The sequence below is a fragment of the Ranitomeya variabilis genome, chromosome 2 (assembly GCF_051348905.1).
Source record: "Ranitomeya variabilis isolate aRanVar5 chromosome 2, aRanVar5.hap1, whole genome shotgun sequence".
NCBI lineage: Eukaryota > Metazoa > Chordata > Amphibia > Anura > Dendrobatidae > Ranitomeya > Ranitomeya variabilis.
This window is the reverse complement of record NC_135233.1, coordinates 1007339313-1007411401: the sequence shown is the minus strand read 5'-3', so window position 1 is coordinate 1007411401 and position 72089 is coordinate 1007339313. Positions and strand designations below refer to the sequence as shown.

At 42.3% G+C, this 72089-nt stretch overlaps 1 protein-coding gene across 1 annotated transcript; it reads left to right on the top strand.

The window, feature by feature from the left end:
• The first annotated feature begins 40397 nt into the window (after window positions 1-40397).
• On the top strand, window positions 40398-52221 carry AMOTL2 (angiomotin like 2). Its single transcript, XM_077291277.1, has 10 exons — window positions 40398-40632; window positions 42062-42856; window positions 43901-44054; window positions 44913-45057; window positions 45458-45550; window positions 47368-47663; window positions 47756-48051; window positions 48147-48331; window positions 48459-48602; window positions 50970-52221. Exons 2-10 carry the CDS (start codon window positions 42168-42170, stop codon window positions 51026-51028), a joined length of 2061 nt encoding a protein of 686 aa, XP_077147392.1. The 5' UTR covers window positions 40398-40632; window positions 42062-42167; the 3' UTR covers window positions 51029-52221.
• The last annotated feature ends 19868 nt before the right edge of the window (window positions 52222-72089 follow it).

Genomic DNA, 72089 nt, shown 5'->3' with positions numbered 1-72089 from the left:
TGCTCCCACTGATCCCTTGTCGGTCGGACTGAAGAATGGTTGCATGAGTACGGTGGGTCAGGCTCTTGTAGTTCCCCCACTCTTCGCTCCATCTGGGTCAGTTCCTCTTGCACGTTAACAAGGGACCGCTGCAAGTCTTGCACTACCTGGACTACACCTCTTGATGGTTTGGGTCCCCTCTGGAATTGGCGCCCTGGACATGCATCACCCCAGACGCATAGCTTTCTTCTTTAACCCTCCGTCAGGGGCAACTGATCTGACAGGCGCAGCTCACTTAGTTTCATTTCTCTATTTTCAGTGGTTTGTCTGGGAAACACCATCCTCCCAGTACCTTCCTAACTTTAATGGCTGTGTGAAACCTGAGAAGCCTCTTGTGCTGCAGAGCTGCAGGAGAGCAGATATCAGTGTTTTGGCTTCTCAGGCTCATTGCCCCTGAACGCGTCACACATTTGACGATTAGAATTTGCTGTTTTTATTCATCCCAATTGTTTTTTTAGCTTGTTTTATGAATAGCTAGTGCTAAATTTGTGGATTTGTCATAAAAGGTTTTGTTAGAAATAAGATTGTGCTTCTCAGGCACATTGCACCCTAACACATATTCTCTCTCTTGCTTCAGCTTTTCTTCTGAAATGGCGAGGAGAATAATTGACTTGTCCAATGCCCTTCATGTTGAGCAAGTGCAAAATATACTGATTGATGATGAGACAGACCCCTTACAGCTAGAAGATTTAGGGGAAGAAAGTGACATTGCTTCAGAAGATGATGTGGAAGAATGTCCAGATGTGTCTGATACAGGTCAAGATGGAGAGAGTGAGGAGGATGCTCAAGACATAGAAACATATTACTTTTCTGGTTATTAAACATTTTTTTTTACACCTGATTATATGTATTCTAATTTATTACATTCCTATTAAGGTAACAGATCACTTTTAGAGCATTGAAATTTTAAAAAAAGGAAAATATAGCCAATTTTCTAGCCTGTGCCGGACAGGCACAATGCCCCTAAACTCGTTATGAAACATATTGCCCCTGAGGGAGGGTTAATTCGGGCCCCTGCTTCCGCCAGAACTTGATGAAACATAAGGGCCGGATCTGCCCGGACCCGTTCTGACAGTGCTCGCCTCAAGGATGTGCTGTGCAGTCCCAGAATGAATTGCTCCTGGAGTATCCGGTCTTTAGAGCCCATGCCGCCAAATCCATCTGCCTCCTTTCTCTGCACCTCTGCTAACACTTCTTGCAGTGCTGTTGCATACTGAGAAATTTCTTCTTCTTCCCGCTGCAGCCTAGAGAAAAATTTGGCACGAAGGTGTCCCGCGCTAGCAGTCTCGCCGTAGATCTCTTCCAGGAACTTCACTAGCTCCTTCAGGGTACTGCGGGTGAGTTCTGGTTGTAGGCAGACGTTTCTGCGGGCTTCCCCCTCTAGGGCAGTTAAAGCGATGTCCGCTTCAAGGTCTGGGCTGATGTTATAAATCTTCAGGGTGCTTTGCAGCCGGGACACCCAGTCTGACAGTGGCATATTATTGCCGTCAAACTTTGGTAGCACATTAAATATGGTGCCCATAGCGAGTGTCCTTGCAGGGGTTCCACCAATGCCCACAGCATCCCCATTAATGTTAGCATTCCCGCCATTGCTGTCTCCTGCGTCCATCTTGGTGACAGTACCATGCTCGCAGCGCCACTTGAAGCGATGGCCGGGGGACCACCACGGTGCAGGAAGACTACTGTACACAAGATGAGGTGCAAACAACAAAGGGTAGATTTATTGGGAGGCAAGGAATGAAGTGGGTGAGGAAGATGCAAACAGGGGTATGCAATGGCAAGAGACACTTTACAAGAGTTATAAACTTTATCTTGTCCGTAAAATAGCACGGTGCTCCAACTATTACAGACTCAAAATATGTCTCACAAGCAAATTTAAACATTAAACAAATATCGATGCTACTCTACATATAACCTCCCTGGCCTTTACTAAGCAGGCCACACGGCTGCCGTGTACTGACTACTGAAGCCTACACTAGGCCCTAACAGGTGCGCCAAACAGGAACAAACTCACGGTGATGTTGGGGAATCAGATCCAGTCCCAGGGGGGCCCCCAGCAGTCTAATACGGTGGTGCGCACGGCTTTCTGTCAGCTCTGTGAAACGTGGTCTTCTCCTTGCTTCTTGATCCTAGGGATGCTCCTGGAAACTGTAAGTCCCTTTCTCAGTATCTTCGTGGCTTCACAAACTAGCACAGAACAGCCACCTTTGCTGTACCCGGAAAAGTCTTGCAAATTTCACAAGTACACTCCGTCCCAGGTTGCGGGACCTTTCTTGTAGCAAACAGCACAAAGTTCTCTCTGTAGCAGCTTCAACTCACACACACAGTTCAGGCTCAACTCCTCCCCTTATTCTAGGGCAGTTCATCTTCACAGACTATAGCAGGGGGAAGCAGAACATTCCATCACACCAGACAAGGGGGTGCTGTCTCTTAAAGTGGCAGCATGTTACTGTCCATAACAGCACCCCCCTCTTACAATTGCATCTCCTCACCCGACACACTGTCTTGCTCTTCTGGGCCCCACTTCCTCCTGCTCCACCCGTTTCTTCCGATCAGGCTGGAAGGGCAGCAGCATCTTCTTCACTTGCACCCATTTAGGGCAGGCATTCTTCACAGAGAGATGTGGCCTTCATCATTTTGGCGCCAAATTTCCTCTTTGATGCCCACAAAAGGCAGCACCATCCTCGTCTTTTGTGCCAACTCCACCATCTTCTCGGCGGCAGTCGGTGCCATCTTTAAATCTTCAACAGCCGCCATCTTTGACTCTTTGATGGCAGTCACCACTTCACAAATCTCAGGAATCCTCTTTCTCAGTCTTGCAGTTGCAGGGCTATTGGGGTCAATCCTGCTGACTACGCCAAATGTAACAAGGTGGCAAGGGGTGGTTGTCATGGGCGAGTCTATTAAGCAACAGCAGTGGACACCCTAGCACCTTGCACATGGAGATGGGTACTCACTGTGTCTGCTGGAATTCTGGTCCCAGGAAGCACCATGGAGTCACAGTTCTTTCCCAACAGTACAACTTTAATAACGGTGAAAAGAGAGAAGATAACAGTTCCTGAGCTGTCCCTATCCAGATACTCTGCTTCAGAAGCTCCCGTCTGGTTCCAGGGAGCAAACTGTCCTGGGGCATTTGCATAGTCTTAATGTCCATTTCAGTAGTCCTTTTGGCAGCACTTTCTCCCCTCCAGGGGAATGTTATGCTCACATAGCTGGAGCACGTCCTGCCATTGGCGAACCTGCCCGGGCTCTGCTGCAGAAGGAGGAAATTGCTGCTTCTTCCAGGCTGCTAACCCAGCCCATTTTTGTTAGCCCTTACTGTCCCTGAACTACTCATGTTCAATACAGTGCCTTATAATACAAAGACATGAAATCAGGTGAACATCACACAGTACATGAACAGCAATAAAACAGTAGTTCATAACAGTAATACATTGATACATAGCCAGACTGTCAGTGCACCGCATAGGGGACACGTGCCCAACATAAAGGAGAGAGGGAGCAACTGAGGGTCTCCGTCTCCTCCTTACACTGAATCAACATGAGAAAATAATCACAGATCTGCACTGCCCCATAATATAACATTGGGTTGAGTGCTATTCTATAAAACATGGGCTAGCACTCGGCCGTGATATACATCAGTGTGAGCGAGCCCTGACACTGATCCAGTTTTTTGGTTACTGGACTGTTCCAAACTAATGATTACTGGACAAATGAAGTTAGCTACAAGATGGGCCAATAGTCAGGAACGAGTGTTAGCATTCAGCTACAATCCCACATCAGGCAAGAATGGGACAATATTCCTCTCTCAAAACTCCAGTAATTGGTCTCCTCACTTCCCAGACATTTACAGACTGCTGTAAAAAGTGGGGATGCTACACAATGTAGACATGATCCTGTCCCAACTTTTTGAGATTTGTTTGTGCCACCAATTTTTAACTCCTTAGTGGCAGAGCCAATTTGGTACTGACCAAGCCAATTTTTACAATTCTGACCACTGTAACTTTATGAGGTTATAGCTCTGGAATGCTTCAAGGTATCCCACTGATTCCGAGAATGTTTTTTCATTACATATTGTTCTTTATGTTAGTGGTAAAATTTCTTTGATATAACTTGCATTTATTTATGAAAAAAATGGAAATTTGGCAAAAATTTTGAAAATGTTTCAATTTAAAAACTTTAATTTTTGTACCCTTACATCAGAGAGTGGTGCCACACAAAATAGTTAATAAATAACATTTGCCATATATCTACTTTACATCAGCACAATTTTGGAAACATAATTTTTTTTTTGTTAGGATGTTATAAGGGTTAAAAGGTGACCAGCGATTTCTCATTTTTCCAACTTACAAAACCATTTTTTTAAGAGACCACCTCACATTTGAAGTGAGTTTAGAAAATCAATATATCAGAAAAACCCAGCAGTGATACAATTCTAAAAACTGCACCCCTCAACGTGTGCAAAACCACATTCCACAAGTTTATTAACCCTTCAGGTGCTTCACGAGAACTAAAGCAATGTGGAAGGAAAAAATTAACATTTTACTTTTTTCACAAAAAATTTAATTTGGAACAATTTTTTTTTTATTTTCACAAGGATATCAGGAGAAAATGGACCACAAAATTTGTTGTGCAATTTCTCCTGAGTACGCCGATACCACATATGTGGGGAAAACCCACTGTTTGGGTGCATGGCAGGGCTCAGAAGGGAGGGAGCACCATTTGACCTTTTTGAACGCAAAACTGGCTGGAATCAATGGTGGTGGCACCATGTTGCATTTGGAGACACCCTGATGTACCTAAACATTGGAACCCCCACAATTTTAACTCCAACCCTAACCCAAGCACACCTCTAACCCTAATCCCAACCCTAACCACAAACTTAACCCTAATACATCCCTAACCCTAATCTCAACCCTAACCGTAATCCCAACCATAACCACAACCCTAACCCTAGCCCAACCCCAACTTTAGCCCAACCCTAACGCTAGCTCCAACCCTAATCCTAACCCCAACCCTAACCCTAGCCCAACCCTAACCCCAAGTTTAGCCCAACCTTAACCATAACTTTAGCCCAACCTTAATTTTAGCCCAACTCTAACCCTAACTTTAGCCCAACTCACTTTAGCCCATCTCACTTTAGCCCAACTCTAACTCTAATGGAAAATGGAAATAAATACATTTGTTTTATTTTATTATTTTTACCTTACTAAGGGGATGATAAAGGGGGGTTTATTTACTATTTTTTTATTTTAATCACTGTGATCACATCAGAGGAGAGAGAAATTAAATGGAAAATCAGACTTTTTTTGCGGTCGCCGTTATACCGTTGAAAAAATTAACTCATTTAACCCCTTAATGACCGCCGATACGCCTTTTAATGGCAGCAATTAAGGGTACTGATTGCTCAGCACCTCTTTTTAATGGCGCTGAGAAATAAGTTTATAGCGCCCCCCAGAGTCAGAATTTCTCTTGGGTATCAGCTACCAGGGGTAGCAGCTACCACTCACTATGGGCACTCCATCCATATCAGCCCCTCTTTCCTCTCCTCTGTACAGGTCTTATGTCCTTTTCACAACTAAAGCTGCACAGACTCATTCACTCCCACCATACAACACAAGAGGATCTCTCACAAATCATTTAACCATCTGCTCACTCTCTCTTTTCTCCTTCTCTTAGACGCAGGAGATAGCTCTCTTTATCCAGGCCCTTCTTGTAATAGTAAGTTTAACTCCTCCCCTGCTACACTAAGAAATCCAATGGATCTCATTAATGTTCCTTGCATGCCTTCTGTCTCTTTTAACGGCACCCTCTGGAACTCACGGTCAGCCTGTAACAAACTCTCCGACATCCATGACTGTTTCCTTCCAAATTCCCTTAGCCTTCTGGCTCTTATTGAAACCTGGATCCAGCAGTCAGATACCACCCTCATTGCTGCTCTCTCGTATGGTGGCCTACATTGTTCACATACCGCCAGACCTGAGAACAGACCAGGTGGAGGTGTTGGTCTGCTCGTTGAAACAAAATGTACTTTTCAGTTTATCCACCCAGTATCCTAACTTATCTTCCCTTCTTTTGAGGTCCACATTGTTACCTTCTCCCTGCGAGTAGCGGTTGTGTATTGCCCTCCTGGCCCTTCTCGTCAGTTCCTGGATCATTTTGCCACCTAGCTGCCACATTTTCTATCCTGTGACATCCCCACTCTCATCATAGGAGACTTCAGCATCCCCATTGGTGATCTCTTCTCCCCTTCTCCAATTCGCCTTTTATTTCCAACCTCTTCCTTTACTAACTTTTCTAAGCATGAAGATGGGTATACTGTGGACCTGATCTTCTCCTGACTCTGCTCGGTGGATTTTACTAACTCCCCTCTCCCGCTCTCTAACCACAACCTTTTTTTAATTCTCTATCAAGAACTGTTACACCGCTTAGGACACCTCCATTTATAGAAATATATACAGTTGTGCTGAAAAGTTTACATACCCTGTCAGTTTTTTTGTTTTCCTGGCCTTTTTTAGAGAATATGAATGAAAACACCAAAACTTTTTCTCCACTCATGGTTAGTGGTTGGTTGAAGCCATTTATTGTCAAACTACTGTGTTTTCTCTTTTTAAATAATAATGACATCCCAAAACATCCAAATGACCCTGATCAAAAATTCACATACCCTGGTGATTTTGGCCTGATAACATGCTCAGAAGTTGACACAAATGGGTTTGAATGGCTACTAAAGGTAACATCCTCACCTGTGACCTGTTGGCTTGTAATCAGTGTGTGTGCATAAAAGCTGAGTGAGTTTCTGGGATCCAGACAGACTCTTGCATCTTTCATCCAGACACTAACTTTTCTAGATTGTGAGTCATGGGGAAAGCAAAAGATTCAGTGTACACTCACTGACTGGTGACTGGTTCATGCTGTATTATGTGAGTACCCTATTTATTTTATTGATGGCTGGACCGTACACAACAAACTTTTTTTTACCATTTACCTTTCGTGTCTTCCCTATTTCCTCATAGATTGTAAGCTCGTGAGCAGGACTCTCACTCCACTTGGTACCTGTGTTATGTGTTATTCTATATTGTACAAGTCCCCTCCAAAATATAAAGTGCTCAGAATATGTTGGCGCTACAGAAAAAAAATATTATTATTTATCTTTTTCAATGACTTGTTATAGTGTAGTATGCGGAGTGAGACAGGACATGGACTGCCATGTCTGGGAATGGTAAGTGGAAGTGGAGCTAAATGTGTATCTGAGGCCTTTTTTGTTCTATTTCACAAGACAGGGTGGTGGGTTATTAGGAAATGACTGCATTCCTGACATTAACATACAGATAGCAGCACAATGAGGTGTGTGAAATGTGGCAGGGCTGGGGGGGCTGGAGCATGAGAAACAAAGTGCATCCTGTCTGCCGTCTCAATAGTAATCCTAGGTGGAGATCTCGACCTTATTTTATTACAAAGAATACAGATTCGTCTGAAAGAGAAACCTGAGAACTTCAGGTGAAGTTTTTGTCTCATTGCTAAAGGTACCTTCACACGAAACGACATTATAACGATATCGCTAGCAATCCGTGACGTTGCAGCGTCCTCGCTAGCGATATCGTTTCGTTTGACACGCAGCAGCGATCAGGATCCTGCTGTGATGTCGCTGGTCGCTGAATAAAGTCCAGAACTTTATTTGGTCGTCCGATCGCTGTGTATCGTTGTGTTTGAAAGCAAAAGCAACGATACCAGCGATATTTTACACTGGTAACCAGGGTAAACATCGGGTTACTAAGCGCAGGGCCGCGCTTAGTTACCCGATGTTTACCCTGGTTACTAGCGTAAAATGTAAAAAAAACAAACAGCACATACTCACATTGCGTCCCCTGCAGTCTGCTTCCTCCTCTGACTCAGCGCCGCAAAGTGAAAGTGAAAGCAGCACAGCGGTGACGTCACCGCTCTGCTCTCACTGTACGGCGCTCAGTCAGTCAGGAAGTGGACGCAGGGGGACGTGAATGTAAGTATGTGCTGTTTGTTTTTTTTAGATTTTACGCTGGTAACCAGGGTAAACATCGGGTTACTAAGCGCGGCCCTGCGCTTAGTTACCCGATGTTTACCCTGGTTACCAGGGGACCTCGGCATAGTTGATCGCTGGAGAGCGGTCTGTGTGACAGCTCTCCAGCGACCAAACAGCGACGCTGCAGCGATCGACATCGTTGTCGCTATCGCTGCAGCGTCGCTTCGTGTGAAGGTACCTTAAGTTTTAAGCCGTAATTAAACTATTTGCTGCAATTATGTATTCAGGAAGTTTGGGTGAAGACCGAAGGAAGCTTGGAATCAGTCAAGAATTACCAGCGGTGCCGCAGGGATTCAATAGTTATCACTTGTAATAAAGTTACAGCTAGCTATCCGTATAAGTCACCAAGCCCCCAATTTTAGGCAGGATAGACTGGTGTCTCCTTCCTTTGGCTGATGTTGAACTACTTAAGAAATTTGGAAGAAACTTCTGTTACTCGTAGATATTTTTTGGATAATATTCATATAATATTTGCTTCATTATATTGATCTTTTCATTCCAACAGTTGACATACACTTACAATTATGTTGATGGTCCAGTTTAAGACCCCCCAAAGACATTAGACTACCGTCAACCAAACCTGCCGATATTGTCGGGCTCGTTTGACAGTCTATGTATGGGAGCCCTAGACAGATGACGTTGAGGGAGTAACCCCTTCAAGGGAATCTGTAACCAAGTTTTTGCTATCTAATCTGAGATCAGCATAATAGAGGGTCAGAGACCCTGATTCCAGCGATGTGTCACTTTCTGTAGTTTTTATAAAATCATTATTTTGTCAACTGGAGATTATCAGTAGAGGACTAAGCAGTAAACTGCTGCCATGTAGTCCAACCCCGCCCCCACCACTGATTGGCAGCTTTCTACTTGCACAGTATTTACAGAAATCTGCCGATCAGTGGTGTGGGCGGGGTTATACAGAGCTCAGCATCCAGTGACCTGCTAGATCTGCAACAGATAAAATAATGTTTAATCAGAACCGCAACAAGCCGTAAAATATGTCATACATTGCTGGAATCAGGGTCTCTGCTCCTCCTTCATGCTGTTTTCTGATCGGGTATCAAAAACTTCATGATATAAACTCTTGATAGACGCAGTCAACTTTTGTTTTCACTTTTTCATCTCTTTTAGTCAAATAGACATTTTTTTATCTTTGCAATTGCTTAGACATATGAGGGCTTGTCTTTTGCGGGACGAGTATATATATGTCAATCACACTATTCATTTTACCACATATTGTAATGTAAAATGGTTAAAAAAAATCCAAGTTTTGTAAAAAAAAAAAAAAAAAAAAAGTTCCATAGTTAGTCCCCTTAGGGAACTTGAACCTGCGATAGTTTGATCGCTTGTACTATATAAAGATATACCACAGCATTGCGGTTTATAGTAAAAAGGACAGTCTCTTATTTTAACTAGCCACAATCTATACATCAGGCACAGCTATCATAGAAATCACATCATGGGGGGTCCGATGGGGGTCCGAACTAACGACCAAACACTGCTGATATGTCTGGAGGCTGATCCACACTAAAGGCCCATCAGGGAAACGTCAAACCTCAGGCAAAAGATTTAATTTTGCCGCTTTCTGATGCATCGGTGGTTTGGGGACTTCCACGGTTACATGCTCCATTTACTGATTGGTCATCCAACCAAATCGCTCAGTGGAGACCATTTTGTTTTCAAAATGAAATTGCTTCCAAGCTCTAACTCAACCACCTCGTATTCTGTCTCCACTTTCTCCAACTTACCTGCTCCATACCTGGATTTTGCAGACATCTTTTCCAAGCTTAAGGCCAAAACTCTAGCTCCACATCGGCCATTTATCTGCGCCATACCTCTTGTTCCAGGAACTAAACCACCCAGAACGTGAGCCTATCTTCTATCACTGAGACGAAGCATTACATTAATGGGAGTTTAGAAAGGGCGGTCACAACAGAAATTGATTTAATTTAGCTTTCTCCTTTTGTTCGTTCACTTTGCATTTTGTCAATTGATTAAATGCAAACTAATAACGCTTTTATTTGGAAAATCATTCTCACTTTGCAGCATTTTTACACTTTACTGTATATATTGTGAATAGAAATATACATATATAATTGATTTCCTCATCTGTGCTTTTTCCTACGAGGAGACGTGAGGAGGGGGGACGTGTGGAGAAGAGAAGGAGCAGATGGCAGATTCAGGTGGTGAGGAATTAATGACAAAACATCTGAGCAGACAGGCCCTCTCCTCACACTGATTAAATAAGGGGGATTTCTGCTCGGAGAGCCAGCTGGCAGGCAGAACGAACACCCTCCAGCTAAAAACACACATTAATATGGACACATTAGGCAAATATTCTTAGCGGCCAAGTCTCCAGGGTCAAGATATGTTTTGGGGCTTCCATTAAATTGTTATGGCTTGCACACAGTTAACCCAATGCTGCCCGTTCAGGTTCTTTTTTCTTCATTTTCGCTATTCTTTGTCCTTTTACTATAAATGCAAGGAGTGGAAAACCACCTTACTCCTTCTATTTTAATGCCTTTTTTTTGCCTTGTATGCAACACATTTTTTGGGCATTTGGAATTATGAGGCCTTAGGCTCACATTTCAGAATACTTCCATAATACATCATCTTTTTGACTCTATACAATATTGGTGAATCACAACCAGACAATATAGGTTCACAGCAGGGTTTGGGTGCAGAGACCACCCTCATATATCCAATATATTGTGTAGCCCTGATAGTAACGCATGCTCAAGGAGACATCTGCCAAGCATACCCGTATACAATACAGTATCCTTCGGTTGGTTCATTTTTTCCTGCTAATATTGAAGAACTAAGCATTATTTATTAATTGTACGTGATTGGTAAATGTCCCCATACATATTAGACTAATAGCAGCAGACTTGACTGACAGTCTAATGGGTATTGGGCCTCTTCAGAGACAAGTAGATCAATGTATAAGAATTGGATGTGTGGTTCATAACTCTTTATTTCTACAGCTATAGCACATCCCCCGATAAATAATGTCTGGTGAGAGAAGGATCCGCCATGTCTGATTTCTGACTGCTGATTCTTTTGCTCTTGGTGAGATAAGCCACCGCCAGAGGAGCCTGGCAGCGGCTCTCTCATAGAGGACACAGGAGCGAGCGCTCCTGTGTATGGCAGTCGGGAGAGATAGCTTAGCCTAACCATCGCTCAGCTGACAGCTATTTAATGTACACCGATAGCCCGCTTGTTCTCTATTTTCCTATTTGTATGTTATAAAAGGGTACAATATAAAATCATGCAATTAATGACTTGTAGAGAGAGTTTTTAACCCAAATCTGCTGGTTTTACATGATTACGGAGAAAAAGACCTTGGTGGTGATGTGGTGTGAAAAGATTATGGGATGCCAAGAATATCTGTTGGGTTGAACTGATAAAAGCTTTTTGTATTTAGGCCCTTCAGAACCTTGCGTTAAAAAGTTAAAGTGTCAGATGCAGCTAAACACTAGCAAGTGGGTTCATTTGGTTACTCGTAACGGCTGATAATGAGTCGCTGTAGACATGCATCCGACACCGTGATGGACTTGAGGCCTGCCGATTCTTTCTTACCAACAGTAACTGGGATGGCCCTATGTGTGACCTTATATTACTTCAATACATTTTGACTCATAACTTTTTTTGCTTTCCGAGATGTTTTTTTATTTGCAGCAGTGTGGCACTGCAATGGGGACGGCCTGTGCACCCTCTTTTGCTAACCTCTTCCTGGGATTCTGGGAGAGGGGCATTTTTGGGGAAGAGGGTGCCCAGGCCGCAGACCATGTGCAGTGCTGGTTACGGTATATAGACGACCTCTTTATCATCTGGCAGGGTAGCGAACAACAACTACAGTGTTTTATGGATGGTCTAAATTTCAACACATTCAACGTCAGATTGACATATAAATACAGCAGGACCGAGGTGGAATTTCTGCACATCAAAATAATAGTTGATAGACACTTCCAATTACAGACGGATGTTTACCGAAAGCCCACTTCGGTCAACTCGCTGTTGCATGCAGGCTCTAGTCATCCGAGTGCTACTATTAGGGCCATCCCAGTGGGTCAATTTTTGAGGATGAGATGCATTTGCTCATCAGAAGAGGGATTCGAATATCAGGCAGAAGATTTGAAGGAGAGGTTTCAGATGCGTGGGTACAGCAATAAATGTATTAGGCGGGGCTACATGTGGGCAAAAAGGAGTAGTCGTGCTGTGCTCTTACATTCCCAGACAAGGACTAAAAAAGAACAGGACCAAATTAGATTTATATCAACATTTAATGGACAGTGGGTACAAATGAAAGAATGTCTCCAATGCCATTGGAACGTCCTGCAGACTGACCCTGTTTTATCAGGTTTTTTTTCTAAATAGCCTCTGATGACGGCAAGAAGCCAAAATTTGGCTGATATCCTTGTTCACAGCCACTATGTTCAGTAACTGAAAACTTTTTCAATTCCCGCGGCCCACCACAGGGATGTTTTCCCTGTGGGAAATGCATGGCCTGCATGAATATTCTGCGAACTACTACCTTCACCTCTGCCAATGGTACTAGGGACTTCCTCATTAAGCAACATATTACATGTGCTACTGCACAGGTGATATACTATGCTGCATGTGGCTGTTCAAAAATATATGTTGGCTTAACATCACGCCAACTTGGGATACGTACGCGAGAGAATGTACGGGATATCCTAGCAGCAGCCACAGCTATGGATCTGACTATGTTAAAAACAATACCGAGGCACTATAAAGTATTTCACCAAAGCAATCCCAAATCATTTATGGTTAGAGGCATACAGCATGTTCAGTGTGGGATCCGAGGTAGTGATATCAAGTGCCTGTTAGCTCAAAATGAGTGCAGATGGATTAGTATTTTGGGGACTATGTCTCCTAATGGACTTAATGAATCACAAGGGTTTGCTTCATAATTATAAGATAATTTATACCATATCCTTTTCCTCTTCTTGTCCTTGCTGATTTCCTGCCATTTGATGATTTTATGGCTTTTATCATTTTGTATTTTTATCTTTGTGTATTTACTGATTGTGTTCCTTTCTGTTTCTTCAGTGACTAATTCTATGAATTTTTGCCTATTACATCTATACGTTTTCAAGTTGTATCCTCGATATGGATGAAGAAGAACAAACCCCCCCCCCCCCCTTTTTTTCCATGGACATCTTATTCAAGCTTTTTTCCAACATGAAGAATAGATACCGTATGTTATGGATTCTTTTTGGACTGAACGAGTGGACTAAATAATATAATACTGTAGTATTAATGGACTTTGCCTCTTTCGCTCATGTTTTTATATTGTTTTTTTCCTGTAATGATGTTAATTGGATCCATAAATAAAGGCGTTCAATTGATATTTAATGTTCTCCACATTTGGAAGCATGTCATTTAGAGAAATGCATGCCCAGTTTATATGACAGCTATTTTGCACTAGAAACATACCTTCATGTTTTGAAACTATGTCTTGACTCTATGTGCATGTGTGGGGTTCTCTCTTGTCTGCTCTCCGGGGCACGCCGACATTGTCTTTCATGTGCCTGGTTGCGTGGTGATGGCTAGACGCCGGCCGTCCCACGTGATCTGCCCTCGTGGTGTCGTTGGGTGGCTCGGTGGACGCGCGCCTGCGCAGTAGGTTCATCCTGATTGGTCTCTCCTAATCAGATGATCGGAGAGACCGGATACAAATAGAGGGACATCTGACTTCTTAAGCCACGCCCTCTGAGGAAGGAAAAACTTACCGAAACGTACGTCGGGGAGTGAGTCCCGGGACACGCGCCTTGCACAATGATGGGTAATTATATTTAATCATCTTTGTTATTTACTGTTCCTACTGCGGCATTTAAGATGGGTGGTATTTTGGAGTCATTTTCTTGGGGCCATGTTATTGTGACATGTGTCAGTGATCATTAGCATCTATTTAGGTATTTATTTATTTATAATTCTAACGGATCCTTAATATCCCCTGACTCAACCAGCCAACTGCCTGATAATGACACTTTGTCTGTAGCAGCAAGTTTACCTATTACTTACCCTCTGTGCTTTGGAATTGTGGCCTTCACTCACTATTTTTTGGATTTTTTGTCACTAATCCAGAGTCTATATTTCCTTACATCTCTTGCTCTGAATGTTGCTTTTTAGACTTTTTAGATTTAATGTGTGATTAATTGGTTGAAATAAAGTTCTTACATTTTTGATAACTAGCATTGACTCAGTTTTCTCTTATTATTATGCAATATAATTTTGAGTCGCTTTTTTTTACAATGTGCAATTAGCATATAGATTCTAATAAGTGCATCCTATTATATATCGTTAAGAATGATTTGGAGAATATATATACTACTAGATGGTGGCCCGATTCTAACGCATCGGGTATTCTAGAATATGTATGTATGTATATAGCAGCCACGTAGTATATAGCACAGGCCACGTAGTATATAGGAGCCATGTAGTATATAGCAGACAAGTACTACGTGGCCTGTGCTATATACTATGTGGCTGCTATATACATACATATTGTAGAATACCCGATGCGTTAATACAGGCCACGCAGTATATAACAGTGGCCACACAGTATATAACACAGCCCAAACAGTATATAACACAGCTCACATACTATATAACAGCCCACGCAGTATATAGCAGCCACGCAGTATATAACACAGGCGACACAGTATATAACACAGGGCACGTAGTATATAGCACAGCCCACGCAGTATATAGCACAGCCCACGCAGCATATAGCACAGCCCACGCAGTATATAACACTGCCCATGTAGTATATAGCAGCCACGTGGTACATAACACAGCCCACGTAGTATATAGCAGTGTGGGCACCATATCCCTGTTAAAAAAAATAATTAAAATAAAAAATAGTTCTATACTCACTCGCCGGGATCCAGCGAAGCTCTGGCGATGCGCGCGCGGCTGCCGCCATCTTCCGTACCCAGGATGCATTGCGAAATTACCCAGATGACTTAGCGGTCTCGCGAGACCGCTAAGTCTTCTGGGTAATTTCGCAATGCATCTCTGGGAACAGAAGATGGCGGCAGGCGCGAGTGCATCGTCGGACGACGGAAGGTGAGAATAGCAGGTTTTTTGTTTTTTTTATTATTTTTAACATTACATCTTTTTACTATTGTTGCTGCATAGGCAGCATCAATAGTAAAAAGTTGGGGACACACAGGGTTAATAGCAGCAGTAACGGAGTGTGTTACCCGCGGCATAACGCGACATTAACCCTGTGTGAGTGGTGACTTGAGGGGAGTATGGAGCGGGCGCCAAGCACTGAGTGCAGGGGAGTAGGGAGGGACTAATCGGACTGTGCCCGTCGCTGATTGGTCGCGGCAGCCATGACAGGCAGCTGGCGAGACCAATCAGCGACACGGGATTTCCGTTACGGAAGTTGCAGACAGAAAGACGGAAGTACCCCTTAGACAATTATATATATAGATTTATTTGGTAAAGTATGGTTGGAGGAGTTTAGGTCGACTGTAACACTATTCTACAGCCAAAGTGGTTCAGAGACAAAAACAATTGAATTTAAATAATTTTGTGGTGCTGAAAAAGAATATGATGCTTAAATTTATTAATTGGCTCTAATTGTCAAGATCCAGAGGAGGATGTAATTAATGTGTCAGGTCGGTGCCTTTATACTGAATAAAATGACACCTTGGTTGATGAAATCCGTCTTGTGGTTGTTTCTTAATCTTTATTTTCATTTTTGTGTTAATGATTTGCCCGTGCCCTCTAGGCAGGGTTCATGTATGTGTGGTGCTCTAATTAGATATTCATAATGCAGACTGCTGACTGGTCACTGCTCCCTCACTGACCCGCCCCCTAGTTTGCATAATGAATATCATCACATACTGAATAAAAAAAAAACGCTTCTGCAGGCAGGTGCCGGCCGTGGCCCCTGTGCTGTGGCATAATCACATGGTTACTGTGCACCTAATCCTTTTTGCAGATTTACTTGAGCGAGGAAAAAAAAAGTCATTTTGAAAATGGCGCCCGGGGCGCCTGCTCAGTAGCAGCTATCGATTTGTATAGAGATCCGATAGCTACTGTTGCACAGGTGCAGGCGGCGCCATCTTGCTGGAGAAGAAAAAAAAGTTCTTCAAAATGACGCCACCCGCGCCTGCGCAGTAGCAGCTTTCAGTGATCACCAACAGCTGCTGTAGTACATGCGCGGGCAGCGCCATCTTGGAGGAGGACATTTTGTTTCTTCTCCAGGAAGATGGCGCCGCCAGCGCCTGCTCAACAGCAGCTATTGGATCTCTATACAAACTGATAGCTGCTACTGTGTAGCTACCCCGGGCGCCATTTTCAAACTGCCTTTTTTCTTTTATTCCTCGCTCAAGTAATTCTGCAAAAGAGATAAAGTGCAGAGTAACCATGCGATTATGCTGCAGCGCAGGGGCCACGACCGGAGCCTGCCTGCAGAAGCATTTTTTTTTTTTTGTTCAGCGTGTGATAGTATTCATTATGCAAACTAAGGGGCGGGTCACTGAGGGAGCAGTGACTGTCAGCAGTCTGCATTATGAATATCTATTCAGAGAACCACATACACCAACCCCGCCTTAGGACATGAGGATATCATTAACACAAAACTGAAAATAAAGATTAAGAAACAAACACAAGACGGATTTCATCAACCGAGGTATCATTTTATTCAGTATAACGGCGCCGACCTGACACTGTGTGTAGGTTACTGTGTAAAATCCTGCTGACAGGTTCCCTTTAACTAATTACAACCTCCTCTGGATCTTGACAATTAGAGCCAATTTATAAATTTAAGCATCAAATTCATTTACCCTTTAAGGCACCTTTGGTGTAGGCTTAAAGAAAAATTGCATCTTTATTATTTCATCATCATTATTGCATTGTTAGTAGCTCGTCTATTACATCATCCATTTAGTCTATTCAGCCTTTAGTATCCTATCATCCTAGGGTGACCAGACCAATCAAAAAATGCCAGCTCAGCTCTGGAGATGTAATCCTGATGAAACTGAATAATCTTGAAAACTGAACTGAACGATCTTGTTAGAGATTTGGATCTGCCCAACAGTAAGGCTGAGCTCTTAGGGTACCGTCACACATTGAAATTTCCATCGCTACGACGTTACGATTCGTGACGTTCTAGCGATATCGTTACGATATCGCTGTGTCTGACACGCTACTGCGATCAGACACCCTGCTGAGAATCGTACGTCGTAGCAGATCGTTTGGAACTTTCTTTCGTCGCTTGATCACCCGCTGACATCGCTGGATCGTTGTGTGTGACACCGATCCAGCGATGTCTTCGCTTGTAACCAGGGTAAACATCGGGTAACTAAGCGCAGGGCCGCGCTTAGTAACCCGATGTTTACCCTGGTTACAAGCGTAAACGTAAAAAAACAAACCGTACATACTCACCCGTCGGTGTCCTTCAGGTCCCTTGCCGTCTGCTTCCTGCTCTGAGTGCCGGCCGGAAAGTGAGAGCAGAGCGCAGCGGTGCTGCGATCTGCTCTCACTGTGCGGCTGCACTCAGAGCAGGAAGCAGACGGCAAGGGACCTGAAGGACACCGACGGGTGAGTATGTACTGTTTGTTTTTTTACGTTTACGCTGGTAACCAGGGTAAACATCGGGTTACTAAGCGCGGCCCTGCGCTTAGTTACCCGATGTGTACCCTGGTTACCCGGGGACTTCGGCATCGCTCCAGCGCCGTGATTGCAACGTGTGACCGCAGTCTACGACGCTGGAGCGATGATTATACGACGCTGCGACGTCACGAATCGTGCCGTCGCAGCGATGAAAATTTCAATGTGTGACGGTACCCTTAGATTTCATGCTACAGTAGTTGAATCTACTGGCAAGCCGTGTTCAGATTTCTTTGTTCCACAACTGTGATAAAGATATTGTCCAATGCTTCTTCATGAATGGCGATCTTGTGGCAGCAACAACATCAACAGTTTAATGAAAGCTCTGAAGATAAGTCATAATCCAGAGGACTGTAGGCTTTTCTTGATTCCACCAAAACAAGTTTAAAAGCAGTCTTATTGCATAATTGCACAGCTGACATGTGTCAGGAAAGATGTGGGCTCAGCGCCGGAGTCCACATCAAAGGGAGGGATTCCAATGTGGGCGTACTAATACGCCCAATGTCAGAAAGGGGTTAAAGATGGTTGCCCTCTTACTTGGTCTTCAGGGTGGATACACAAAGTAGTGCTACTTTCTGTGTGAGTGGGATAGTCATGCAAGAGAATATCAATAGAATAAGAGACTGGCCTCTGTGACATTTACTTTAGCCAGGGAGTAACAATGTCCTGCATCTAGCACTTGATGACCCACATAAGATTTTGTTACCATCATTGCATATCAAGTTTGGCCTAATGAAGAACTTTGTAAAGCGATGAATAAAAATGCAAAAATCATTCAAGTATCTCATTCGCACATTTCCAAGGTTGAGTGATGCAAAGATAAAGAAAGGAGTCTTGGAGTATTAGACTTCAGATTCGTAAGCTTCTTTAAAATGAGGAGTTTCTCCATTTGTTGCAAGGCAAGGAAAAGCTGCATGGGTAGCATTCACATTAGTGGTAAATAACTTTTTGGGAAACTCAAGAGCAGATAAGTATGAAGAACTGGTGGAAAATCTCCTCAAAACATATAAAGATTGTTATACCGGCCTTTCCTGTCGCTGCGGCCGCTTCTCCTGTCAGCTTCTCTCACTGCGTCTCCACTCGCCGCTCTCAGCATCGCGCCGGTTCCCCGGTTCCTCCTCCTGCTGCTCGGGGATTCCGGCGTGGTGTCCGCACTACCCCCTTCCTGTTTCTGCTCCACACATGCGCCTTAGGGCGCAGGCACACGCTCCCCCCCCTTCTTAACCCCTTCCGCGCTCCTGGGACCTCCAATCAGGTAGTTCCTTGGGCTATATCAGGCCTCTCCTCCATAATGGAGGCGCCTGATTATTGTGTGCATTTCGTACCCAGTTCAGGCTCTGTCTGGTTCTCATTCTTGTCCGTGCCTGACTGGTCTGTCCTCGCAGGCTTCTTCCATGTATTATCTCTTGTCTCCCTCCGTCCTTCCGCCCTGTCTCTCCTAATCCGTTCCTGGTTTGTTTCAGCCTTCCTTCCTTCAGTCCTGTTACCATTCCCTCCATATTCCCGTCCTTCCTCTTCCTTCTCTTTCAAGAGCCGTCCCTCTTGGCACCAGCTGTTACGGTACCTGTCCCCCTTGGGTCTGCTCCCAACTATCCCTGTATAGGGGTTTTCATCCCGGGTTCGCTCGCTCCTGGGTGCGTCAGTACCGTGACCCAGAGGGTCCACTCTCTTTTCGTGCATCCCTGATGTCACAAAGATATTGGATATAAAATGTCCTTAAAGATTCATTTCTTACATATAGACTGTTTTCCACCAAACTGCAGAGCAGTGAGTGACGAGCACTGTGAGAGATTTCATCAATATATTGCGGCTATGGTGAAAAGATATCAAGGAAATTGGAATCCATCAATGGTTGCAGATTACTATTGAATCATTGTAAGAGATGATCCGATGCAGGAGGAGTACAAGAGACAAGCAAAAAAGAGTTGTCACTGAATGAGGACCACATTTTGTATTGCAAATTCTGTAACTGTTAATAATTCTCAATAGTGCTTAGACATGTTTTAATTATTTCAATTGTTGCTACGTTTCCTCAAAACAAATGTCAGAAAATGGTCATCAATATTCTGCATCTTTATATTTGCAAAAATAATAATGTTTCAAAGTACTGACAGTTTTATGTATTAATTATATATAGCACTAAAATGAAAACTCTTTGATATCACAGAAACAAGAGACAAAGAAACATTTTCATTGTCAGATTAGAATTCAGGAATGGATCATTTCATAACTTAACCTGACGACTTTTGAAAATTTGCACACGGTGCTACTACTGTTGATGGTATGGCAGGGGGATGACATATGGCAGGGGACTCTCGCCCTCTCACAGCTAATTCCAGACCATTAATTCACTTTAAAATCTAATATATATGTATGACAAGCTGAGGTTCTAGGACCATCTGCCTATGTTTTATGTATGTCTCCAGCTGGAATATGCTTGGAGAAGTGCGCACAACAATGGAATAAGTGAAATTAAGATAGAAACTCACCTATAATTGATAAATTAATTATTTTTTTATCTCTTCAAGGTCATGTTCACAAATTTAAATTGTATATATAAGTAGCAGTAGTTGCACAGGTGAAAGATATGTTATAAGGGTGCTACATCAGTACAAATATAATGACCAAAAGGATAAGAAGAAAGCAATACAATATCAATGTGCACACTTCTAAATGATATGAAATATACCAAATAGCAAAAATCAATACTCCATATAGAAATTTGAAAACAATTAAAATCCCCCCAAAATATGATCCACAACAGTGACTGCATAAATATGCAGGTCCAAAATATACAAAAATAATAAATATATCCCATACACAGATATTGGTGACAATATAGTAACCGCTTTCCGACATCGGGCGTAATAGCATGCTGACAGACTCCCTTTGTTGATCTATACAGCTGATATGTGCCCGCAACAGCCGCCTGTGGAACAGTCGCGATCCACCTGCGGCTGTTAACTAGTTAAATGTCGCTGTCAATCTCTGACAGTGGCATTTAACTCGTGCTTACAGGAAGCACGTCGCTAATCCCGCCCATTGGTGACCCCTGCAGCAGACTTCTATGGTTGTCATTACCAGATTGCTATGAGCGCTGCCCCTTGATCATGCTCATAGCAAGTGAGCATTTCTGCTACACATCTGATCATCGCCTGTGTGTAGCAGAGGCGAACAAAGTGTTGCAGCTTCTAATCTCCCATGGAGACTATTGAAGCATGTAAAAAGTAAAGAAAAATGTTTTTAAAAATATATTAAAAATATATAAAAGTTTAAATCACCCCCCTTTCACCCCATTCAAAATAAAATTTAAAAAAATCAAACATACACATATTTGGTTTTGTCTGGTTTGCCCGATATATCAATATAAAAAAAAATTAACCAGATCGCTAAATGGCATAACAAGAAAAAAATTCAAAATGCCAGAATTCCGTTTTTTTTGTCACCCCTACATTGCAATAAAATGCAATAATGGGCGATCAAAAGATCATATCTGCACCAAAATGGCAGCAATAAAAATGTCAGCTCAGTGAGCACAAAATAAGCCCTCACCCAACCCAAGATCACGAAAAATGGAGATGCCACGGGATTCGGAAAATGGTGCCATTTTTTTTTCACCACTTAAATGAAAAAGAACCTAGACATGTTTGGTGTCTATGAACTCATAATGACCTGGAGAATCATAATGGCAGGTCAGTTTTAATTGAAATTTCATGACTTTGTTTATCTATTTTTATGTTGGCAATTAGCTAATTTTCCTAGCCAGCCTGGCGCAACGTCACCATTGCGGTGTAATATAAATGTCACGCCAAGCATCTAATGAAACAAGAGCCGCAGATGCCGAAGATAGGAGGCAGTTCTCAGGGTTCCTATCTGTTGGTCACAGATTACTGATGTGTCCTCTGGAACACGTCTTACCAATCAATTCACACCATTCCTAGTGCCAACTACAACAATAATTAGTCTGAAAACTATGGCAGAAATATGTTTTTTTTAGGAACAAGAGCTCTTAAGAGCACTCGCTTGTCTATGATCAGTTCTCCCTAAATGCACCTTTATATATATAAATGACCCAGACAAAGCAGCTGCGAAACGCGCATGACCTTTTGATTTAACACATTTTTATTGCTTGTCAACCCCATGTGCATATTCTTTACCTTATTACCCTCCATCCTTTGTTGCTTAACTATACACATTTTGTATTCTTCTTGTGATTTTATGTTGTCTGTGATATGTATCCTAATTATTGGGAGTTCGAGGTTGGCTCCCCCATCAACACGTCTTTGTCTATATTGTGTTGGATCGGTATGTTGTATATGTTTCTTAATTGAAAATAAAAGTGACATTTTATTTTTGTAACTACTTAGGTCATATGTGTTCTTTTGTGTAGCTTTTTATTTATGTATAATTAGGAGAGATTCAGAGCAGCAGCATCGGAGTCAGGCCGCAGTCACACTTTTTTGCTTCATGGCATTTTGCTGAGAATTTACAGTAAAAAACAAAACAAAACAGGATTTAACCAAGATTCACCACATTGAGAATTCATTCAGCACACATGCCTATAGCACAGATATAGGGGGTACAGAAGTGGGCACAACGGACTGAATACAGAAAGTATTGAATGAATAGAAGACATTGGGCCAATTAACCTCAGCATGATGAGAGAGTGCAGGTGTGTGGATAAGAGAGCGCTATTTTCACAATGTTTTGGGTGAGTTCATTAAAGGTGTTTTCTCACAAACAAAAGTATATTTTAATCAACAGATATTGGAATAAAAATAAACTCCACAATTTGGTACATTTAAAAAAAATGTCCCTGTGTTGAGATAATCTTATAAATGTGCCGCTTCTGTGTACTGTGTAAGTGCTGTGTCTGACTGTTCAGGGAGAAAGCAAAAGAGAGTATACAGACAGGACAGCATGGAATCACAGCTGATTCTTTCTGTGAGGTAAAATATTGTTTAGAAAAAGTCAGTGAAATGTTTTACTCAAAGAATCAGCTGTGATCCCCTGCTGTCCTGTCTGTATACTCTCTTTTACGTTCTCCCCTGCCCAGGAGCTGTGTATGATCAGACCATGTTACCGCACAGTCAGACAGACATTGCACAGTACACAGCAGGGGCACATTTATAAGATTATCTCAGCAGAGGAACATTTTATTTAAACGCATCCAATTATTGAGTTTATTTTTATTCCAATATTTGTTGATTAAAATATACTTTTGTTCATGGGAAAACCCCTTTAATCTGCACATTAATAACTGTTCCTATTGTATTGAGAGCACAGCCTCCTCTCCTTACATATACATTTTAACATTGTAATTGTATGGCACTGTAGTAGCTTATTATAAAATGCTGCAGAAAGTGGAGTTGCCTCTTAGATACTATTATTATTTAGAACATTACTCGTATTAAACTGTGTGTAAATGACAGATCTCATACGTGTGTTCTACCTACATTATTAATGTTTCCACTGGATCCAACTGTATAAGGGAATCTGTGGTAGATAGATACAGAAAAAACACAGGAAATTGTGATTTAATCCCAACAATTCAGTTGTCTAGTTAAGATTGTTTTCTTCTAGAGCACTTTTAGGCTACATTCACACACTGCTTTTTCTCATTAACGTGTTGTTAATGTTCACAACCGACCTCACACTGACTCATAGAGTTTAATGGAACCATTGACACATCAATTTTTTTAAATGATTCGTGTGTCCGTTCCTATAAACTCAGTTCTGTTCTTATCAGTTTTTGCGGATCAAACTCGGAGGATCCATCCATTTTTCATCTGTTTTTCTACGCTACGCAGTAATGAAAAAAGTTCAGACAGGCTATTTCCTTCAGTTTCTTAAAAACAGATAAAAACATAAAAGATGCAAAACAGATCTTCATGAGAGAAAAACTAAATTTTTGAAGGAAGTAAAAACAGAAACAGATGTGTGAGCGTAGCCTAAGGCCAGTTTCACATATCCGTGCATCGCAGTTTGATTATGGTCAGTGATACATGGACAGGGTCTCATAGGCATATATGGGGCTGTCAAGTTTGGGTCAGAAGAATTTCGTCGATATACAATGGAATTTCTTTGTTTCTCAGAAGGGGAAAAAATCAGGGGCTGACATATCATTGGTACAACCTGTGCGATCGCACAAGGGCCCAAGAGGTAAGAGGGCCCGTTTCTACCTCCAAAGCAAGTGTAATTTTGCATATTTAGGAGCTTTTGGTCTGGAAAGGGCCTGTATATTGTTCTTGCACAGGGGCCCTTTTCTGTCTGTGTCCGCCAGTGGATAAAATGTTGCTTATCATTTACCCTCATCCTCTCCCCTGGACTGGTATTGATCCTATGTGTTCATTCACATTATTCTTATTACTGTAACTGCTCATGTCTATATGTGATGCTATTACTTTTTCCATTATTGTTATATAATTTTTTTCCTAGTATTTTTTGCATTTGTTGGTCACGTTTTCCTAACAGTTCCAGGTCCTTTTCCTTGGATATCTCCTGATATGTCCTGTGATGGAGTCTCTTGTATCATTATTTGAGCTTAGACTGTTATTCTCATTGTGGCCCATTGTTTTTTTGCATTTTTTAATTGGTTTTTATTTGTCTGTATCTGATGTTTTTTTGCATCACTGAATACAAATATTACATTTTGGGATGTGCCTGCACAAGCATAGTTTCTTTTTGGTCTCATTGCAATGACTTTACTATGCAGTGAGCACACCCTACTATTTTGGTGGTGCCCACTTCCTCCAAAATATTTGTGTTAAGGCCATCCATGCATTCCTTACTTCTATCATAAAATATGGATAGGGGAAACCGACTTTAGGCTATATTTATACGTCAGTGATTTTTCACGCAAATGCTTTTCACCCGAGTTTCATCAGTATTTGGTTTGTGTGTGATGTTTTACCGTCAGTGTTACATCAGTGATATTCATTCACAGATAAAAAGATAAAAAATTCCAAAGTTTCTGTGCAATGTTAATCAGCGCTCGGATTGCACACTGATGACATCTTTATGGTGTCTGTGAGTTTCATGGACCCATAGACTTATAGGGTTGATTTTGATCAATGACGAACACTCAGTACAGCAGATAGATTATAATGGGTGTAAGTTGTATCTATGAAAACCAAGGAATGACCATGTATGAGATAAACTGATGTCTAAATGTGGCCTTAAAATCAGGTTGGCAGAAAATAAGACCCTTATTGTCTCGGAAAAACAGGTGACAGCTCCTTGCCTTAATTAGATCCCTCTTTAAACTGAACTCTTGAGATGATGTCAGAAATAATGACAGATTCTAGCACCCACCTCTCTGTGAATGGCAATATGGACACAGAAGGTCCCCGACACAATGAATGGGACACTGTTCGTGCTGACATCTGTTATCCCAGTTGAGGAGCATCTGTAAGACTCCTGTGAGGACGATGTCAGGCTGCTAAATCCATTACTGGAAACAAATACATTAATGGTACTACCTCAGACTGGCTATGACTGAACAAGGTCATAAAGTGGGTATCAGGCTTCTGAGGGGCTTCTATGGGGGTGTTAATGGCTTTATGTATAAATCACTGTACAGAGATGTCCATTACACAGATACTACAAAGTAACCAGAGCTGTAGCCTTGTATCTACACAGCCTGGCCAAGTCAATGCAGCTTGTCGGCACACTGCTCTGGCACCAAGCGTAAAGGGAACATGCCTTGGTAGAACCGCCCAGCTACACCCCTGAATTAAAGGGGTTATCCAGAACTAATTTTTTTTTTAATACAATCCAAAAGACTAACAGGCAAGTAGTTGCAACTACCTAGCTGTTCTATCCGGCGCTGGCTCAGAGCAGTCACTGACCGCTCCGGCCGGTGATTCTTTTGTTCCACATCAAAAGAGCAGCTCTTCCTCTTCTAAGCTGCTCTGTCGATGGAGCATGACTGCTGACATCATACTGATTGACAACTGGCTTTCTGCATTGATGCTTCTAATGCATATTCTAAAAAGAGGCATAATGCATATAAATCAATGAGTATGTTCTCTCACCATTTTTCCACCATTTGGTGTCATTCAGATGTCCGGTTTTAAAGTACATGCTCTGTGTTTTTCACAGATAGAACAGGTATCCTTCAGGATCTATTCGCCGATCACATGTCCTTGAATTTTTGTTAAACAATTTTTCATAAAAAAGAATACCCACAGAGACGTGCACAATTTTTGGTCACGGATTTAACTTGTCTCTTCAAATCAGTGGGTCCAGGAAAAAAAACAAATTATGGATCACAGACGACATCAATGTGTCATGAGAGTGGTCTGGTTTTTGTTTTTTCATATAACGGGTGGGAGAAACTTGGACATTTGGAAGGAAGCCTAGGGCCAGTTTTACACATCTGACACTCATGGTCCATGTACAGCAATGTCTAGATGGGCTGAAATTCTCCGGACCCAGAGTTTGGGTCAAGAGGACCCTTGGCCATCCAGACATCACCTCCTGAAGTCAGATTGTGAATCTCAGACATGTGAAACAGGGATCCTTGTGGAATAAAATGACAGATTAAAAAATAATCCATTGTGCTTAAAAACACAGGACATCAGGACAATTTTACGGACATCTGAGACGTTGTAAAAGAAGAGGAAATGATCACTTTCTTGTAAAAATAACCCACCATGATATCTCTACAAGCAGTTAATTATTGTACAGCAACTGTGGACTCACTTAACAGAAGTCGTATATTCCCACCAAAATAAAGTGGGCACCTGCTGAAGACCTTAGCAAGCGACAGTTGCCCAAGTGCATTAACTGGTGACAGGTGGAAGAGTTGGGAGCACTTGCTATAACCATTGCTGTCACTGAATGGACAATGAGCAATAAATGTGGGAACAGGCACAGAGAAAGCTGTAGGCAATATAACTGTCAGTGGCGGGGTTGTGTCATGTGGATTACGACGTCAGGCGGGGTGGGTGTGCACAGCAGGTTCAACAGTAAATGGGGTCTTAGGTAGCTTAACAGTTGTAGAATAACTCCATTCATGCCTATATTAAAGCAACAGCAACAGAGGCACATTGTCACCCACCTGCTTCTATTAAATTTAGCAATGGACCTTCCTTACAATAATTTCACTTTAACAATGACCTTTTCTTTGTAAGTGGTGTTTTAATCTTTGCACATCTCTTTTATTCACAAAAATCTTGATAGATCTTGACCATTTTCTTGCAAAATCATAGAGATAGTGTCATACTAAAGGGTTATGTCCTATCCATAGAATATAAGATAACTTGCTGATTGCTGGGAGTGCGACTGCCGAGACCCAAAGTGATTCCAAGATCAAAGTGATGCCGAGCGCTACACCTGGCTAGTTAATGAACGGAGCGAAGGTCTGGCATGTGAATGTCTGCTCCATTCAGGATTCCAGGGTTCCTGAACCCCGGTCCCAACGCTCAGATTCCAAGAAATCAACAAATCCTCCACTGTCCTATGAATAGGCAACGACTTTATTTTTGAGGGAATACTGTAACTCTTTCCATATAAAATGTTTAAAGAGTGAGTTTAATATCTCAAGTGGCAACAGATGAGAATTGGATAAAATATGACAGATTGGGACTAAGTAATATTTAAAAAATTTCAAAATGTTAACTTGAAATTCGTATCTTTATCATTTAATATAAAGAAGAACTATCTGAAAGAGGGGGAAATATTCTACAGCTCCTGGTAGATTGGTTGATGTAATTTAGTAAAAATGCTTATTGTCCCTGAAATCCTTAATATCGGACAAACCCAACTCTTCCTTCTTGAAATTTGAGCAGAAACCAAAAGAACCGAGGTATTGGATATTACCAGGTATGGAAACATATCAACAATGGCTTTTTCTTGACCAAACCGGCCTGCTGGAGAGGGATTGTATTAATGATTGTTCCCTCCCCAACAGTTTTATGTCGGTGTTTGTGTTGGAGTGGACTTGGTATAAAGTTAATCAGAGATTATTTATGGGCTAAATTTTACTTAAAGAAGACCTTTCTCTGGATTTTTTTTTCTTTGTATAAACTGAGTATCTCCTCCAATTAGTGCCGCTTTGCTGATTGTGAAACAGATTTCTTCTTCTTCTGTGCTCCTCCATTTAAAAATTATTAAAAAATTGAAAGGTTCTCTTTCATAATTAAGCCGTGTGTGAATTGCGCGTTGGGTTTGGTGACAGATACTGCGGATACTTGTTGATAGACAAGCTCAAAATGATATATGTCAGCCTTGGAGTCACAGATTGTGGAGGGGGCTCAGGAGTTGCCAAAGCTGAGCTCCGATTTCCGTGGTTAACCATTTAGATGCTGCTGTGAATCTCTGATAGTGGCATATAAAAATGGAACAGTTGCCAGTATGGGTGGGGTCACTGATGAGTTATCATGACAGTTACCATGACAGTCGGAGGCCTGTAGAAACCTCCCATTAGTGCCATTTTGGACCTCCATTTTTATAATATATCACAATAACACAGCAGACTATGAAAATAGATGTCCAAGATGGCACCGAGGGGGATCTTTAGTATTGCAGTGTATAGTATAAAGGCCCCGGCACACATAGCGATTTACCAACGATCACAACCAGCGATACGACCTGGCCGTGATCGTTGGTAAGTCGCCGTGTAGTCGCTGGGGAGCTGTCACACAGACAGCTCTCTCCAGCGACCAACGATCAGGGGAACGACTTCGGCATCGTTGAAACTGTCTTCAACGATGCCGAAGTCCCCCTGCAGCACCCGGGTAACCAGGGTAAACATCGGGTTACTAAGCGCAGGGCCGCGCTTAGTAACTCGATGTTTACCCTGGTTACCAAAAAAAAAAAAAACAGTACATACTCACCATCTGATGTCCGTCAGGTCCCTTGCCGTCTGCTTCCTGCTCTGACTGAGTGCCGCCGTACAGTGAGAGCAGAGTGCAGCGGTGACGTCACTGCTGTGCTGTGCTCTCACTGTACGGCGGCACTCAGAGCAGGAAGCAGACGCAAGGGACCTGACGGACATCAGATGGTGAGTATGTACTGTTTGTTTTTTTTTTACATTTACGCTGGTAACCAGGGTAAACATCGGGTTACTAAGCGCGGCCCTGCGCTTAGTAACCCGATGTTTACCCTGGTTACCAGTGAAGACATCGCTGGATCGGTGTCACACACACCGATTCAGCGATGTCAGCGGGACCTCAACGACCAAAAAAAGGTCCAGGCCATTCCGACACGACCAGCGATCTCGCAGCAGGGGCCTGATCGCTGGTACGTGTCACACATAGCGAGACACGTACTGAGACTTGTGACTCAGCAGCGATCTCGCTAGCGATCTCGCTATGTGAGACGGGGCCTTAAGGCGATCGCAGGTGTAAGTCTCGTAAAGGAACTAGAAATTAAGTCAAACATTTAAAAAAAAAGTTTTAAAAACTTTTATAAAGTTTGAAGAATCAAGAAGTTTAAAAAAAACATATTTGGTATCGCCGGGTGCGTAAAAGTCCAATCTATCAAAATACAAAATGAATTAACCAGTACGTTAAACACTGTAATGATAAGAAAAACATTCCATCCCATTTGGAATTTTTTAGTACATTATATGGCAAAATGAATGGTGTTATTTAAAAACAAAAAACTACAACTAATTCCTCTAAACATTTTGTGTCTTCGGCAAATGCTGAAGCTTCTGTGCTTTTGGGCCCATGACATTTTCCACAGTGAGGTGCACTTATCACTATGTGGTTAACAAACAGATTGAAATAAAGAACAACACACAAATTCTTTTGAGAAATACGCCATGGTGTTTATTAAGGGCAACCACAATGCATATTTAGTAAAATTTATTAAAGGCAACCTGTCATCTGATTCATGCTGCCCAAACTTCCTGACTGCAAGATGGCAAACAGTTATATTTTTCTCTATAACGCTTCAGCATTTCAGGGAAAACAAACTTTAATGGTCCGGGCTGCGCTGTTGCTCCTTATGTACACACACACACGAGAGAGACCTATCAATCATGTCTAGCAGCACAGGGAACAGCTAGCCATGGGAGGAGCCTGACTAGATGTGTATCCGGATATGTTAACCATCTTGATCTTTAAAGTTTATTTTCTCTGACATACCGGAGCATTAAGAGAGTATATACCTGGCTACAATTGTGCAGCCAGGATTTGATTCATGCACGGTTTGGGCAGCATAAATCAGATGACAGGTTCCCTTTAAATCCATTATATTGACACCAATAAAATATATGAATCTATCCTAAAACTATCCTAAAATACATGTGTATCAACAAAACTTTGTACGTCCAGCATTGAATGGGTAACTGAACTCTACTAATAGATAGCCATGATCCACCAGGGCCTTCTTGGCCGTTATCTTGGTGGCTTGATACTATGGGGCTGCTGGACTTCCTCTTCGCCTTGTTCCTTCTTTTCTTCCGTCCTTCTCCAGAGATTGCCTTCTCCGTATGATGTCCAATGTAGGCAGGTTGTAGCTTGGTGATCCTTACTTCGAGTGACATGTTTGGTTTGATTTGTTCCAAAACTGATTTTTTTTTGCCATTCTTGACTTTGGTTGCAACAGACAAGTGCAGTTCACGAATGTGCTACAATTGCAAATTGTAAGTGTATGTAGTCTTGTTGCGACCTGTACCACTATCTTTAGGCATGACGTGTGTCATAGCCAAGGTTGCCCTGTAGTCCTAGTCTATGAAAGAGGCTCAGTATTTCATTCTTCTGTAACTTATCAGTTCTGGTATCGCCTATTGCCAATAGCCATTTCCATATTACATCCTGGTTCTAATTCTATTATATTAAAATCTGTTTCCATCAAGCGAGTCGTCCTCCGCTGCCCGGAGAGTCCATGTGGCACCTTATTCAAGAATATCTCTCCTTGCCTTAGAATACATAAGAATCTCGCTAGGACAGCTATCAGACATGTTATGTGAAATATTTGTAGAATGCTTGTGATACATACTGTATATAATATATATTATCTAGATGTATTATGTGTTATGTCTGGCCCACAGGGTACGGTATGTCTTCACAGTTTGTGATATATATGTAATCTCCTGGCAGCATTCCTGCCGTCTTGTAGCGTCCAATCCATTCCATAAGTGAAAATAGGAATAATATGTAACATGCTGGGAGATGCTGGGAACTTTATTTTGTACTCAAAACCAGCAATTAGACCTGTTAGTTAATGGTTTTCTACATCTGGGTGCTAAGCTCCCCTTTAGTGACCAGTGCCAGGCAGCTCCTGCCAAGGGAAACAAAATAATGGGATGTATTAAACGAAGAAAAGATGCTCAGGACAAGAAAATAGCCTTGTCTCCAGTGGATAAGAAGGAACATATCTGAATTAGAGCGGGTGCAGAGAAGAACGACCAAGGTTATTAAGAATAGGTAATAGGTTAACAAACTTGGGATTATTCAGTTTGGAAAAACGAAGGTTTAAGGGTGATAATCTTACAATGTACAAATATATGAGGGGACAGTATTGAGATCTTTCTACTGATCTTTTACACCTAGGCCTGAAATGGGGACAAGGGGGCATCCTATACGTCTAGTGGAAAGCAGGTTTAATCATAATCATAGATGCAGATTCTGTACTGTAAGAGCAGTGAGACTGTGGAACTCTGTGCCACATGATGTTGTAATGGTTGTTCATTAAAAAAGTACAAGTAGGGCCTGGACACCTTTCTTGTACAATGTATTACAGGTTATGGGTACTATATTCTGTGATGAGCGTTGATCCAAGGAACTAGACTGATTGCCATTTGCAGAGTCAAGAAATATTTTTTCCTCTAATGTGGGTCAATTAGCATCTGCATTATGTTTTTTTGCCTTCCTTTGGATATTAGGGTATACATTGAACTTAGAGGGTCGCGATGAGAGGCCGGAGATGGACAATGAGGGATTTTGGCGGTTGGTGAGTGGTTGGGAGGAGTTGAAGGAGAGTAATCCTTAGCGAAAGCCTAAATAGAAAGGTGCAACTCTGAATCTGTTGTTGGTGACTCTGGGACACGTTGTTCGGCTTGATATGAGCCAACTTGATGAAGACAACATAGTACACAGCATCTTAGGCTAGGCCACGTGAGGCCTTTTCTCTAACTATTTAGGGAAGCCCTGCACTGGAGAGATTGGCATTTCCTAAGAGCTTCAAGATGGCGTTTCTATCTCTAAGGACTTAGGGAAACCCTGTGTTAGAGAGAGGACTTAAGGAATCTATGTGTTGTAGAGATCGGCATTCCCTAAGAGCTTCTGTGGCACCCCAGGAGTCTGTTTGCCACAGTGGCATTGCCTCCCTCACAGGGGATGATGCCATACATGGAAGTAAGGAGGGATCCCCTTTAAAGGTACATCAGCATGCAACACCTTTCCAGACTCCAGACCAGAAGGGGGAGCTCTAACACATGTTTTAGGGAAGCTTCCCTATAAGTTCTGGCTGGAGGCGAGGTTAGTTACATAGTCTTAGTGTGTGAGTCTGAGAGGACGGAAGAGGAGGCAAGTGAGGGGGGATTGGAGCTACGACTGAGCTCACCCCAGTACTGAGCTTCAAAGACTGGACACCGGAGTCCGTGGGTGTGTGGGAACTGCAGGCCCAGCAACTAAAACAGGAGGGCAGGAGATTGCAGGTCTTCTGGCCCCAGCTGACACCCTGAGGCACAGCAACATACTAGAGCCCAGAGTCACCACGAGGCACTGACACCTGGAACTGGCTCAAGCTGCCTGCCATGCGGGGAATGTTCTATTTCATGGACAGACAGCAATAGGGACATGTGGAGAGCCTAAGGCATTAAGGACCTAGGGAGCAGCGCAGAGGGAAGGCCTCCAAATCCACCTGGCTAGGTGGATCCTCAAATGCTTCCAGGCTGCCCGGACCGCCATGATCATCTGTCATCAGTGCCCCCGACTACACCTGCAATTAGAGGTAAAGAAACTACAGTCCTTGTGTCCTCCAATCATTTCCTAGACCCTCATTCCTGCACCCCAATGTACACCATCCCTCATAAACTGTTCTGGTAGCCCTGGGGCCCCGCTCCACCTGTGGGGAGCCGAACCATCTCAGCTGCAACACCACCGGCCCCAGTGGTCCCCTTGACCAGCGCCGGCCATCTATAGCCGAACACCACAGGTGGCGTCACGTGAAATCCCCTACAAACATGCACTTTTATTGTGCGCCCAGGTCCACGGACCGGGTTACTGCTGCCGTGGCCACCCCTTTAAGAATCATCTGACCCGGTTCCGAGTACCCCACGGCCCTAGCGGGTGTCCCACTTCAAGACACCATTTCTGATTATTCGGGGCTCAACCCCCCATCCACCATCCAGTAATAATTCTACTTCAGTTTCAGGATGTACTGGTACCATCTTACATCTGAATATATATGCACATTCAGTATATGAATAGCCTTATAGAGGTCCAGTTAGTTATGAAAAAAAGGCCTCTTCTAAAAGAGACATTTCAAAAACTGCTGCAAGTAGGAAATAATAATAATAACAATAATCCATTTATACAGAGCCAACATATTCTGCAGCGCTTTACAGTTTTTGCACACATTACACTAACAAATTTTTATTTATTTTTTGTACCTGGGTCCAAAGTGTTTTCCTAACCCTTTAGGCCTAAAACAAATAGAAAATAGTTGTTGTTCCACAAAAACTTTGCTTTTGTGATCAAGACATTGAAGACTACTGAGTATTGAATACGAATGGAGAATTTTCCCGAAAACAGACAAATTTCAAAATTTCATTGTCCTGATCACAGAAGCAAAGTTTATGTGGAACAACAACTATTTTCTATTTGTTTTCCGTAACGGGTTAGGAAAATACACTTTTCACCCAGGATCAAAAAATATATAAAAATTTGTTATAGTGTAATTTCCTCTTTTTGACACAATTTTTCTGGCCTGTGGTCATAAAATCAAAGTTTGTGCTGAATGAAGTCGTTTTTCCATAGTCTTTAAACTTAAGCAGTTGAAATATTACACTTGGAAGCCAGGAACAAAAATTGTGTTACATAGTGTTATCATCGAAAAAAATCGAAATCAGTATGTCTTTGGAGTGTGGGAGGAAAGCGGAGAACCCGGAGGGAACCCACGCAAAAACAGGAAGAACATACAAACTTCTTGCAGAGGAAATTACTAAAGTAAAGGCATAATATTGTCGTTTTATTAATTTATGCATAGAAAGGGTTAATGGCGATGTATTATGCTTGCATATAATTGATAATTCTGTTTACATGGTCTCAGCTTAAGAGTTAAAGGGAATCTGTCAGCAGATTTTTGTTACCCCAGCTGAGAGTAACATAATGTAGTGGCAGAGACCTTGATTCCAGCAGTGTCACTTACTGGACTGCTTCCTGTCATTTTTATAAAATCCCTGTTTTCTCTGCTGCAGATCTAGCAGTTCTCTGAATGCTGAGCTCTGTTAACCACACCCACACCACTGATTGGCAGATTCCTGCCCATGTACACAGAAAGATGCCAATCAGTGGTGGGGGCGGGGCAATACAGAACTCATGAATATGAGTGACTACCTGGCAGCAGGTTTACTAGTCCTCTAATGATAATCTCAGGCTGATAAAGGGATTTTATCAAAACTACAGCGAGCAGCCCAGTAAGTGGCACATCACTGGAATCAAGATTTCTGTTTCTACTCTCAGATTAGGTTGCCAAATCTTAGTGAAAGTTTCCCTTTTAAAGGATATGTGTCATTGGAAAATGTCTTCTTTTTTCAACTTATTAATATTATTATTACTGCTTTAATTTTCTATTTCTATACTTAAACGGTTGTCCAACTTCTCCAACAAAAATTGAAAAGGCATGGCACATGATAAAATAATAAAAGAGGCTATGCTCATTACCGGAAGTTATGACATTCCAATGTTCAGGTGATCAAAGAACGATGTGTCGTTGCTCCGGCACATGGCTGCCCTACAGCTCTACTTATTACCCTGGTCAAGGCAGAGGATCTTTTGGCTGCCCCCTCTGGCACTAAGCACACGAGGCATAAAAAAAGAGTCATTTCAAACACCAGATCACTAGATTTATGTCCACTGAACATATTTTGCAGACTAATTTATGTGTTGGGATGTATAAACATATTAATATACGTCATAAAATCTGCTGTTGTACAGCTCCTTTAATTCACTGGTGACATCGGGTCAGGGCCGGTTTTAGACAAAGTGGGGCCCTGGGCAAAAGTTTAAAGAGGGGCCCCAAACGCTCACATATCCCACCATTAGTGGAAACAGAAACATTTCGGTTGTATTTACATGCGCTGAGTTCAGGCCACTAAACGAGCGTGATCAACAATATTGAAGTCGTTCGACGCTTGTTTCCCGTCCTCTTTAGGGTTGGTGCACACACTCAGTAATTGGCAGCACTTTGGACGTAGCACATGTCCGCTGCCGGCTATTGAACGCAGGTGAATCTGCATGTGTTTATTGAACCATGTGGATTCACTGCGTCCAATACATTATATAGGTGAAATTTATCTTGCGGAGACAAATAAAGATAAATAGACATGCTGGGGACTGAAAAGACGCGACACATGTCCGTCTCCGCAGGTGAGCTGCGGGTGTCTGTGCACGCATAGTGGGCATGGGATTTCTTGAAATCCCATCCACTATGCTGTAACATCTGGCTTCTGCACAAGTACGCCACAATGTCCAACCTGCAGCATTTACTGACCGTGTGCACCTACCCTTACTCCAGCTGAGGAAGAATGATTGGTAGAGATAGTCCTCGAAACAGTACAATGCCGGTCCCATATAGTAAAAATAGTAAAATGCACTCCCCATGGTCCTTTGTAGAGCATAATCCAGCCCCCTCAGAGTATAATGCAGCCCCCTCAGAGTATAATGCAACCCCAACACACAGTATAATGCAGCCCCCTCAGAGTATAATGCAGCCCTCTCAGAGTATAGTGCAGCCCCCCACACACAGTATAATGCAGGCTCCACTCCCACAAAGACACACAGTATAGTGCAGCCCCCTTCACACACAGTATAATGCAGCCCACCACGAACACAGTGCAGCCTCCACACACAGTATAGTGCAGCCCCCACACACAGTACAATGCAGCCCCCACATACACAGTATAGTGCAGCCCCCACACACACACAATAGTGCAATCCTCCCACACACACTATCATGCAGTAGACACACACACACAGTATAATGCAGACACACACACTATAATGCAGGCACACCCACACACACACACGCACAATACTTACCTCTCCTCCTTGTCCCTGCCTTCAGCAGAGTGTCTCAGCGTCTCACCAGCTCCACTGCTGAAACACACTGAGTCACAGGCAGAGAGGGAGTGATGGGAAAGGGAGTGTCACATGACGCTCTCTCCTCCATCACTGCTTTCAACTTTATCGGCATCTATGATGCCAATAAGTTGAATGCACGATGTAGGGAGGGGGTGATGCTGGGCCCCTCTTACTCTGGGGCCCCATAGCGGCCACTGGCTGGGGCCCCTGGAGGAGAGGGGCCTTAGGTGGCTGCCTGGTCTGCCTGCCCCTAACGCCGGCCCTGCATTGAGTACGATACAGTGATTTCTATATAACCACAGCTAACTAAAATCTAGTCTAGTAATTTTTCATCCAAAATGAACACAACTAGAAAAAAAAAAACAACCTACAATGGCAGCCTCCGTTCCTAAGAATGAGGAGTTTAGGACCTTCGATGACGTCGCGGCTTGTGATTGGACGCGTGACCGCTCATGTGACCGCTCACGTGACCAATCACAAGCCGCGACGTCATCGCAGGTCCTAAACTCCTCATTCTTAGGAACGGAGGCTGCCGGTTACATCGGTAAGGTCCAGGGGCCGCCGGAGAGGTGAGTATATCCATATTTTTTATTTTAATTCTTTATTTTTTACATGAATATGGATCCCAGGGCCTGAAGGAGAGTCTCCTCTCCTCCAGACCCTGGGAACAATACACTGGGAACTTCCGATTCCGATTTCCGATATCACAAAAATATCGGAACTCGGTATCGGAATTCCGATACAGCAAATATGGGCCGATACCCGATACTTGCGGTATCGGAATGCTCAACACTACCGGTGATAAATTTGGCTTTGTCTTTGGCATGTTTTAACCGAAAAACACACAAACAAAAAAAAAAAAAAAATTTTTGGCAAAATTTGACTACCGATGACAAAATATTCAAAACATTTGGCCCAGCTAATGTTGAAATGTGTTATAAAGGGATAAAACAATGTCAAACACTATTTTCATCCTTATAACTGACAATCATTTGCTTCTGGTTTACTAAAATCACTATGAAAAGGGCATCACAACAATCAGACAGAAGTAATCACTTTTTTTTAAAAATGCAAAACTTTTCGTCGCTACTGTATATATTCTAATGATCATCACAAAATATAAAACTTTTATATAAAAAATCTACATATTAGGTTCAATTATATATTATTTTCAGATTCATGGACATAAATTGTACAAAAGAAGTGGCCATAAATATTAGAGAAAAGTTATCCAAAACTTACCAACTCTTCCCCGCTGGAGGAAGGCTGCAGCAAGAGGTGTTTAGCAGCGGCTTAATCCCCTCTTCCCATTGAAAACACATGCACAGTCAGCCAAACTGAGCATGCGTCTGTATGGGAGCATCTGGCATGGCTGTTGGCCAATCTATTTAACCAGTGATGTAACTAGAGTTCTATGGCCCCAGGGCAAAATTTGGAATGTGACTCCCACCAGCATGCTGGACAGATCTATGGGCTCCTGTAATAATGTCCTCTGTCCTGGTTCCTATCCTGCTATAATGTCTTCCATCCTGTAATAAAGTCCCCTGTCCTGGCCCCTATTCTGTAATGTCTTCTGTCCAGTAATAATGTCCCCCATTGTGTAATAATGACCCCATCCTGTAATTATATCTCCCATCCTGACCCCCATTCTGTAGGAATGTCCTCTGTCCTGTAATAATGTCCCCATCCTGTAATAATATCTCCCGTCCTGACCCCTATTCTGTAGTAATATCCTCTGTCCCGTTATAATGTCCCCCATCCTGTAATAATGTCCCCTGTCCTGTTATAATGTCCCCTGTCCTGGCCCCTATTCTGTAGTAATGTTATCTGTCCAGTAATAATGTCCCCTTTGTGTAATAATGTCCCCCCTCCTGTAATAATGTCTCCCATTGGGTAATAATGACCCCCATCCTGTAATAATATCTCCTGTCCTGACCCCCATTCTGTAGTAATGTCCTCTGTCCTGTAATAATGTCCCCATCCTGTAATAATATCTTTCATCCTGGCTCCTATTCTGTAGTAATGTCCTCAGTCCAGTAATAATGCCCCTCATTGTGTAATAATGTCCCCCTTCCTGTAAGAATGTCCCCCATACTGTAATATTATCTCCTGTCCTGACCCCCATTCTGTAGGAATGTCCTCTGTCCTGTAATAATGTCCCCATCCTGTAATAATATCTCCCGTCCTGGCCCCTATTTTGTAGTAATATCTTCTGTCCAGTAATAATGTCCCCCATTGTGTAATAATGTTCCCCTTCCTATAATAATGTCCCACATTGTGTAATAATGACCCACATCCTGTAATAATATCTCCCATCCTGACCCCCATTCTGTAGTAATGTCCTCTGTCCTGTAATAATGTCCCCATCCTGTAATAATATCTCCCGTCCTGACCCCTATTCTGTAGTAATATCCTCTGTCCTGTTATAATGTCCCCCATCCTGTAATAATGTCCCCTGTCCTGTAATAATGTCCCCTGTCCTGGCCCCTATTCTGTAGTAATGTTATCTGTCCAGTAATAATGTCCCCCTTTGTGTAATAATGTCCCCCCTCCTGTAATAATGTCTCCCATTGGGTAATAATGACCCCCATCCTGTAATAATATCTCCTGTCCTGACCCCCATTCTGTAGTAATGTCCTGTCCTGTAATAATGTCCCCATCCTGTAATAATATCTCTCATCCTGGCTCCTATTCTGTAGTAATGTCCTCAGTCCAGCAATAATGCCCCTCATTGTGTAATAATGTCCCCCTTCCTGTAAGAATGTCCCCCACATTGTAATATTATCTCCTGTCCTGACCCCCATTCTGTAGGAATGTCCTCTGTCCTGTAATAATGTCCCCATCCTGTAATAATATCTCCCGTCCTGGCCCCTATTTTGTAGTAATATCTTCTGTCCAGTAATAATGTCCCCCATTGTGTAATAATGTTCCCCTTCCTATAATAATGTCCCACATTGTGTAATAATGACCCACATCCTGTAATAATATCTCCCATCCTGACCCCCATTCTGTAGTAATGTCCTCTGTCCTGTAATAATGTCCCCATCCTGTAATAATATCTCCCGTCCTGACCCCTATTCTGTAGTAATATCCTCTGTCCTGTTATAATGTGCCCCATCCTGTAATAATGTCCCCTGTCCTGTAATAATGTCCCCTGTCCTGGCCCCTATTCTGTAGTAATGTTATCTGTCCAGTAATAATGTCCCCCTTTGTGTAATAATGTCCCCCTTCCTGTAATAATGTCTCCCATTGGGTAATAATGACCCCCATCCTGTAATAATATCTCCTGTCCTGACCCCCATTCTGTGGTAATGTCCTGTCCTATAATAATGTCTCCATCCTGTAATAATATCTCTCATCCTGGCTCCTATTCTGTAGTAATGTCCTCAGTCCAGTAATAATGTCCCTCATTGTGTAATAATGTCCCCCTTCCTGTAAGAATGTCCCCCACACTGTAATATTATCTCCCGTCCTGGCCCCTATTCTGTAGTAATGTCCCCATCCTAAATGCAGACACGAGTTGAATGTTAATGTTATTCGCTATTTTGTGCGCTATGACTATTTGGAATAAAGGGATAATCATTCAAAGATTATACGTTGCTAATTTTTTAATTTTTTTGTCAAATTTCTTATGGTTTGCATTTATTTAAAAAAAATAAATAAAAAAAAATATATATATTAATCCCACTCAGGACAACATCTGCAAAGAGTTTGTATGTTCTCTCCGTGTTTGCGTGGGTTTCCTCCGGGTTCTCTGGTTTCCTCCCACATTCCAAAGACATACTGATAGGGAATTTTAGATTGTGAGCCCCATCGGGGACAGCGATGACAATGTGTGCAAACTGTAAAGCGCTGCGGAATATGTTAGCGCTATATAAAAATAAAGATTATTATTATTATATATATATATATATATATATACTGTATATCAACCTAAATTTTACCATTATCATAAAATATAATGTGTCACAAAAAGAACTCTCTCAAAATTACTGGGATATGTGCAATCGTTCCAGAGTTATTTCCACATTAAGTGACACTGGTCAGTTTTGAAAAAAAGTTGTCCTGGTTACTAAAGGGGGTTCAAATGATGATGATGACAATGACGATGATAATAATAAGTAGTAGTAGTATTAACATTGAGAAAAGTAGTAAAAATATTAATTTAAATAACAGGAGAAGTTATGCTCGGGGATATAGAGCAGCTCCATGATTTTCCTCTATTTTTGTGCCATGCATTGACCTATGTTGATGGAGTTTGGGATTCTGCAGCAGTTCTGCTCTTTGTTCCTCTCCCCTTCCAGTGTGCTGCCCAGTGCAGCAGGGGATTACACCGCCCCTAGTGGACTGTAGGGGTATGTGCAGCTCCTGGAGAGAGCGAGGGTGGAGAGCCCAGTCCCAGGAGGAGAGGGAGGCAGAGAGGAGGGGCAGGAGAAAGGTTATGTGTGGTTAGAGCTGTTATCCCAGGGGGAGCCTGAAACTCTCACATTCCTGGCATAGCCCAGCTAGTGAGCTAGGAGAGCAGAGAGCTGGTGAGAGAGTCAGTGTGCTCTGAGCTCCCAGGCTGTGCACAGCTCCCTACACACCAAGGACACATGCTGCCACATTGGGGATGATCTGGTGAGTGCACACTGCCATTCCATCTTTTGGGATTGTAACATGGATGTGTTTGTTTTGTTTGTTTGGTTTTATTCTATTTTTCTACAACAATATGGTTTTTGGCATTTTGCGAATGTTACTATTTTTTATTCCAATGCTTTTTTTTTTTTACTTGTTACATTTTAATGTGTTAATAACCTGCATAATACAAGGAAGCAATGAACATATGTTCCATAGTTCCATAGAGATACCTCTATATTACCTTTGCTGTTATGTATGTGGGTTTATTTATTATATTGTTTATTTATAATCTATTATTTACGATCTATCTAAACATGAGCCCCGTAGATTGTGCGTAGTTATAGGACTGCTCTCTTGTTGGTCTGGATGGCATGCATTGAGTTTTTGCGATACGTTTGTCTTTTTGACTATGTATAGTGTTGTGATAATTGTGCGCGGTATGCTTTGTTTACGATGGAAGGGTTAACAATGGCGCATTCTTTCATGGGGAGAGAAGGATAGAAATGCAGGTGTTTGGTCACCCCTAGCAATGGCTTAGGAATTTGTAGGGTATTTTTTTTTTGTTATTGTTCTTATTTTGAGTGCAGGCTTTTGTATAGTTGTGGCCGGGCTGCAATCCACAAAGAATGTCAATTGCAACACAAAGAGAGCGGTGATGTCAGACCGTAGATATTTCTGAGGTGGTAGTATCTCCTACGCGTGGAAAACAGCTTTGGGCATTAAAAATCCACAACTTGTGGCCTTTAAACTTATCATGTTGTTGACAGCAATTTGTAAAATGTGGAATATATTTTTTTTTTAAATTGATTGTTACATATTAAAATTATGATATGTGTCCACCTGGAAACCACAGGGCATGGCCGAAAAGTAGAAAAATGCAAAATTTAGAATTCCAATTTTTCCTAATAAAGGTGAGATGTTTCCATAGATAAAACAATGTATGGTTTGTTGTTCAACTTCAACTACGATTTCTGGTATTCCAGCTACAAAACCGAAGCTGCAGGGGGGCATACCAAAGAAATGCTGGACCTTATCTCTTTAGAAAAAAGGGGAGGGAGAATTCCAATCATTAATACAGCCCACTTGCCTGAAACAGGACAAAAGTCTTACCTCTCCAGGTTACTGTGAGGCAGCGGGGTGTTAGGGACCAGAGCAGTAGATTGGTATTTGCGATTAACCACCAAAGGTACCTTCAAGGTCAATCCTTTGCTGCTCAATGCTCAGGAATAACAAGGGTTCCTCAACCTCCAGCAGTGTCCTCTAATATTATCTAATCTCTTGACATTACAAAATTTTGGTAAATTAAATAGTTTGAAAAGAAAACATGCAGATGATTTAATGATATATCTATATATATCTCTCAAAAAGCAAGATGAGTGTAGACCAGTAACACGTTCCTGTTGTAATATGTTGTTTTTTCCATTCACAGGCTGCTATCACAAGAGCCTTAGATCAGCAGAAGATTCGGGGAAAAGGATTATCCAACATTTTTTCTTTTCCTATTGTGGGATATATATTTATTTTTTTGAGCAAGAATGAGAACAGCGGAGGATTCGTCTGGAACAGTCCTACACCGTCTTATTCAGGAGCAACTGAGATATGGGAATCTGAGTGAGAATCGCACATTGTTGGCCATTCAACAGCAAGCTTTGAGGGGTGGTGGGGTCAGTGGAAGCCCCAGGTCATCACTTGAAAGCCTTGAACAAGAGGAGATGCAGGGGAATCCTTCAACAAGGCAGGAACCTCAAGGGCAGGAACATCATTGTGACCATTTCTACTTGGAGAACCCTATGTATAAAGCTTATGAGTTCCAACATAAGGGTGAGGAGCTCCCAACCTATGATGAAGCCAAAGCTGCCCTTGCTCAATATTATGCAGCTCAAAATGTCCAGAATGTTGAACATGTTCCTCATAGGCAGGACCAGTCCCTTATGGAGCTGAAGCATGGTCATGTAAGGTCTCTAAGTGAGAGGCTGCTGCAGATGTCTCTTGAACGTAATGGTGTCAAGTCTCAAAACCTCATAAGCTCCTCACACAGCTTCCCTCAACTTTCTAAGCAATACCAGTTATCAGTAGCTCGTGGACAACAAGATGGAGTAGTACACTACAGAAATGCTCCACCTGAGTATCCAACTTACAGCCAACCTGAGCAGATGAGCGGGTATGCTCCCGAACAAAGGCGATATCCTGGAGATCTCCCATTGTACCATCAGCCTGATATCAGGTAAACACATATAATACTAAAACCATTGTTCTATTTCCTGTGAAGTCTAACATGGCCCATAATATTTCTTTCTTCTATCTGAGAGCCCATAAACCAGACTTCAAACAATTGTCAGTCTGAATTGTGCCTGTCTACATAGATGTATTCGGCCACACAGACAGACCAACATTGTATTAAAAGCTACATCAAAGGCGGATATAAAAAATCTCTGTAAACTCTGGTCTTTGGTATATAAAAGAGATCCCTGACAAGAAAGCCTGAACTGGTGGGCTCCAACAATTCTGCATTGTTCACACAGGAAGAGATAAGCAAAGACAGGAAGTGGCTCCGAGAAATGCCGATAGTAATGAAGGAATATTTTCAGCCTCATAGTAAAAGAATTTTCTCCCTTGTTAGTTCTTGTAACCCCTTTGGCAGCAGCAACGATTAGTCCCATTAACGGAAATGCCATCCCCATTGTGAGGGCCATTATGAATTCCTAAAGTTCCAGTCAACGACCAGTAAAAAGGAAGATGTATTATTCTGGCTTTAGGCCGTGCACCTACATCCACCGCCTTCCTTCCAGACGTTGGTATCCGGGCTAGCTCTGGAATGGCATTTAGCTCATAAGGAGGATCAATAATTAATACATTAGGTAATTACATTCATAGGAAATTACAAGCATACTCCGGACCTGAGCTAGAATCTTGGAGTAATTAGATGGCCGGCTATGGCGTAAAGGTTCTGCTTAGTCTCAGGCTAATTAATTATTTCTGGGAGTCGGTGCATTCATTTCGGAGACGCTTGGAAAGATGCTGCTTTGTGTAGGTTGTACAAGACCGTACAGGCCCCACGTACAAGTTAATGCTAATCTCTCGGTAGCGTTATAAAAGCAGTTCCCAATGTAAGGTGAAGTCATTTGGTTATTTTGGGACAGGAAGGAAGCGCTATCAATCTGCATTTACATTTGGAATCGATTTGCATCATAAAACAAGTAACGATCTGTTTGCTAAGCTTGATAAATGCAGGAATATCTGACTTAACATTCTCATTTCTTCCTTGCAGGACAATGCCAGATCCTAATGTACAATATGGCCAAATGGCATCCTTCAATGCGGCGGGTAACCACATGGCTCGCATGGACGCTTTGCTGCGAGAAAATGAAAAGTTGCGCAGAGAACTTGAAACGTACAGCGAAAAGGCAGTCCGGATCCAAAAGGTAAAGTCAATGTTATAAGAAGACTCCTGGCACATGTCACAAGTGTACCCAGCTGTCTTTCCTGTCTGGTGCACCAGGCCCTACATTTTTGGAAAAGCCATTAGTGTCCATAATTTGATTCCTATCAACAAACAGGTTATTGTAAAGGTTCTCCAGCTGGTCACAGAGGGTGGGGTGTCTACCCCTCTCGGTTTCGTTTTGTCAACCCTTTCACTTTCATAGCACCAAGGTCCACCCCCCCATAGCCTCCCCTTTAACAGCTGCGAAGACTCTTTGCACAATGAGGCAGCTATGAGCCATTTGTTAAAGGCACACGTAGAGCTGAAGGCCGCTGACAGTTGCTTGGGTTTTGTGTTCTGCTTGAGCTGACCTGATGTGGCATAAATGAGCCATTGTGTGCGGATGAAAAGGTGCCTGTGTTAGGAAGGCCTCAGCTGTAAGGAGCGGGGAGGGGGTGCCAGCCCCTCAGCAAATGTGTAATCCAGACGGGCAGGTGGCATGAAGTCTACAGACATAATCAGTGTTTAAATAAGGAGCTATGGTGCTGTCTGGGCCCTTTAAAACTATTTAGAAACCGGGCGTAATGAGATCACTCCGGGAATCCTGTTCGGTTTGTAGGATTGAGGACAAAACTAGACTTTGGAGAACCTTTTGGAATATTATGAGTATAATAATATATATATATATATATATATATGTATATATATATGTGTATATATATATATATATATATATATATATATATATATATATATATATATATACTAATTGATCTATGATGGAAGCATATAGTATTAATCTTCATAATCTTCAATCAACATTACAGACTATTAATTTCTCTCCATTTTTTTTTCTCAGCTGGAGACAGAAATTCAGCGAATCTCTGAAGCCTATGACAGCCTCATGCAAGCCTCTTCCAAGAGGGAATCACTTGAGACCACCATGAGGACCAAGATGGAAGAAGAAATGAGACGCATGCAAGACTTTAACCGAGACCTGAGAGGTGAGGGAAGAGGGGACTAAAAGAAAGGCTCCTACCCCCTGTAACAGGCCATGTCATGGTCTATCAATCATCATTACCTCCTCACAATGGATATTAGCGTTAAGTGAGTGGACTCAGGCTCTTAAGACTATCAAGTCCTTGAAAAGCCATGTAAGAGAACTAAGACGTAGAAAAAACAATGGGGTCTTCTGCCAAAGCTCATTAACCTAGATATCCTTTGTGTTAATTGGAGTCTCCACTGCCCTATATACGGGTTATTTTTTGGAAGAAGACCTTGTCACTAGAGAGGCAGCCTCTGAAATAAGGTGGAGGGATGAGCTGAGGATAAAGTAGAATAAGAATGTGTTTCATCCAGGCGGAATTGTAAGGGCTAAAATTCATTTTTGTGGTTTTTCTTTAGAACGACTGGAATCTGCAAACAAACAGCTGGCAGCCAGGAGTCTGGAGAGCCGAGAGGACAACCAGGGGACTGTATCCAAGCTGCTCGCTCAATGTAAGTTAGACTTTTGCAAATCAATCCTAAAACTAGTTGTAGAACTACCTTCAAAACTACAACCTCAATTCTGTTGCAAAACCTTTGCTATGGAAAACGAGAATCCAGTATAATCTTTCAGTCCCTGTTAGGAACTGTGTGAGTTGGGAAGTGGTGAATCTCTTCTTATTCAGCCCCTGTTACACACACTGCAAATATTACACGTCTATTGCTAAGAGTTCATAAACAAGTGAGTCTCAACCTGACCACTGTGTACGTGGGATCTGGCCTGACGCACTTCTGAGGATACAGCGGAGGTGTGTCCATTCTTTGCTTCCTGAAGAAAAGGCTATGTTTCTTTAGCAAACAAACAGAGTTCAATGTGACCTGAATTCTTGGCATTCCAGTAGCTGAGCGTCCCCATCCCCCCTTTTCTTAGCTTTAGAAAAGTGGAGGGAAAAAACACAGTAGATTCCATAAATGGCTAGCACGGCAGGGGTTAACAGGATAAGTTCTGTAGTTAGTGTAGTGAAAAAAAAATCTTGCTCTACGAACTGGAAAAAACGAATGTCACGAGGAAGTAGATATATTGAAGTGATAGAAAATACCATACAACGTTTCTGTGTGACTTTCTGCATTATTATCAGTATTTCATTCTGTCATGTTACAGGATAGGTGATAGAAGTATGACTGGTGAAGGACCTATCGCTGACCCTGAGAATTGGGGACACATGTCCCTCACATGAATGGAGCAGTTGTGTGCATGCCTGACCACCGCTCTGTTCACTTTCTACAGGAGTGATGGTCACACATGCGCACTGCAGCTTTATTCACAGGGAATTTCGGGACCCCGGTTCTTGGGATACGTGGGGGGTCATCTGTCCCCATGTAAATGGAATGGTAGTGGGCACTGTCTATAATAGTGGTAGTCCCGCATGCACACGCCAGCTTCATTCACATGGGATTTTAGGATTCCCATTCTTGGGATCGTTGGAGACTGGCCGTGAGCTCTCCCGACCCGAGCGTGACCGCTTCATATATTTCTATGCATCTGTCATGCTCGAGTTTGGAGAACCACCGGCCTGGCCGTGCACTGCGTTCGGGTCTTGTTTCGATTTTCTACACCCATCTATCTGCACCCTTAGCTGATAACTATTGTTTGTAGGATAACCCCCTTTAAGCATTCAGTAGCTTCAGCTATAAGGCTGATCCAGGTTCCTATGCATTTTTATTATATATGCTTGATACATTTCTATTGCCCAGACCAATGTATTTCCCAATGTTGGAGAGCTGGGAACACCACCAGAGAAAACTGGTCTTACCAGGATATACATCCTTGAGCTGTTATGTCCTTGGTGTCTGGCTTCCCCAAAGCCTGGGAACCTTAATGTTTGCTTAACCTTTTCATGGAAGAGTGAAGTAGCAGTCAAGTTTAACATATTCTTAGGAATATTCTTGTTAGGTCATTTCACATAGAGACAAAGCTCTTGTAAACATGTTCGGATCTCACGGGCCTCTTGGCTGTTTACAGAGCTTATCGTACCTCTCAGGTCTCTTCTTTTTTGTTTGCCAAGTCTCCTAAACCTAGCTGGGATCTCCAGCTCTGAGGGAACGTTACTGGCTTGTAGGCTACGTGCAGCTGTTATACTGAACTCCACTCACCACTTCTTTGTTAAACTTGCCTTGTATTTGTTTCTGCACTGCACTTCCCACCAGGGACAGGTTCTTATTATGAATGGTCCATTTTAACCTGTTCCATGAATTGCGTTCAACCTACCTAATGAAGAGATTACTGATAATTTCAGGTTTAATAATTATATTTTTGTAATTACATGCAGGTCGTGAACAGCAGCAGGAGAAGGAGAAGCTGGAGAGAGAGGTCATCCTCCTGCGTAGTGCCAATGAGGACCAGCGGAGGAGAGCAGAGCTTTTGGAAAAAGCCCTTAGTAATGCCCAGTCCACCGCAGCGCGAACAGAAGATGAACTCCGCAAGAAAAGGGCATATGTAGAAAAGGTGGAGAGACTACAACAAGCTTTAAGCCAACTTCAAGCTGCCTGCGAAAAGAGAGAACAACTGGAATTGCGCCTGAGGACGAGACTGGAGCAGGAGTTGAAAAATTTAAGGGCTCAACAGGTAGGGAGGACTGTAGTGCACCATTTTTTACATTGAGTGTATATAGTATTACCTTCAAGAGAAACTCATATTTTGTTTTTTTCTTCAAACAGAGACAACCAATGTCACAGAATGGAGGTCAATCTCCTGAGCTCTCTGCCCAAGTATTGTCTGAGCAGCTGAGGGAAAAAGAGGAAAGGATTTTGGCACTGGAGGCTGACATGACCAAGTGGGAGCAAAAGTACTTAGAAGAACGCACTATGCGCCAGTTTGCAATGGATGCTGCTGCTACTGCTGCCGCTCAGCGAGATACTACCATCATCAATCACTCCCCTCGCCACTCCCCAAACAATAGCTTCAACGAGGATCTGCTAATGGTCAACCACAGGCACCAAGAGATGGAAAACAGGTATGCTGACTATTCCATATTGCTATACTTGGGTGACTGGTATCCTCTCTTTTCTTCTTTTTTTTAATAATTTATTCCATGTTTTTCCTATGTAGAATCAAAGCTCTACATGCCCAGATACTGGAGAAAGATGCAGTAATCAAAGTCTTGCAGCAGCGTAAACCCCACCAGGGCCCATTACGGCCGGCGAAATCTGTGCCCTCCATTTTCACACTATCTGTATCAACTCCAAATTCAACGGCTGGAGATCGAGAAGCCAACGTGTCACAAGTGTTAGCAGGTGATTACTTGTGTATATTACTTACACATCTCAGGACAGCTGGACTTGATATTTTAACCATCTGATGTGCATGTACCTCCTGGAATCAGAAAATAACACTCATCTTTGCTTTATGTTTCCTTTCTAGTCAGCCAATCAAACTGTTCACCACCTGCCAATGCCAACATCTTACCCGTGCACTCGAAACATGGCAGCAAAGATGGCAGCACCCAGACGGAGTGTTCAACTCAAGTCACTGACTCCTTTCTGGATAATAACACTTCTTCATTGGGTAAGCCTAGTGTCCATTTTGGGTATTTTTTTATTTACTTGCATTAATTTATTTTTTACAGTTGGTTTGTAACCTCCGACGGCTTCATTTCTGTCAATTGAGATCCCACAAAATACTATGTGCCAAGAACACACCTTTCTGAAAGTCCACACAGCCCTAAACACTACCACAGTAAACGTTGTATGCTCACCCATGGAATAAGGCAAAAGGAAAAAAAGCTCACCACACTTGCTTGTATGCTCCGAACTGGAGTACTTGAAACCGGTGGGTACCAAAGCCTGCTGGTGGAGCACAGCAAACCTTAACGAAAACGATGACGTAATGCGGCACAACCATCTAGTGAGATAAAAACGTCTTTTATTTGTTATCCGTTAAAACAAGAGGATCCATACAAATTGCAGTTGTATTTATTAGTTTTAACGGATAACAAGTTTTTATCATACCGGGTGGTTGTGCCACATTACATTCACCCATCGACAAGGCTTTCATTGGCTCACCGGAAGTCTTCACACCACTATACCATTATAATGCAAGTGTGGACATAGTGTCCCTTGAACAAGCCTGTATTCTTTCATTGCTGATACTCGGGAGACGTTTCGCAACGGCAGAAGCTGCACTCGCTCACCTCCCCTCCCCCAGGCTGAGCCTGTGCCGAGCCTTGCATAGCTGAGAGCTTTCTCCTCTCACAAACCCTGCCAAGGCTTGGCCTCCCTTGGTGATGACTAATGCCAATGAATCTCAGCTATGCAGCTGGGAACAGAATGCAGGTGTGAGGCCAAAAGATTGAACGAAGAAGAGGGGGAAGGGGGTAGAGAAGATGTTCGATGCATCAGAGAATACATTATTGATCTCGCCTGCACTTGCGTTACAATCAAACCTGATTACACCATAGGGTGATATCTAAAATATGTTAAGGAGATGAATGTTACGTGCTCTGCACTAGTTCCCACAAGTTCCCTGACTAGCAAAAATGTTGTCCGGTCACTAGAAATAACCTCCTCCTCCAGTTTGAGTGGCACTAAGAAGCTTTTGTTAGGCATTATGTCTTTAAGAACAATTAGTCAATAGATTCTTTAAGGTTTTCCTCATATTTATCACATTCCCATTACTCCAGAGTAACCTCACCATAAAGATACAGTCTGTCTGCTCACCACGTAAGGCCACAGACATGTCTGGAATGTCTCCCCACCACTACCACCACTTCACGATCCAGCCAAAGAAAATAGACCATTGTGACCCAGTGCGCTCGTTTTTGAAATCTTGAGCAATAGCGCTGCATATATCATCCCAAACAAACCCTTTCACACTACAAGGAAGGCCCACTGTCCCGGCTTCACTCCTCATTACAATTCATTGTATGGAATTCGGTCCTCTTTTATGTGGCCACATATTAACATGACTGATCACATGCTTGTCTCATCATCTGTGCATTCAATGGCCTTTGTAAGTGGTGAATCAGAGAATGGAATCGCTGGGGTGCATAGCTACTGCTTAGATGGATAAAATCCACTCATGCATAGACAATCTGCTTTCATGCTGACAGGACATCCAGTGAATGTATATTAATATCTGTCCGCCTGCTGCTCCTCATGTCCTGGCATCTGAAATATTACAATGTAGTGTGTCCTATACATAAGAAATGTGTAACTATCAAGTCAGCTTCATATTTTACATTATCTTAATGATTTTATCATGACCAGTTTGTTTTTGTGTTCCAATGGCTGACTTCTATCTCACCTGTCCTCCAGCTCCCATACACGCATGTTTGTGTGGACAGAGAGGAATTAAAGCTGAATTTACAGAGAAAAATAATCATGAACGAGTTTTCTTAAGAACTTTTATTTCACGATAGTCTTTCAGTGTAAACAGGTTGCTGATCATCCGAGGAATGAAAAGAAAGTCTGTTCATAGGGTGATGATCTTTTGCGCTGAGCAAAAAATGATTTCATTTTCGGCGGTGCGTCATCCTGTGTACGCAGGACTCCCACGTGTGAACACAATGAAGCCTATGCACACCGTGTGATCTTTTACCGATCGCTCAGTTTGCATCGTTTACTGCAGTCTGCCTATGTAAACAGGCTATTAAGCAACCACCGATCGGTAAAGGTTTACTGATCGGAGGATGTAAATGGACTACCAGAGACCTCTAGCATTGGCTTATCGTCTCTGAAAACAAAAGGTTTGGGCATGTTGAAATCCTGGTGCTTGATCCTCTCCAATTGTTTTCCTCGAGAGCAGAGTCTCCCATACACATTTGATGTTTAACCCGTCCCCATTGGTTTGGACAACTTTACCTTCATCCAACCACTTACTAATTTTTCTGATGAGCTTCTGTATGTTAATGTATTTTTTATTTTTGTTTTTCAGAACCTGAGTCTACTGCTAAAAGCTCCAACATTTCTGAAATGGTAGAAATCCTCATCTGAGTTGGGGGTTACACCCAAATGTTGAAAAAGTCTTACACGACCAGGAAGCATAGCCGGTCGATGAATTGTAGGTTACAGGAAATGAATCCTGTGCTGCAACTATGAGGCAGTCTTAACGCCAGAAGATGTGTTCAGCTTGGAAGCTCCAACCTAAACTGCAGATGGACTTTAGACTTGTGTGAGCACTGGCTTCTCAGAAGACAAGAAGATTGAGTAAGACCTCCTTACATTTTCACCCATCTGAAGTTGAAGATGCTTACCAACTTCAATAAATGTGATACAGTATCTGATCTTTTGGAACTGCAACTCAACTATAAGACTTTGATTTACGTGGAAACAGACTCTGGGAGGGGGAGATGAATAAAGTCTACTTTTGGCTTTCGAAAGCCAAGGGCCAATTCCTGTTGCTGCTAGAAATACCTACAAAAATGTAGGGGTTTGAAGTGGTTTAAAGTTGTCGGACTCTCGTCCCGAACATTTGTCATGTACATACTTATGTGGTTTTTTTTTATAAGTTTTCTTCTGTTGATTCTCGAGTTATATTTATACATCTACGTTTCTGTCTTGTTCAGACCTTCTGCGATCTACTTTGATCGATGTTCTACCAAGGGTCAATACATGAGCTAAGCCTCATAGGTTGATACTTAGAAAAAGTTCACATAAGTACAAGCCAAATATTATTCCTTGTACATCTCCACTAGATCGTATATCGTATTTATTTTATATTTTAAAACCCCTTTCCCTCACTCCAACCCTTCCCTTTCTCATTGGGTTGCTGTTGCTGGTCAACAGTGGTCATTTTTTGATTTCTCTTCTTGTACATTGTTTACAAAATTAGATCAGAAGAAAATTGCATAATGCAATTTACTAAAGATTTTTTTCTAGCAATTTTCACCCCATCTTCTACCCCTTTGACATCAGAATGGGTTACAAATGTAATATATATTTTTTTTGTATTGGTATTTCTGCCTATCTGCGCTGTGAAAGTCTGTTTTATTCCAAAGATGTATGAATCTGATATATATTTTTTTGTGAGTTTACTTAAGTTATCGAAAGTATTTAAAGATGTAAGCGTGGCTGTTGTTTCTTAATATTATTCGCTTAATGTATGCTGCCTGGATGCCATCTGGTTCTGCTGTTGCAGACCAGGATTTTGTTATTTTAAATATGAAATTAAATAAATTTTAAAAGTGAAAAGAAATTTTGTGTGACTTAATATAATTTCTTTATTACAACGGAGTTGTATGCCTCGCTCAAAACTTAGAGGGCAATGGATGTAGTGGTGATTAATTTCAGTAGGAAAGAAGAAAATTTAGCTCCAAGGATCTGATAAAGTGATAGTTGGCTGTATTGAATATATCACGAAAATCGGACAAGACACAAGTACAAAAAGCAACGCGTTTCGGATCATGAGGAAGCATAGGACATGCTATGAAGAAAGAACAAAAGTGATCTGAAGCACGTTGCCTTTTTTGTAATTGTGTCTTGCCTGATTTTCGAGGTATATTCAATAAGGATAACCTTCATTTTATTGGATTGTGGGAGCCGGAATTTCTGTTCCTTTTCATTGCTACACATTGACCGTATGATCCATGCACCTAGTGGTGAGTTAGTTGGACTTTTATTTTTTTTCTATGTGATTCACAATCCCCCAAAAATCATGTACCTCCCATGCAGAGGTTTCAAATATATGTTTTTCATGAAAAAATAGATCGTCAATAACAGATTAGTGGAGGTCCGACTCCCGGCTGATTGAAAGTGCAGAGGAAACGGCACTGCACAGTACGGCATGCGGTGGCTGCTAATGGTATTTTTAATGCCAGACACAGTCTATGGGCAAGAGTGGCTACAAAACAGAATACTGAGCACTTTTTATGGTCTGTAAAAATAATCTTCAAATGATGAAGTCACGCTGTTGTGTTCAAAGAAAAAAAAACTTTTCATTCCCAAATGGGGTATGGATGATGTGTGTAGGCAACAGATGGACCTACAAAAATATTCTTACAAAAATAATAAATATTTCCTATATGTGACATAGTCATTCAGAAATAGACTGCCTCATCTTCTATGTCTTGAAAGTTAGAAGAAGAATTCTAAAAAAACATGACGCGACATCTCCACTCCTAGCTTTAACAGCTGAATGGAAGAAACGAAGCAAAAATTCCAACCTTTCATAATCAGAGGAGCTATAAGTGAGCAAATATGCCGAGATGTGTTTACACATTCCTGTGCTAGTGCCCTTCCCCGTCTGCCAAGACTTTATTCACCCTCATGTCTGCATCTCTTCCTCCCTACTACAGCTCCTGATTTATTCATGTCTTACCTTCTTCGTGCTGAATCAGTGAATTTACCACAAAGTAACCTATGTTCTCCCTATGAAGTCATGCTAAACTCATCTTTGGTAGACTTTTATGTATCTTTAAAAAAAAAAAGTATTGGGCTTGAATAGTTTCTAAGTAGTGGTCTGAGACTATATTCTGGTAGCACTAAGTGTTTTCCTGTACAGTTGAGAGGTGGCAGACTAGCGGTGTTGCACATTGCCCTCTGCCCATAAACCATGGAGCTTCTCCCAACTTTCCCAAACTATAGTTAAACGTTCCTATAGGCCCCCATTCACCTAACATAGGAAAAAGTATTTTCTCTAGGCCTTCGTCTGGCCGGTACGCATCAGCATCCCTTTTTTCACTGTATAAAAAAGCACAGCAAACTGTGCCACAGCAAAAAAGTACTTTGTGTAATATGTTTATTGCAGTGGGTCCATTTGGTGGACAAATACCTTGGTAGCAATCCAGACTGTGGCCACCATCAGGCCTATACCTCCAGAGTGTGTGTGCACCCAACGCCCAATAGTAGCCATAAATCAAGAGATCGCCATATTTAAAGTTAAAAATGGTGCTACAACAGTGTTCAAGAGTATGATGCCAACTGTGAACTGCAACTACCAAGCGCATTGTACCACTTAAAGCCACCGTAACCATCAAGTGTTAAGGGGAGTGATAGTCTGTTGCACGTCAATATATTCTGCAATGCTTTACAAAGGTTTTAGGCTCTGTTCAATCTTTTATGACAAAATTCTGTCTAAATGGAATTACTTTTAACCAAACGAGTAAAAAAGACAGATAAATGGGATTGTAGTAGCATTGTCAGCACATTTTTTCTCCTTGTCTGTTCAATTTTGGAGTCATTTTAACTTTAAACTGGTTGACCAAGATTTCTCTATTATACAGAGTCTGAGAGTGCTACAAAAATAATAAAAACCACATGTGCACTGATCAACTATGCAGTGGCCACTAGCCTACAGAAGACTAGCAGGGACCTAGCCAGTGGTACTGAGGAATGATGGAGGATAGCTAAGTGCCTATCAAATGGTCAAGTGCTGCTCTTCCGTACTACTGACTTGGTAACCTGCCAGTCTCCTCATTGTCTTCTTGCTTTGGTCATCATTGCATCCACTTATTGGACTGGAAGAGGAAGTGAGGAGATCAGCGGGAAACCTGGGAAACCATAGTGAGGCATGGTGGAGGTGAGTATAGAGATATTCAGTCACTTTATCAAATGATAAAGGGGTAGACATCCCCTCTAAGCTAAGGATATGAGTAATCTGACTGAATACCTGATAACCTAATTTAATAGACTGGAGTTGTAAAGCAATGTAACCAAAACAAGTCTGTCTGGATGACTAATTATGGTTAATTCTTGCCTGCTAATTATTTTCATTCTGTCGTGGTTCCTGTTTTGCTGAGCAGCATTAAGTCACTACAGTGTCAATCAAAATTATTTAATCTTCAATGCAAATTAGGATTATTAGCATAATATACAAATTTCTTGTTGTTTGCAATAAAACAAAGAAACAAGAACAATGTAGATAGCGCAACACAACTAATATAACAAGGGGTTTGATCATAGTGGTGGTATTAGCAAAATCAGACCGATTTTCTTGGGTGAGAGAATACATGGTCGTGTGACCATAGCCTAAATAGGATCCTTCATAAAAAGTACATATGATGCAAATCAGGTGTTGTCTCAAGCATCTAATCAAGCGCTTCATTAGTAGCGTCATGGAACCGAGGGGTATGTTCACACAGCAATTTTGAAGGTGTTTTTGAAACAAATCCTCCCTAAATTGCTAAGTTTAAGGACTTCTGAATCCTCCCAGGGCACGCAGTGGTTTGCCAGTAACATATGTTCAATGAGGACGACCACCATTACAAAATAAACTATTTACTCAACAGGAACTTGGTAAGGAATATATACAGGAGGTGGTGGGCACCCAACTTCACAAATGTTTTCTTCACATCATGGAGCATTTTCCACACAGTTTTGATTGCTTCCTCTTTACTCTCTTTACTTGTTCTCTGTATTCACCATTTCCTACTACTTCATCACAACCCAGCTTGAGACTACAGTTCAGCTTAGAAAGATTCCTTTACTCAACCTGTGGTTCCGCATCTTCTTTCACCTTAGGGGAGATATGGTGCCAAAATAGCCAATACTTATCTTCTCTAATACTGACGCTCAGTAACTCCCGCCCGGTGTTCCGCTCTATTCATCTCATGTACTCAGTCCTGTCACCTTCAGGAGTTATAAACTCTAGGCCTTACTGCTAGGCATCACTCTCAGGACCCATCTCCAAAGAATCACTCTGTCTCTCAGTCACTTTTCCTCTTTACTGCTCCAGATCACGCTATCTCTTTCTCCCGGTCTCCTCTCACTTTATTGGCACCTAAGAATGTGGTACTACTCTCATTGGACCTTAGCTCCTTTCTCTATGCACTCTAGACCTCATCTGACAATCTAACAGGGAACTGTCTTTTGTCCCTTCAAATTATCACCTCCCACTCTGTGCTAGTCCCAAACAATTACTCTCACTGTCCTGTCAACTACCTGTTGCTGGGCAGAATACAATACCAACACCATAACATATTTCACAGTTCACATTACACATCAACAATACACATATTCTTCAAGGGGGAACATGGGCAGCATTTCCATCTCCTTACATTTGCGTTATGGATATTCTTGGCCTGAACCCATCTTATTTTGAAAGAGGCCACAATCCGTCTAGTGACGCAGCCGTCCAGTGGGGGCAGCCATCTAGTGGATCTCGCTCACTAAAAGTGTATGGCGCGAGGTCGCGCCCACTAGTAGGGCTCTGGCTGGAATAATGCATAACCTACACGTTACTGCCGGTCCCGGCTCAAAACCGGTGAATGTGTGTGCACTGGGGGAATTCAGAAGTCTGCAGTAACACGGAGTGAGTGCAGACATTAGTTTAGACTGGCCAACAACCCCTTTAACCCTGGAGCAGTTAAAAGAAGCGGAAGATGCACGGTTTCTTAATAGATGATACAGGGAAAAGATGTTGGATTAAAGATGTTGTGCGCTCATGGCCTACTACTAACCTGTCATTTTTCTTACGGGATAATGTTGCTTCTATTAGTTCTTGTCCACTGAGATTGCATGCTGTTATATGCATCTTCCACTTCAAAGTGTCACTCAAAATATCCAGGAATCGTTTTTGCAAACCTGCCAGGAATATCTACTGAAGATTCCCGAGTACTTATTTTGCTTCAGCACCAAGCAAATGACATTCTTGTCCTCACTTCCCGACATTCCACATCCATCCAGTCTGGTGCCTGCAAACTATGTCCAACTGCCCAAAAGGGAAACACTCTTATTAGCTTAGCACCAAGAATGCTATTCTATCATCTTCTATGGCACTTTGTGACTTGTCGTTATGTCAGCACTGCTGGGATTTGTAGTCTCATATAACACTTTTCTCAATATTTTAGCACCCACCAATAGCAACTTGCTTTATATACAGTATATAGTATATACAGTATAGTATATATATATAATGATAAATGATAGTTTTGTGCATTTACAATGGTAAGTTTTAATTTTGATCAAACTTTCAGAAATGAATGCGTCAAAGTGATAATGCAGCAGTGCACGCAGGTGTCAGCTCTTCACAAGGGTAATTACGAGTTTAGATGTTCTTCCATTGTTTACATAGATTTATTATGTGAATGCTGGTTTCTTGCCATGTAGAAAATCGTACAGATCTCTGTGTGCCTGTGAACCCGACTGAGGGCCGGAGTCCGATGAGTCCAGAGTTTAATTATTGTGTTGACTTATGTAGCGCCAACGTAATTGGCAGCTCCGTACAGACGCCACAAATACTTTCCCCACTGGGGCTCACAATCTAAATTCCCTATGAGAATGTCCTTGGAGTGTGGGAGGAAATCCAATTATATGTAGAACATATGAACTCCATGCTGATCTTGTCTTTTGGAATTTGAACCCAGGAGTCGGGACCATAGTGCTAATCACTAAGTCACCATGATTCCCACAAGTGGATAAAGACTGTCTAGGGTTTTTTACCATAAATGTGTTGTCCAGAACGTTAGCATTGATGGCCTATCCTTAGGATAGGTCATTAATGTCTGATCGGTGGAGGTGCGACACCTGCTCTTGTTGTGGGGTGCCAGAATAGTGGCCGCAGCCTGGTACTGCACATCCGCCTATTGAATAGGAGCAGATAGGCAATATCCAGCCGCGGCCACTATGCAGTTGATAGAGCTGTGATGTGCAGCTCCGTAATTGAGCAGTTCTGCCCACCGTCGACACTGGGAACTGTTAATCATTAAGGGTGCCAGGTGTCGCACCCCCATCGCTCAGACATCGATCAGCTAATTTAAGGAAAGGCCACTGACGTTAAAGTCCCAGTCAACCTCTTTAAGTGGCTGGTGGTAGACATTATAGTGAAAAGTACAAATAAATATATCTGTAATGACTGATATCCTTACTGAAGGTCAATGTAATGCCATACATTGACTAAAAAGGCTTGTCTGTGGCGTAAATAATTTCTATTATGGGACATCATGGCAATATTAATACAAATAAATTTACCGAAATTAAATTCTAATTTCTAAAAGAAGTTTGAAATTCTAAAATAATATTGCTTTATTTGCTTCCTTCCCCAACCCCCCTGGTTTGGCCAAAGCAGCTTTCCCCATATGATGGGACCACTGTATGAAGAAAGCAGAAGGACAAGGACCTCTGTCTGCCTCTATACAACAAGAGATCTTTTTTCATTGCTTCTATGGGAGTATATCTTTGAAATATGGCATTCAGACAAAGAAAAGTTCTTCATATGGACATCTGTGACATACAAAAGTACGGAAGGGTACCACAGATATCTAGGGGTGCTGCATTATGGCTCTGTACAAGACCAAGCAGCAACAAACATGTGCGTGAGCCCTTGTATCTTATCACATATAACTGCTCCACCTCCTCTCCTTATCAAAGCATGAGAGCACCAACTAAACAGCAGGCATAAAAGAGTATTAGAAGGTTGAGCTGTCCACGTTTGGTGTCATCTATGACCTTACACATGATACTTAAACAGTAACTACTTTATTGTATCCAGCATAGTAAGTTCGGGCGATTTGGCTTATTTCCTGCTCAAAAATATAATCGAAATGGCCTCCAAACCCCAAACTTTCTTTAAGCTTGTCTTAGTGATGTGCAACATCTGACCTGCCTGTTCATGTAATTGGAGTACGGATGATATCGGCAGGAGGAAAAGCCTCTCAGGAGTGTGTCTAATTAAGTCAAATAAAAACTTTCCTAATTTTTAATGCACAATAAAGAATAAAAAAATATATAAAAGTTTAGTCACTCTTTCCAGATAGGGAAAATGACATCTCTGAAAAGGAGTAAACTAAAGTGCTATAAAAACTGAGTAGGCTTAAGGGTGACTAGCTCCACTATAGTAGGTAGGAGCTACACATCGACGACGACATTCCTCCTTCCTAAATCGCTTATTGCCCTGTGGGTCAAATAGCCTTGGCATACATGCTACAGATGATTGACTAATTGTGGTTCCTTCGTCCTCCACCGTTAGTTACCCAAAAACAATATACTTCAAAGGTATATTTAATAGTTATATAAAATTATAATAAAAGTCATTGTATTGCGTTTCATGGGAAAAGGACACCTCTTTACTCAGACAACTTTTTCAAATTGACTTGATTCAAGTGCAAAGTGTACTAAAGCACATTGACACTTTTTTTGCATAACCACACTCTTGAGGCCTTGTTTCCCATCCTCTGAATGTGTGTCTGAATACCGGGGCTAAGTCTACTGATGAAGCATTTCAGTACTATGCACAGGAAACCATCAGGAAGTTCTGCTTATCGGGAGGCTTGGGTAGTCTTCTGCGTCACCCTGGAGATTTGTCAACGTTCACGAGATCTCTCCTTTTCCCAAGAAGCCTCCTAGACATTCTGGGATGGATGGCAAGTATATCCCACACACATGATATTAAGGCATGATTCTTATTAAAGGGAACCTGTCGGCTGATTCAGGCTGTGAAAACCACAGGCAGCATAAATCAGATACTGGCTGCACGATTGCAGCCAGGTACATTTTTCTCTAAAACCCCGAAGCCAGTACACCCCAACCGGGGACCATAGCCAGAGACAAGACTAGTCTGTCAGCACCCCCGGACAGCTGTTCCCAGCACTTCTCTAGATGATTGACAGGTCTCTATGTAGACAAGTGGGAGGGACCTGTTAATCACCGTAAGTGGAATGAGGAGAACCTCCCTGAGCGGTGCCAGACTTGTCTTGTCTCAGGCATTGATTCCATGCCTGATTGGCAAACTGTATTCTCTTTAATGCTGGAACATTTCAGAGGAAAACCCACCAGGCCGCAATCATGGTGGGAGGCTCTGATCCATTCTGCTTGTGGTTTGGGAACCATGAATCGACTGACAGATTCCCTTTAATATATGTATTTGAGGTCATTCAGACACTTTTAAGGTGCATTATTTAGTGTATTGTGTTGTGCAATAGACGGAGGCCATTTATGCTGCAATCTTCCCTTTATATAATAATAAAAGGAGAACTGGGATTTTGTCACTGGAGGAAAGGCCGTACAGAGGCAGAGCAAGTGGTGAAAGAAGGAAGGCTTTATCTTTATAGCTGCGCAGGTATTTATTCCCCTTGTTTGTCTACATTCCTCAACTAACACAATTAAAATACCTAACCCCAAACTAGCAAAACATTCCTAGGATTTCATCCACAATCACACCATCAGATAGAAGGCATAACAAACAAGCAAGACTTTACCATTATACCTTATAATGGTAAGAAACCATGATCTGTAATATCATTTCACCCGACTCAATAAATGTAACCACTCATACTCAGTCCTTCTGGTGTCAGGATCCCTGGGACCCAGGTATCATTATCCTTCGTGGTCAGTAGTAAGGGAGTTACTGGTTGTACACTGGTGTATATGAGTGTATGTTCATATGCGCTAAAACATTGAGTATTTTTGTAAGTTAGGATCAAGCTATTACAGACATGGGTGGCCCATGGGGCATAAAGAAGCATACAAAATGGTGTGGTGTAATAATACGACCATCATACTCATGGTCATGAAGTGAATGAGTCACGTAGAATACTTTGCAAAGCTCATGGCCTGTACAATGGCACACCAGCTTCTTACAGTTCTATAATATCTGCCACTGTCTGGGATCTTCTATGCAAGACTACAAAGGTTTTCTCTCTAACAGGGATTCCGAACATGTCCTAATGAGGGGGTCTGAGAACAGGTAATTTTCTCATGGACCGTTTGATTTTAACCAAAAAAAACAAAGAGAAAATTCACAAATATATCTAGGAATTTCTATCTTAACCCCTTCACCCCCAAGGGTGGTTTGCACGTTAATGACCGGGCCAATTTTTACAATTCTGACCACTGTCCCTTTATGAGGCTATAACTCTGGAACGCTTTGACGGATCTTGGCGATTCTGACATTGTTTTCTCGTGACATATTGTACTTCATGTTAAAGGTAAAATTTATTCGATATAACTTGCGTTTATTTGTGAAAAAAATGGAAATTTGGCGAAAATTTTGAAAATTTTGCAATTTTCCAACTTTGAATTTTTGTGCCCTTAAATCACAGACATATGTCACGCAAAATACTTAATAAGTAACATTTCCCACATGTCTACTTTACATCAGTACAATTTTGGAACCAAAATTTTTTTTTGTGACGGAGTTATAAGGGTTAAAAGTTGACCAGCAATTTCTCATTTTTACAACACCATTTTTTTTTAGGGACCACATCTCATTTGAAGTCATTTTGAGGGGTCTATATGATAGAAAATACTCAAGTGTGACACCATTCTAAAAACTGCACCCCTCAAGGTGCTCAAAACCACATTCAAGAAGTTTATTAACCCTTCAGGTGTTTCACAGGAATTTTTGGAATGTTTAAATAAAAATGAACATTTAACTTTTTTTCACACAAAATTTATTTCAGCTCCAATTTGTTTTATTTTACCAAGGGTAACAGGAGAAAATGGACCCCCAAAGTTGTTGTACAATTTGTCCTGAGTACGATGATACCCCATATGTGGGTGTAAACCATTGTTTAGGCGCATGGCAGAGCTTGGAAGGGAAGGAGCGCCATTTGACTTTTCAATGCAAAATTGACTGGAATTGAGATGGGACGCCATGTTGCGTTTGGAGAGCCCCTGATGTGCCTAAACATTGAAACTCCCTACAAGTGACACCATTTTGGAAAGTAGACCCCCTAAGGAACTTATCTAGATGTGTGGTGAGCACTTTGACCCACCAAGTGCTTCACAGAAGTTTATAATGCAGAGCCGTAAAAATAAAAAATCATATTTTTTCACAAAAATGATCTTTTCGCCCCCAATTTTTTATTTTCCCAAGGGTAAGAGAAGAAATTGGACCCCAAAAAATGTTGTGCAATTTGTCCTGAGTACGCTGATACCCCATATGTGGGTGTAAACCATTGTTTGGGCGCATGGCAGAGCTTGGAAGGGAAGGAGCGCCATTTGACTTTTCAATGCAAAATTGACTGGAATTGAGATGGGACGCCATGTTGCGTTTGGAGAGCCCCTGATGTGCCTAAACATTGAAACTCCCTACAAGTGACACCATTTTGGAAAGTAGACCCCCTAAGGAACTTATCTAGATGTGTGGTGAGCACTTTGACCCACCAAGTGCTTCACAGAAGTTTATAATGCAGAGCCGTAAAAATAAAAAATCATATTTTTTCACAAAAATGATCTTTTCGCCCCCAATTTTTTATTTTCCCAAGGGTAAGAGAAGAAATTGGACCCCAAAAAATGTTGTGCAATTTGTCCTGAGTACGCTGATACCCCATATGTGGGTGTAAACCATTGTTTGGGCGCATGGCAGAGCTTGGAAGGGAAGGAGCGCCATTTGACTTTTCAATGCAAAATTGACTGGAATTGAGATGGGACGCCATGTTGCGTTTGGAGAGCCCCTGATGTGCCTAAACATTGAAACTCCCTACAAGTGACACCATTTTGGAAAGTAGACCCCCTAAGGAACTTATCTAGATGTGTGGTGAGCACTTTGACCCACCAAGTGCTTCACAGAAGTTTATAATGCAGAGCCGTAAAAATAAAAAATCATATTTTTTTCACAAAAATGATCTTTTTGCCCCCAATTTTTTATTTTCCCAAGGGTAAGAGAAGAAATTGGACCCCAAAAAATGTTGTGCAATTTGTCCTGAGTACGCTGATACCCCATATGTGGGTGTAAACCATTGTTTGGGCGCATGGCAGAGCTTGGAAGGGAAGGAGCGCCATTTGACTTTTCAATGCAAAATTGACTGGAATTGAGATGGGACGCCATGTTGCGTTTGGAGAGCCCCTGATGTGCCTAAACATTGAAACTCCCTACAAGTGACACCATTTTGGAAAGTAGACCCCCTAAGGAACTTATCTAGATGTGTTTTGAGAGCTTTGAACCCCCAAGTGTTTCACTACAGATTATAACGCAGAGCCGTGAAAATAATTTTTTTTTTTTTTCTCAAAAATGATTTTTTAGCCCCCAGCTTTGTATTTTTACAAGGGTAACAGAATAAATTGGACCCCAAAATTTGTTTTCCAATTTGTCCTGAGTACGCTGATACCCCATATGTGGGGGGGAACCACTGTTTGGGCGCATGACAGAGCTCGGAAGGGAAGGAGCGCCATTTGGAATGCAGACTTAAATGGATTGGTCAGCAGCCGTCACGTTGCATTTGCAGAGCCCCTGATGTACCCAAACAGTACAAACCCCCCACAAGTGACCCCATATTGGAAACTAGACCTCCCAAGGAACTTATCTAGATGTGTTTTGAGAACTTTGAACCCCCAAGTGTTTCACTAAAGTTTATAGCGCAAAGCCGTGAAAATAAAAATTCTTTTTTTTTTTTCACAAAAATGATTTTTTAGCCCCCAGTTTTGTATTTTCACAAGGGTAACAGGATAAATTAGACCCCAAAAGTTGTTGTCCAATTTGTCCTGAGTACGCTGATACCCCATATGTCGGGGGGAACCACTGTTTGGGCGCATGACAGAGCTCGGAAGGGAAGGAGCGCCATTTGGAATGCAGCCTTAAATGGATTGGTCTGCAGGCGTCACGTTGCATTTGCAGAGCCCCTGATGTACCCAAACAGTACAAACCCCCCACAAGTGACCCCATATTGGAAACTAGACCTCCCAAGGAACTTATCTAGATGTGTTGTGAGAACTTTGAACCCCCAAGTGTTTCACTACAGTTTATAATGCAGAGCCGTGAAAATAAAACATCTTTTTTTTCCCACAGAAATGATTTTTAGCCCCCCAAATTTTTATTTTCCTAAGGATAACAAGAGAACTTGGACCCCAGAAGTTGTTGTTCAATTTGTCCCGAGTACGCTGATAACACATATGTTGGGGTAAACCCCTTTTTGGGCGCACGGGAGAGCTCGGAAGGGAAGGAGCACTGTTTTACTTTTTCAACGCAGAATTGGCTGGAATTGAGATTGGACGCCATGTCGCGCTTGGAGAGCCCCTGATGTGCCTGGACAGTGGAAACCCCCCAATTCTACCTGAAACCCTAACCCAAACACACCCCTAACCCTAATCCCAACGGTAACCCTAACCACACCCCTAGCCCTGACACACCCATAATTCTAATCCCAACCCTAATCCAAACGTAAATGTAATCCAAACCCTAACCCTAACTTTAGCCCCAACCCTAACTTTAGCCCCAACCCTAACTTTACCTCCAACCCTAGCCCTAACCCTAACCCTACCCCTAACCCTAACCCTAAACGTGACTGAAATACGTGGCACTGAAATACGTGGCACTGAAATACGTGGCACTGAAATACGTGGCACTGAAATACGTGGCACTGAAATACGTGGCACTGAAATACGTGATACGTGGCACTTAAATACGTGGCACTGAAACACGTGGCACTGAAATACGTGGCACTGAAATACGTGGCACTGAAATACGTGGCACTGAAATACGTGGCACTTAAATAAGTGGCACTGAAATATGTGATATGTGGCACTTAAATACGTGGCACTGAAATACGTGGCACTGAAATACGTGGCACTGAAATACGTGGCACTGAAATACGTGGCACTGAAATATGTGATACGTGGCACTTAAATACGTGGCACTGAAACACGTGGCACTGAAATACGTGATACGTGGCACTGAAATACGTGGCACTGAAATACGTGGCACTGAAATACGTGCAACTGAAATACGTGGTACTAAAATATGTGGCACTGAAATACGTGATACGTGGCACTGAAATACGTGGCACTGAAACACGTGCCACTGAAATACGTGATACGTGGCACTGAAATACATGGCACTGAAATACGTGGCACTGAAATACGTGGCACTGAAATACGTGGCACTGAAATACGTGGCACTATGACTGTCAGAAAATGTTCATTAAACGGTTAGGGGTGAGGTTAGGGGTAGAGTTAGGGTTAGGGTTTGGATCCCTTTATCACCTTGATGGTGGTGGGTGGCTTTTCAGTGTGTTTTCTGTTTTTTTCGATAAAAATGCATGCGTTTTTAACGCAAACAAACGCATGTGCTTAAAAACGCAAGAAAATACTGCAGGTTGTATTTCTGAAAATGAACGCATGCAGAAAAAAACCGCATGCGTTTGAAAACGCGACCAAACGCGTACAAAAAAACCGCATGCGTTTTCAATGTTAAATATAGGGAAAAAACGCATGCGGTTTTTTGTGCAAAAAACGCTGCAGACAAAAACGGAAGTGTGAAACCAGCGACGCTTTTTATAGCAAAAAAGTTTTTGCGTCTCCACATTTTGAGACCTATAATTTTTCCACATTTGCTCCACAGAGTCATGTGAGGTCTTGTTTTTTGCGGGACGAGTTGACGTTTTTATTGGTAACATTTTCGGACACGTGACCGTTTTTGATCGCTTTTTATTCCGATTTTTGTGAGGCAGAATGACCAAAAACCTGCTATTCATGAATTTCTTTTGGGAGAGGCGTTTATACCGTTCCGGGTTTGGTAAAATTGATAAAGCAGTTTTATTCGTCGGGTCAGTACGATTACAGCGATATCTCATTTATATCATTTTTTTTATGTTTTGGCGCTTTTATACGATAAAAACTATTTTATAGAAAAAATAATTATTTTGGTATCGCTTTATTCTCAGGACTATAACTTTTTTATTTTTTTGCTGATGATGCTGTATGGTGGCTTGTTTTTTGCGGGACAAGATGACGTTTTCAGCGGTACCATGGATATTTATATCAGTCTTTTTGATCGCGTGTTATTCCACTTTTTGTTCGGCGGTATGGTAATAAAGCGTTGTTTTTTGCCTCGTTTTTTTTTTTTTTTCTTACGGTGTTTACTGAAGGGGTTAACTAGTGTGGCAGTTTTATAGGTTGGGTCGTTACGGACGTGGCGATACTAAATATGTGTACTTTTATTGTTTTTTTTTTTTAATTTAGATAAAGAAATGTATTTATGGGAATAATATATTTTTTTTTTTTTCATTATTTTGGAATATTTTTTTTTATTTTTTTTTACACATTTGGAATTTTTTTTTTTAACTTTTTTACTTTGCCCCAGGGGGGGACAATACAGATCGGTGATCTGTCAGTTTGCATAGCACTCTGACAGATCACCGATCTGATTGAAGTGCAGGCTGCTTCACAGTGCCTGCTCTGAGCAGGCGTCTGTGAAGCCACCTCCCTCCCTGCAGGACCCGGATCCGCGGCCATCTTGGATCCGGGTCTGGAGCAGGCAGGGAGGGAGGTAAGACCCTCGCAGCAACGCGATCACATCGCGTTGCTGCGGGGGGCTCAGGGAAGCCCGCAGGGAGCCCTCTCCCTGCGCGATGCTTCCCTGCATCGCCGGCACATCGCGATCATGTTTGATCGCGGTGTGCCGGGGGTTAATGTGCCGGGGGCGGTCCGTGACCGCTCCTGGCACATAGTGCCGGATGTCAGCTGCGATATGCAGCCGACACCCGGCCGCGATCGGCCGCGCTCCCCCCGTGAGCGCGGCCGATCGGCTATGACGTACTATCCCGTCGGCGGTCATACGGGCCCACCCCACCTCGACGGGATAGTACGTCAAATGTCGGGAAGGGGTTAATATCATCCTCTCCTTTTTTCAGTTTTACGTTTCATTTTTTGCTCCCTTCCTTCCCAGAGCCATAACTTTTTTATTTTTCTGTCGATATGGCCATGTGAGGGCTTATTTTTTGCAGGACGAGTTGTACTTTTGAAAGACATCATTTGTTTTACCATGTTGTGTACTAGAAATGGGAAACAAATTCCAAGTGAGGTGAAATTGCAAAAAAATGTGCAATCCCACACTTGTTTTTTGTTTGGCTTTTTTGCTAGGTTCACTAAATGCTACAACTGATCTGCCAGTATCATTTTCCAGGTCATTATGAGTTCATAGACACCAAACTTGTCTAGGTTATTTTTTATCTAAGTGGTAAAAAAAAATTCAAAATTTTGCTAAAAAAAATTGCTCAATTTTCCGATACCCGTAGCGTCTCCATTTTTCGTGATCTCAGGTCCGGTGAGGGCTTATTTTTTGCGTGCCATGCTGACATTTTAATGATACCATTTCGGTGCAGAAAGGTTCTTTTGATCGCCCGTTATTGCATTCTAATGCAATGTCGCAGTGACCAAAAAAGTAATTCAGGAATTGCACCCCTGTGCAGGCATACTTCTCTGCTCTGAGTAGGGCAGTGTAAAGTAAGGCAGTTCACTTGTGCCAGGGCTCTTCGGCCTTATCCCGTGCATGCGAACTGCAGTACTTTGCTCTATCCTCAACAGGGCGGAGAAGTACGCCTTCAGAGGAGCGCGATGCCAGGGACACTGTATGGGTGACATAGGACATGCCATGCATAAGAAGCAAGAAGCAGGAATGTATCGCAAGAAGAGAGGAGGCAGCAGATCAAGGCTAGTGACGCCCCTCAGAACTGACCACCCCATAGGGGAGCATAGTAAAAGATCTTTTTCTTGTCTTGCAGGCTGGATTGAGGGCATGTATACACCTTTATAGAATGTTGTCTACATATGTCTGAAAGGTACTGGTCTTACATCATATGGGACAAACCTGGTGACAGGTTCCCTTTAATCCTATTTTGTCTCATATTGAAAGTAATCATAAGAAATATATAACAAAATCTTCTCTGTATGTCCCACGAGATCAGCCATGTTCCCTCTTCTCTTCCTCACCATATGTCCCTCGAGATCAGCCATGTTCCACTTTTTCTCCTCCCCATGATGTGTTGGTGAAACAACTGGCTGCAGCAGGAGCCTCCGCCTGTTGCTTTACCAGCATAGAAAGACAAAAGATCAATAATCCTCACCTCCTTGGATAAGCCTCTCTACCTCAACCACTCTCCAGACAAAAATGGGGCTGACCACCAGGAAATTAAAACTGACCATATACCGAGACATATGATAGTTCATGACCAGACGCACATTAGTCCATCTGCTATATTTCCTGACTCCTTAAACACATAAATGTTTGGCTTGGAGTTCAATTTTTTTTCAAGAGGGACAGTGGACATAGCTGCTGCCAAACAGTACTGGCAATGGCTTATCTGCTGGAGAGCAAAATCGGGCAATAAAATTTAATCTGCCCAACTCTCGTCTCCTGCAACATCATCAGTTGGGGAAGAGTCGGGAGACCTCCATACATTCAGCAGACTTTACTCTATTGTGTGTAGCATCCATAACCCTTGTCTCTCGGAAGGAATTTTACAAGCTTAGGTAACATACAGAAAATGCCACTCTGACCTGAGTTTGATCAGAGTGTATTTTGCTTAATCGGACCAATTTTCTTTGATGAGAGAATCTACGGCCATATGCACCCAGCAACAAGCTAGAGAGTGAAATATTAGCAGGTTTATGCATTGTGTAACTGATCGTTCGTAGTAATGCTATGTTCCATATTCCCTCATTCCTGATCTGAACATCCAACAAAGAATGAGACAAATGTTACTACTCACAGTTTATTTTTATTTTACCAGTTACTGTTGTTTGCGAAGCTCAGATGCTTACCTAACAAAACGCAGTCAGCTCTATAGAATTCCTTGAAGGCAATTTTACAGCATTCTACTGTAAGTTGTGACATAGAGGAGGCCGCGAGCGACAGAACACCAGCAACACAAGAACATTCCATCACAAGGTAATGAATAGAAAAGTTTCATAGGAGGGAAAGAGGATTTTTAGAGCGGGAGAACAATGGTTTTTATAATATAACTGAAAAATATCACCCAGGTATAATCTGACAATCGTCCTCTGTCCAAGAACAGTTCTGGCTTCTGTGATTGTACTTGTCATGTGGAGCCAATTTTTGTAAAATTCTTCTGTAAGACAGATATGATCACAGTCAACTCTAATGATGCAAACTAATAGTGATGAGCGAATGTGTTAGGATACGGTGTGTTAGCATTCTCATATGCTAACCAAGTGTCTTCGGCGTGCTCGAATAATATGTTGGAGTCCCCGCGGCTGCATGTCTTGTCTCATGGCTGTTCCACAGTGATAACACATGCAGAGATTGGCTAACAAACAGGCAATCCCTGCTGTCAACAGCCGCAAGACATGCAGCCGCAGGGATTGGAGCATATTTTTCGAGAACGTCGAAGACACTCGGTCAGCACCCGAGCATGCTTGGATAACACCTTATCGGAGCATGTTCATCCATCACTACAAACTAACTATCACAGGGATATAACTGATCCAGAATGGGTCATTGTACAAGTGGTCAGGCCAGAACCTGCAACCATGATGTAGACACTAAAATAATTCCATTATTGATGTATAAACTAAAGGGGTGCTGTCAAGTTATCAATTGAACAGCTCACAGCAATGAATCTCCTTAGTTTCCATATTGTACAGTTTCTGGCAGGACGAGCTCTCTTCCTTGAGTGAGTAGCAAATCTGTAGCATTAGTAGAACTGTAATGATCAACACATGTTCTGCTGTAACACAATCAGCTGGTTTGTTCTGAGTCTACACGGCTCTCATTATATTTACACATAAAGATAACAGGGAATTTGAACAAGCACACAGCTCCGGACAGTGTGAGCCGTGATTAGGAGACCTGCTATGGGACAAACTGATACTGCAGGCTAATGATTTTACAACACATAAGGTACCTTCACACGAAGCGACGCTGCAGCGATAGCGACAACGATGCCGATCGCTGCAGCGTCGCTGTTTGATCGCTGGGGAGCTGTCACACAGACCGCTCTCCAGCGACCAACGATGCCGAGGTCCCCGGGTAACCAGGGTAAACATCGGGTTGCTAAGCGCAGGGCCGCGCTTAGTAACCCGATGTTTACCCTGGTTACCAGCGTAAAAGTAAAAAAAACAAAGTACATACTCACCTGCGGGTCCCCCAGCGTCTGCTTCCTGACACTGACTGAGCTCCGGCCCTAACAGCACAGCGGTGACGTCACCGCTGTGCTTTCACTTTCACTTTAGGGCCGGCGCTCAGTTAAGTGTCAGGAAGCAGACGCTGGGGGACGCGCAGGTGAGTATGTACTGTTTGTTTTTTTTACTTTTACGCTGGTAACCAGGGTAAACATCGGGTTACTAAGCGCGGCCCTGCGCTTAGTAACCCGATGTTTACCCTGGTTACCAGTGTAAAACATCGCTGGTATCGTTGCTTTTGCTTTCAAACACAACGATACACGGCGATCGGACGACCAAATAAAGTTCTGGACTTTATTCAGCGACCAGCGACATCACAGCAGGATCCTGATAGCTGCTGCGTGTCAAACTAAGCGATATTGCTAGCGAGGATGCTGCAACGTCACGGATCGCTAGCGATATCGTTACAAAGTCATTTCGTGTGAAGGTACCTTTATAGCGGCAGCTAGTCAGGAGCTGAGAAGCAGTGGGAGGGAAGGGAGCAGAAACTGCTCTATAGAACTCAATGGGCTGGAGAGATGGTATGTTAGGAGTTAACTCCTGTCCTGGAATCTAACTACTGTACACACTATGCCAGTATCTAGGCAGGTACTAGCGGCCAAGCTCCATGATAACCAGCTTTACCCTAGGAAAGATAAAATCTCTCAGTGCAGGAGAATGACAACAGATAAAAAGAGATATAAAGAGCAAGTAAGTTCCAAACATGCTTATTTTCATGCTCTCTAACTAATTAAAGCAGTTTAATAACTTTAGGATATCCCTTTAAAGGGAACCTATCAGAAGGATTGATCACAACAACCTACAGAAAGTGTCAGGTCGGTGCCGTTATACTGATTAAAATAATACCTTGGTTGTTGAAATCCATCTTGTGGTTGTTGTTTAATCTTTATTTTCAGTTTTTAGTTAATGATATGCTCGTGCCCCGGGGCGGCCTGTAGGAGGGGGGGGGGGTTATGTGATGCTCTGATCATGTATTCATAATGCAGATTGCTGACAGGTCACTGATCCCTCAGAGACCTGCCCCCTAGTTTACATAATAAATATCTGTACATACTGAAAAAAAAAAACCTTCTGCCGGCACCAGCCGTGGCACCTGCGCTGCAGCATAATTGCATGTTTGGGTTTTATGTTAAGTCATTTTGCACGACTCGTTAAAGTGTTGATTATGACTTGTAGGATCACTACTTCCAACAGGTGGCGCTATAGAGTTCAAGTCCTATTTTTCACTGAATAGGCAATTTGCATATTAAATTTCCCAGAGGAGCAAGCCTCCTTACCTTGACAAGCCAGAGCTGGTATGTCACTCTCCACAAGGAGAAACCTTAACCCTTAGACCCCAGTCCAGAGTCTCCCATCTAGCCAAATCAGTTGTCATGCTTCGCACTGACGAGGGCCAACAGCCCAAAACACCGTGTCTGCGAATTGAGATACTGATTTGGCTTTTATCCTAAGTCATATTGCACGACTCATTAAAGGGTTGATTGTGACTTGTAGGATCGCTACTTCCAACAGGTGGCACTATAGAGTTCAAGTCCTCTTTTTCTCTGAAGAGGCAATTTGCATATTAAATTTCCCAGAGGAGCATTGGATGGCGAATACGCCTCCTTACCTTGACAAGCCAGAGCTGGTATGTCACTCTCCACAAGGAGAAACCTTACCCCTTAGACCCCAGTCCAGAGCCTCTCACCTAGCCAAATCAGTTCTCATGCTTCACACTGATGAGGGCCAACAGCCCGAAACACCATGTCTGCGAATTGAGATACTGATTTGGCTTTTATCCTAAGTCATATTGCAAGACTCATTAAAGGGTTAATTGTGAATTGTAGGATCGCTACTTCCAACAGGTGGTGCCATAGAGTTCAAGTTCTTTTTTTCTCTGAAGAGGCAATTTGCATATTGACGACATCCACAGATTTTTGCACTACAATGGTAATGGACAGTGTCCTCCACGAGATTACCCTAACTTTGACCAACTTTTCAAAGTTTCCCAGGTCATTGATCACTTCAGCAACAAGTTCCTCAAAGGGACATCTGCATGTATGAGTCGTTAAAACATTTCAAGGGTAGGCTCAAGTTCCAGAAATTCATGAAATTCATGCCCAGTTAGAGGTCCAGGCACTGAATTAAACTCTACAAGCTGTGTGAGAGAACCTCAGGGTACACCCACAGGTTTAGGGTGTATGAAGACAAGGACACCCAGATTCAACCAACCCCCTGAATGTACCACTGTCCTGGGAGTGAGTGGGACAATTGTGTGGGATTT

What these genes read in the sequence shown, in the direction of transcription:
- AMOTL2 (XM_077291277.1), top strand. Translation starts at nt 42,168, where the DNA reads ATGAGAACAGCGGAGGATTCGTCTGGAACAGTCCTACACCGTCTTATT. An exon ending in CTTTAACCGAGACCTGAGAG is followed by an intron (nt 45,058 to 45,457) that starts GTGAGGGAAGAG and finishes GTTTTTCTTTAG; the next exon opens with AACGACTGGAATCTGCAAAC. An exon ending in CGTGTCACAAGTGTTAGCAG is followed by an intron (nt 48,332 to 48,458) that starts GTGATTACTTGT and finishes TTTCCTTTCTAG; the next exon opens with TCAGCCAATCAAACTGTTCA.